Source organism: Kogia breviceps, chromosome 13 (genome assembly GCF_026419965.1).
Source record: "Kogia breviceps isolate mKogBre1 chromosome 13, mKogBre1 haplotype 1, whole genome shotgun sequence".
In the NCBI taxonomy this organism is placed as follows: domain Eukaryota; kingdom Metazoa; phylum Chordata; class Mammalia; order Artiodactyla; family Physeteridae; genus Kogia; species Kogia breviceps.
In genome coordinates this window covers 69,574,389-69,635,336 of record NC_081322.1, presented here as the reverse complement: position 1 = coordinate 69,635,336, position 60,948 = coordinate 69,574,389, and the positions used below count along the sequence as shown (strand labels likewise).

General features: G+C 36.1%; 1 non-coding gene and 1 pseudogene across 1 annotated transcript; both read right to left on the bottom strand.

Annotated features, from left to right (window-relative positions):
- Positions 1 to 15,878: 15,878 nt before the first annotated feature.
- TRNAG-CCC (transfer RNA glycine (anticodon CCC)) lies at positions 15,879 to 15,951 on the bottom strand. The gene has a single exon. It is a non-coding gene; the product is annotated as a tRNA-Gly (tRNA).
- A 999-nt stretch (positions 15,952 to 16,950) lies between these two features.
- Positions 16,951 to 19,470, bottom strand: LOC131767656 (regulation of nuclear pre-mRNA domain-containing protein 1B pseudogene; annotated as a pseudogene).
- Between the last annotated feature and the right edge of the window lie 41,478 nt (positions 19,471 to 60,948).

Sequence of the window (60,948 nt, the reverse complement as noted above, 5' to 3'; positions counted from 1 at the left end):
TAAGAAAATCATCATTTTAAAAATAATTAAAATTGCATTAGTTTAAAAGTAGTTTTAAAATTGCATAGCCTAGCCTTCCTCTGCCCTCCACACACTCTAGGAATCTTTATTATCCATTTCACAGAAAAGCTATAGAATGAATGTGCAACAATCTTGTAGAAGCTTTTTGTATGTCCCTAAAAACTTAGAGGTGCACTTTCCTTATTTGGTAGTTTAATAACCCGATAGGTAAGACTGTCTGTCTTAATATTAGGGAAATGTTTGATTTTGATTTTTTTTTTCAAATGGGAGAAACATTATTTACATTTACTAACTAAATTCTGCTATTTATTTGAAGCAAAAACAACTAGACTAGTACATGTTCTTCAGACATGACTTTATACATTCTTCTTGTTTTAATACCTCAAGTCAAGTGATGTATTTTCTTTCCCCACAAACAGGTAGGTACTAAACTATAGAATTAAACAGTGCTGTAAAAATACATCTTTGATATCATGTCTGCTTTCCACATATTATAAGGGTGGGATATATCTATTATTCTACCTTGTAGATCAACTAGTTCAACTGTGTTATTTTTCAGGTGAGGATATTGAAGCCCAGGGAATGTAAGTTCCCCTGGCAAAGCTGAGAGGAGAATCCAGTCCTGCTGACTCTTGGTCCAGTGCCACTATCCCAGGCTGTCTATAATCATGATTTTGGGCATTTCAGCAGGAGGGATGTCTGGATGGGGGTGGGGGGAAATGTATAATTAGGCATCATTGCATGGAGTCCTGGTCTAATTTGTTTAGGGGTGGGATGTTGGCTTAAGCGATTTAGATAAACAATTTAACTTGGATGATTAAGATGGTGTTCATGGTCCTCCTCTTTAAATTGCATATTAAATTATTAATGAAAAATGAGTCCATCTAAATTTCCTGGTATTTGCAATAATACCCTTATATCACTTTGGCATTGAGGAGTTAATCTTCACTGAAGGAAAGACAATGGAATGGAGTAGAGAGCAATTGTCTTTTTAAACTGAACACTATTGACTTTTTAGTTCCTGTAATACTCTTTCTAAAACGACAGTCCTACAAAAATGGGTGACTTTGGGTAAGTTATGCACCTCATTTTGTTTCTGTGACACCATTTCTATTATCTTTTAAAAAGTTTTTTTGTATTCCATAATTAAAATGTGACTTTTTAGTTTAGTTGCCCTTCTTTATGGGGCCCATTTTAATTAGAAAGTTTAAAAAATTCTATTTAATGATTAGAATAAAACTTAATGAAGAGCTATTATTCTCATTCTGCGCTTTTTTTTTTTTTGCTGTATGCGGACCTCCCACTATTGTGGCCTCCCCCATTGCGGAGCACAGACTCCGCGGCCATGGCTCACGGGCCCAGGCACTCCGCGGCATGTGGGATCTTCCCGGACCGGGGCACGAACCCGTGTCCCCTGCATCGGCAGGTGGACTCTCAACCACTGCGCCACCAGGGAAGTCCTGTGCGTTCATTTTTTTTTTTTTTTTTTTTTTTTGTGATATGCGGGCCTCTCACTGTTGCGGCCTCTCCCGTTGCGGAGCACAGGCTCCGGGCGCGCAGGCCCAGCGGCCACGGCTCATGGGCCCAGCCGCTCCGCAGCACATGGGATCTTCCCGGACCGGGGCACGAACCCGCGCTCCCCGCATCGGCAGGCAGACTCCCAACAACTGCGCCACCAGGGAAGCCCTGTGCTTTCATTTTTAAAGGTGATATTCGTAGCAAGACCCAGGGCTTGAGTTTATTTCATACTATTTTTCTCAATCTATTTTCATGGAGATTGGTAAATTGGCTCTTACCCAAGGTCAGATAAAATGCTATTTATATATTTACTGACTTTTTCAGTTTATGTGTATCACGTACTTCGTAAACACAGTATGGATACTTTAATAACAATGATAAAGAAAGGTGGGTTGTGTCTTCTACTTGGTCCAGAGCCTACTCTTGCCTCTCAGTGTGTATTTTGGAAATTTAAATCAAGGAACTGGAATTACTAGTGATAAAATTGCACATCACATTCCAATATTCACTTAAAATTGTTTGGAAATGTTTTGTTATACGTTGTCTACACTTCTGTTTTTCTTCTAGAACATAGTAATCAAGTGTTGATTAGTGCTTAATCACACTTCATCTCACTAAACGTTTTGATTACTCGTGGATTTGGAAACAAGTATAAGACTAATTGCACTTAGTACTGTGCTAAGTTCTTTTGTGTGAGATTTTTTATCCTCACAACACTATGAAACAAGCACTATAATTATTACCATTTTAAAGTGAAGAAAACTAAGGCTTGAAATTAAGCAACATTTTCATAATCTCACAGTGATGGAGACATCATCTGAACCCAATTCAAAACCTGGACTCTGTACCATTAAGCCGCATTATTACTTTCCCAGGTATAAGAAATTCCTGATGGCTTTTCTTATTTAATGGCAGACTGAAAAGTTAAGTTTAAAACAAAGCACCCAAGAGTAAAAACAGAAAAATGGTTGCAAAAGCTGATTCATTAGATTCAATAGGATGAATGAATCTTGTAAAATGTAGCTGCAAATAAAAGAAACACCTTGAATTTAAAATAAAGTAGTTGTAGCAAAAGTAAAAGTAAAACAAAGACCCACAAAAACTTCCTATTAGAGATTTTAAACAGCAGATTCTGACTTTTGTGTGTGTGTTTGTGTATGTGAATTTCCCTTTTGGGACTTATAAACTCTGGCTGGGTAACTGGGCTTGACATCTGCCAAGAAGTAATCTAAATGCTAACAGCCCACCTATACATTTGAATCTCCAAGTATAGACTGCTGTGAAATTCTTGCACCTATGCTCCACCTGCTAGGGAGGACTGTGCTTAGTAATGTAAATTTCATTTATAAGGCCAAGTTACCTAACTTATGCCACTCGGATACATCTGGAGTACCACATTCTGCTTCTTGAACTAGATTCCTTTTCACCTGCACCTTTGTTTACTGTCACCATTCACTTCTACTTACTCACCAGTGTCAGATCTGTTTCAATCCTAAACCTTTCCAGACTTCTCTGGTATATTCTAGTTAACTACCAATAGTTTTAGCTCAGAAAATATGTTGTCTACTATAAATATCTTATTTATTGCCTTATTTAAATATTCAAACAAATTAGACAAACGTGAGCTAAACTTTGGACTCTAGATGTTAGAAAATGATTTTTAGATGTAAAAAGATTAATGTCCCATATTTGAATTTTGTCTATTTTTCACATTCCTGAAGACCTTCTTATAAAACAGTAAACATAGGAGGTGAATTTTATGAAAAGATAGAAAATATTTTTATTTCTTTTTAAGGTTAGGCAGCCTAACATAGTAATGTTTATAGCAATGACAATTATGTCAGATTCTTTTGATTTATGAGAGTCAGGAGTTTAAATTAAATCTCAAGGTTTTGGGTTTTTTTTTTGTGGATAAGCATTTTTTAAAAGTCATGCCCTTTTTCAATAGATCAGTATTTCTTATTTAAAATAGTCTGATTTAAAATTTTTCTAAGCTTGAATATATTCTGTGGTTTATTAATTCAATGGATTTAATACAAACAAATGATTTATATTTATAGTGATCACAATAAGACTTTAAGCAAAAGAAAAAGAGTTAAAAATAAGAAATTTTTCAAGATCACAGTTTTAACATGAAGACATACCCATTTATAAACTGTCAAATAGTTTAAAGTGAAATTAGTATACTGACCAAAATAGGCTTCATCAAATTGTTAAAATCATTACTTTGACTAGGAAAATCCTTTTTGTGCTTTTGGATGCATTTGCATGCTAAGTTTTACATCTTTTGTACCATGATGTGTTTTAGAATGTGGCTGCCTCCATTTTCATTTTAATCAGTGGGACTATTTCCTTATATTTGCAGATGGAAACACAGAAATGCTTGGCCAAAATTGTGGTGGTCTTTGTGTGTTGCTTTGTCTTCTTCTGGTTTCCAAATCACATCCTTTACATGTATAGGTCTTTCAATTATAATGAGATTGACCCATCTCTAGGCCACATGATTGTCACCTTAGTGGCCTGCGTTCTGAGCTTTTGCAGTTCTTGTGTCAATCCATTTGCTCAGTGAAAGCTTCAGGAGGCACTTCAATAGGCAGCTCTGTTGTGGAAGGAAGTCTTATCAAGAGAGATCAAGTACCTACCTACTCAGCTCCTCCGCAGTGCGTGTGACATCCCTGAAAAAAAATGCTAAGAATATGGTGACCAAATCTGTATTACTTAGTGGGCACAATGTGAAGTAGGAAATGGCACTGTGATTTTGGCCATTCAACTCACTACCTGAAAAGAACTTACTCTCGTATCTCTATTGAGTAAAGCAAAACTAAACAATTCTTTCTTTTTTACTATATCTCAGCTCATTCATTGAACAGTTTCATGATTGACTCAGAAAAAGCAAGTCAAACAGAGTTACCATTTTTCACTGAACAAGACTTTAAATGACATTAAAAATATATGTATTACATTAAAAGTGATTCAAAAAGCAATATATGTGTATTGCTATATGTGTATAAGTCAATATTGCTTCAATATTGAAGTTGTTCCTAGAGCCAACCTAACACATTTATCTTAAATTTGTTTTATTCGGGAGCATGAAATAAATATCTTTATTGACTCAGTGATTCAATGAATATAATATTCAAACTCCAAATATCTGAAATACAAGTCATATTTTCCTGGTGAATTTTATTCATAACTGGTGCCTGTATATATCTCCTTTGTTTGAATAAACTAATAGAAAATTCAAAAGGTGGAGCAAATCTTTTTATGTTTAATCATAATTTATAGAAATAGTTTATATCTGTAACTTCTCAGTATGTGATTAAAATGTATGATGACATTTGTATTATGCATAGTGAAATAGATATCATCTGAATATGATCTGAATGTAAAATAGGTATCATACGTCCTAAACTGTAAAACTATGACTCAGAATTTGGCATGGCCATCTTTGTATACATTGCTAAATCCCTGGATAGTTGAGTCATTCTGTGTAGCTGTGATGAGATATACGTAATTCTGCTCAGTTCAACCATTTAATGAGTTCAACCATCCTTTTTTGCAATAGCACCTGACAAGAGTATATAAAATCTACTTGGGAAGTTTACTCTGCATAGTATCACAGTCATCTCTGAATAATTTTGAGTTAAAATTTTTTAAAAAGGAACATTTAAAATATTTACGATGGTCTTTCAAAAAATACACAAGGTAATATGTCGCACTTATACAGTGTAACATTAGTAGCATTTGTCAAACATTAGTAGTAGTCCTAGTTCATCCACTATTACTCACCTAACAGTTACATGGAAGGAAAGACTTAAACAAAACATGAATCCCTAATGTTTTCATGTCATCTGTAATTTGATGGATGTTATAATTTATTAATATATTGTCAATATTTAATATTACATTGAGTCCTTATTTGCAATATTGCAAGATTTGGAATCCAAATAATTAACAAAACATTTTCCATTTTAATAAACATCAATTGTTATTAAAATTAAACAAAAAATAAAGAAACCTAAAGAGGATTCCGCAGCCATGTGGGAGAGGTAAGATTTAAAAAGCAGACACCATACCATGGTGCATGCACCCACTATTCCATCATCTCTCAATTTCTTTCTTTCTCTATTGACTTTCTTCTATCTCTAATAGTTGTTCTTAACCTTTAGGAAAGTTGGAGCGCCACTCATCAGAGAGGTGTAAAATATCAAACACAAATTTTATATTGACTCTGGGTATTTTATAAATCTTTCAAGTCTCATCCATTAAAATCTAAAGAACCATGGGTTTCTGGGTGAGAATCCTTGGTCAATGCAGAACCATTCTCCTTGTTAATAATGTGATGGTAGAAATAAATATATATGAAAAACTACAAGATACATGCATATCAGATTACATAACAATATTATTCTTTCAAGATTTAAATTACCAGGACCTTATAGTTAAGATGTGCCTATGTCCCTTTAGTTTCAGATATATGGAATACATATTATACAGTATATATTCACTATATATATAAATATATACTATATTAGACTGTATATATGAATACATATACAATACATTGCATATGTATTTAGTTTCACATATGCTATATATATGAGAAACTAAAAGGACATACATACATCTTAACTAAAAGGATACAATAATTTAAAGTTTAAGAGAATAATATTGACATATACTCTGATATCTGATTTGTTTTTTAAGAATGAAAAAATATTTATTTATATATTTATTTATATTTATATAAAATATTTATATAAGTTTTATATTTATATAAAAACATTAAAATTTTTTGTTAAAAATGTTTTTCTATAATGATACTAATGGAGAAATAATGGCACCACAAATTTCAATTTTCCTTTTTTTAAAAAAAAGAATTTTAACAATAGTCACATATCTGATTATATAATGTTATCAATATTATCAAACTTTTGACTGCATTTTAGAATTTTCTTTCTGGTTACTATTTATATTAATACTGAAAATCAGATTGTCTCTTAATGTTGTGCCCTGCTCTTTGGAGGCATGCTCAATACTTAGAGCTCTCTCCATGAATTAAGCAGTTTGAGGATTATCCGTAAAGACATTTTTGTGAATCTGACTGTTGCATTCTACAACTGGGTTATAATTTTAATTCACTCAATAAACTTTTATGACTTCTCATTTTCAAGAAGTTCTGTGAATCGCAAAATTTTTTCAAATATTTCCTTTCTTTGGAATAGAAATCAGAGTTACTATATTAGTATATATTCTATGATGTATGATCATACTATATGTAACATGATGAAGTAAATATTTAATGTTTACTTTTATCATATATTTTCCAAGTCAAGCAAAACTTCATGTCTTATACACACATACATATACTCACACATGTGAGATTTGGTTCATATTAAAATTAAGGTTTCAACTTTGGCCTTGATCAGATCTTATGTATACTTAGCTTATTTATAGTTATTGTACATATATTGTGAAATATTTCTGTTTATTTCTGGACATTTAAAATTTTTATTGTTATTATTATTAAGGAATGAAGTTAGAGGACATAAGCTTCAAATTTATCATCTATGAAATCATACAACAGAAACAAATCAAACTGATTATTAGCCAAAAACAGAACAAAAATGCCAGATTCCAAATCTGTTAAAAAATGTAGGGTGAAATAGATCTTTAAAAACACAATCAATGAATTGATTTATATAATTTCATCTAGTAGTATTGTAATTCATGTAAGTATTAGGAAAAAAGCTATGTCTAATGTGGTAATATCTGCCATAATGGAGGGAAATTTCTCACCAAATTATTATTTTTAATGTAGATATAGGCTATGTCTTTTTCTCTGAATCTCCTCTTTAAGCCTAGAGTAGTTCAAAAGAGATTTAAAAAATATAGTATCTTTGAAATGCTTGGGACTAGAGAATGTTCCCCCTTAATTGTTTTGTCTGTAAAATGGGGTAACAACGTTGTAAGGGTCAAGTTAGATAATGCATGTAAAGTACTCACATGGTGCCTGGCATAACAGTACATGTTAGGGAAATATAGTTTCTATTATCATGTTTTAAAGTCATCTTTCCGCATATAGTAAAATAATAATAAAATTTATTAAACATTTACTATGTGGCAGATCTTGTAGTATATCCTTTGCAGGAATGCCTCATGTCAGCTCATAAGGAAGGCATTATTCTGGTTCCTATTCTATGGGTGAAGGAACTGAGGATTAGTAAGCAGATAAGTAAAGGATGGAAGAGCTTGGTGTTGAACTCTCATCTATCTAACTTGAAATTTGTATAATTTATCTATAGTCAGTACTGTCAGGAAACTGGAAATCAGATAATTCACTGGAAGAAGAAATAAGCATGCATATTTTTCTCCCTGGAATGTAGAGCTTCCCTGACAATAAAGGACAAAAAAAATAGTTCTCTCAGTTTACCTTTCTCATTGTGGGGTAAGGACAATAGCTTACATTCTGGTCAACCATGTGAATACTTTTACAGAAATAAATTTCATATATAACAACGTGAGAACATAGTTTCTGCCCCTGAATTTCTTTCTCAGCTTTGTGCCTGTTATACTAAAAATGGAGAAGAGAAATAATAAAAATTAATGGAACATCTTTTGATACCAAAACATATATTTTATTGGACTATTTGCTTGTTAGAACATATCTTAAATGTTTATAATTCTATAGAGGTGTAAAATAGTGTATTTTGAACAAGTACAATTTTCCACTTACTAATATTTTATTACTGTCTTCATTGCACACTGAGGAACTATTTCCATTAAGTTTCTGAGAAATGAAATGCATGTGCATTTCAACTTCAAATAAATTAGCATGTGTGCATGTTTTCCTTAGACTTTTTTGAACAAGGAGCAAGGTGTGAGTAAATGGGTGTGAGCAAGGTGTGCCCAGTTTTAGTGCAGAAAGCCATTTTTGTAATGTTATAACAGAATAAAATAAGAGTGCTAAAGAAAGTCTGATTATAACTGCATCTTTAATGGTTATTGGAGGAAACATTACTTATATACTGTGGTTACAGCATTTTACACCATTTCATTTTCTAAATTATTTTACCAAGTTACTTTAAGAGCTCTATTTTTTTCCATATGTTGTGTCTTCCCAAAATTTCAAGCAGGAAATTTTCTTATACACAAAGACAAGTCTTAATCTAACCAAGATTTTATTTCTGGGAACTAATTCTCCTCTTGGGCAATAAACAGATAATAATTATCCATTATTACTCATTGTAGAAGAATAATATAAATGTAACCCACTTAGGGACCTAAAAAGTATTTTACAAAATATTTAGTGGTACTTAACAGAATTAGTTGAAATGGGAAACCTGTAATCATTTGAGGTATTTTGGCATTGTAGATAATCAAATCTGAAAATCAAGCACTTAAATGTTCAAATTGTTGTTTGCATATGTTGCAAAAATTTAATGGTAAACATGAGTCTAGGCTTAAAATTTCTAATTTTCTTATGAATTTTAGAAATTGTCTATTTGCTTTGAGTGTGTGGTATTCTGCTGCATTCTTCAAACCAAGAAGTGTAAGCCCTCATCAGTATGATCCATTTTTTTCCCCATTTTGCATGTTTCTTTACGTGCATGTGTGAAAGAAAGGAGAGTATAAAAAAGCATGGTGTTATGAGAGTGCAGAAGTAGGAGGAAAAAACCCACAAATTATTTTAATATGACTGCTTTCTCCATTAGACTTACTCATCCACATAAGTTCATGGTTTTCAATGGCTAAAACTTCTCCACCTCAAAGCAGGAAGAATTTGGTCAAACAAATATGTGGTATCTTGCAGATACTTAATAAAATTCAATAGGAAATTGAATTTAGTGTAGACTTCTAACTTATTTTAAAAACATAAATTTACCCAAATAGCCAGTTACCAAGAGCAGTGTTATTTCTGCTTATGTGTTTAATCAAATAAATCTCTTGGAATCAATAAGGACCATGTAAAAGTGCATGCTGAATTTCAGGAGTACTTGATCTGCCTGCATTTGTTTTGTATTTCAGCCTAGGCTATAATAAGCTGTCTAGAGTATTTAAAAATTAGAACTTGTTTCTCCTCTCCAGGCAGTTTGCCAAGAAGCATATTAATGAAATGTATCATGTTTTAAATAGAATGATTTGGCATACCTCACTGCACAGGACAGGAGAATACATTTTCTTTAGGAGAATTTATTATTAGTGAATGAAATCAAGACATAGAAAATAAAGATAAATGTTTGAACACTTTTAATGCTTTTTAGTTCATTTTATATTGACCTCAGATTTAGAATACCATATTGACTTCTCTTTAATTAATAAAATATTACTTAATAAACTCAGGGTGCAAAGTTACACATATGAAGACAAAAATCACAAATTTCTGGAGTCACATTCTACAGTCTTCTTAGACCACTGTTTTGGTGTCAAGTAGGGAAATTTCTATTTAAATTATCTAATAACTATATTCTTTCCTTTATTAATATTTCCTTAAATCATTCAAAATCTAAATATCACTATATATACAATTTTCTGTTAGGGTAATTGTATAATTTTTCAGTTAAAACTAAAATCCTGCTAAATATTTTTGAGGAATATTTTATTTCCTCTCTGAAATAATTCAAAATATCAAACTAGCAATAAAGTCACAGATAAACCAATTTCACTACCCTCAAGTCCACCAGCCTCTCAGCTTCAAATATAAAGAACATTTTTCTTTTGTTAGAAAAGAATGAAGTTTTTGAAGTTTACAAAGTGGTATTTATTCCGTTTTAATGACATACCATCCTATCCCAGAATTATTTAGGGCATTAATGTGATTGTTTCAATCAGAATCTGCTGTTTAGATTTCTAAGGTGCATATTAGGACAATTTGCCTATGATTTTGAGTCTTTGGCTCAAAGTAGGAAGCTATTCTTTTCTTCTGTGTTATGTTTTTCATATTGATGGGGGTAGATGAATGCCAACTTGAAGTATTCGCTCGGAAAAATAATACTATAAGTAAAAAACCCATATTGTGATTGTTAGAATTTTAAACACCTGATTTTAAGATGTTTGCTGTTACTATTAGTTGATATTCATTCTATTATTTGAAACTTTAAAGAATTAGATGTCATGATAAAGGATATTATGGTAATTTTCTTTAAATTTTGAGTTATGATTTGGCAACATACAGATTGTGGGAATGTGCAGAATTGGGGAATTAATAATTCCATTTGATATATTAGTATGACTGTTCACTGTTATTTTAAAGGGGTGATAAATTTAATGCAAGTTAAATTAGAATCAGTTTTAATGCGAGTGTTTTTTTTCCTTTCTATCTCAGAATCAGTGACATAATTGAATAAATAATCTTGGATTTATTTTGAACCTTGTGCTTTTAGTGAGTGAATTTTCACTGAGGGACTTGCCAGAGATTATTGATTGCAATTATTGTACCTCTTTAAGTATGTGTGATTACTTTTTATATTCTTTTATTTAATAAACAAAAGAACTCAGTGAATCATGAATAAATTTATTTTTTCTTATAATAGCATTTGTTCATAAAACTCAATTGTGAACAGTATTATCCAAGAGAAAACACACACAAAAAGTATAAAATATATAGCTGCTTACAAAGAGGAGGATGTCGTATGTCAGAAACTTGAAATCTATAAGGGTTACAGAGAAATGAAATAAAGTTGAAGTTTGTTATTTCAGACACAAATACTTTGACTGAAAAAAACTTGGGTTTAATTTCAACTGTGTATTCTAGGAAAAGAGAAAATCTTGCCCTCTCAGTATACTTGTTGAGAGTTTTTGCTTCAAAGTTCAAGATGTGAGAAGTCTCTTTGGCTTTAACAGCTTAATTGGTTGGTGCATCATGATGTCTGGTATTTAAATTACTTGCATGGTTTTCTGTTGCAGTAACTGTGTTGTGTACCAATTGAAACCACCATTAGAGGAAGTGTTTCTGGGCACATATTCTTCAGAACTGTATTATAAGATTTAATGCATATTATTATCTCAACCCCTCCTAATAGAAAGACTATAAGAGTGGTGACAAATGAGAGGGTCTTAACTCAAATTTTCATAAAGTAATGCATTGCAAAGTGAGAGATGGGTCTGGAATCTTGAAGCAAAAATTGCTGCACTTGATTAATCTTTAAAGGGTATTTTTCATTCCTTTTTGCACATGTATTTTACGGTTGGATAGCATTCTTGTCCACTAGAAACATACAAACCAATGGTATTTCAACAGAGTGCCAAACATCTGGATGGAAAATGAAACTTCCACACAATCACCTTACTGTTTCTTATTATTTGGTGTTTAGATGAAATATCTATATGATTTTGTCAATCTTTCATCTTGTTGCAATATTTTAGTGTTGTTACAGCTTAAACTCTCATAGTAGATCTTAGTGGCTAGGTTAACTATAAATAAATTATTTCATTAGTATAAGTTTCTTATGTTTTTCTTAAATTGAGTCAGTTACCTCCAAGTATATGAAATCAATATTTTTCTTAATGTTTCCACTTACTTTTTAGTCATGATGAAAGAAAAATTATGCTTTCATAATTTCTTTATCTAAACAAATGAGAATTTTGTCCTGAGCTCTTAGCAACAATAATAACCACTGCAAATATTCAGTGAAAGCCTCTGTGGATTTGCTTATTAGATATAGAAGGTAGGAGACAATAACTAAGTCAGGTGTAGCAGAAGATTTGCCTTCTTACATATAATTTCTTATGAAAAGGCAGATATTGGCTTTTTTTAGCTAAAAATATTCTAGAGTAAGACAAAAATCAGAAATATAATTAATGGGAGCTTATTTTACTGGGTATTCATCAGAGAAACAGAGTCAAAATGTTTTATGATAGCTTTTATGTATTTCAGAGAGCATTCTCTGTGTCGATATGGACTATTTAGACATCTTTAACACATTCTTTTATGAAGGTTCCAGAAAACTTTAAAAACTGCTCTTTAATGTTGCAGTCAATAAATTATTTCATAGGATGCCCCAGAACTTGTGAAACAAATCAAGGGGACACTGTTTATTACTTTGTAGTGAAGACTTTGAAGAGGAACCTAGACTTCAGTTGAATCGGCCCACTAAACTAGAGATGCAGTGGGTAAGGGTTTGATTTGGAAGTGGCTGTCAACAGTTGGTGCATTAAGGGGATTCTGATTAATGAGGACTCACCATCAGTCATTAGTAAGAGAGCAGAGATAGGAATAAATTCTTTTGGTAGAGTGGGTATGTTTAAGATCAAATACAGAATCATTTAAAGTCCCAAAGCTATGCTGAAGTGTGTTACCGTGTCCTGGGATAAACAGTTTAACTCTTGGGAGTAAGAAAAGGAAGAGTTCCACAAAGGATGAGAAAATAAAAGAGAAGAAAAGGGGAGGGATTTTTGAATCACTGTAAGCCTCATTTTCAAGTTTTAGCTTGGAGACTGATTTGCCCAAGAGCAAGGGACATAGGTTCTGGATGGGCCTTAAAGAGGGCAGCAGCTATGGTCCAGACCTGCAAATCACACTGTCTGTATGAATATTTCAAAGTCATCTCAAAATTAATATGTCTGCAGCGAATTCATCATTCCTAAACTTGATCCCTCCTTCTGCATTTCGGCAAATATCGTGACTTCCACACTTTACTGAAGGGAGATAAACCCAGGATTGTCTTAATTCTTTCTTTGCCCCTCCACATCCACTCCATCAGCAAAACCTGTTGATTCTACTTCCAAAATATATCTTGAGTCTTTCACTATCTCTCCATTTCAATTGTTACCACATGCTCTAAACTACCCTCCTCTTTTGCCTAGATTAATGCAGTAAATGCTTAACTAATCTCCGTGTTTCACTCTAGTTCACATTAAAGGCATTCTCCACACTGCAAACAGAAATCATGGTAAACTTAAATTAGGCCATGTCACACCTTTGTTTCCCAACAGACTTAGAATAAAATAAAAACTACTTGCTTAGATCCCATAATCTGGTCTCTGACTACTGTTTCAAATTCACTTCCCACTTAGCTCACTGAACTTCAGCCTCACTGGCCCTCTTTTTTGTTCCTCTAGCACACAGACAGCTTCCCACTTTAATGTCTTTGCACTTGTGCCTTTTGACTAGAAGTCTCTTTTCTCAGATATTCGCATGGCTGATCCTTGCCAGAGAGGTTGTCTGTCACCAAACAATTCATAGAGGCCACTATCAGATCACTTCATTCCATTACCTTGTCCTGATTTATTTTCCTACAGCATTTATCTTGTTTCTTTTTTTACTCACTTGTATGGTCCTTTTCCTTCATCTTAAATAAAAGTCCTATAAGAGCAGGCACTTGTCTGTGTTAATGTGTACCATATCCTCAGGGCTTAAAACAGTTCCTGGAATATAGTTTAATGTAGTTGGTGCTCACCAAGTAACTACAAACTGAATAAATGAAGAGTTGAATGGTGCTGGGCTGGGAGATAAAGAGGGTCCCTGGAAATAAAGAATGGAAGCATTTTGTACAATGCCTCAAGGGATCATCCTGTAGTTCTCTTTCTTACTCAACTAAATGGAAATCTTCTTTCAAACAGGAATTGGAAGACAATTGATTCAGCTCTATGAAGTATTGGGTTCATCATAATGTTATACTCTGACTATATCCTCTGCACTACTATGCAGCCATAAACATGGCTTTCCTCACATCAGGCAAAGCTTGGAGTGTCTGACAAAGTATCATTTGGATGATACCTTTCAGGAGAAATGTCAAGGGCATAAAGCATAATTGAATTCTTTTTTCTGAAAGCGTCATGAGATACTCATGCCTTTAGATTTGCCTTATTTTTAAATGTCCAGTAGTTTGAAATGAGAAGAAAGCTCACAGTTGGTCATCAGGAAACAACTTTTAGGGTACCCTGAGAACACTTGCAGGTTAAAGCAGCCACTTATGGCTGTGGGACCATGATTCTACTATAGCTGGGAGGTAATCCAGTTTCCTTCCCTTATTATCTGCATGAAAATTTACTTCCATTTTTAGGGATTTATAACTAAAACCTCACTGCATTCTGTTCTTTTTGAAGGTTCCACTAAGTGAAAAAAATGAAAGAAAGAGTCATTGTATAATATCATCTTAGATAGAATTCTTAATACTATAAATAGTACAGATAAATGGTTTTCTACTACAACGTGTAAAATTCATGAAATATCTGTCAAATATTTTCCAATTTAAATGATTATGGTTGGATATAATTGACTAGTTAGGATGAAAAAGCCAGAGACTTTGGGTGAGCTGTGAGCATTTGCTGTCGTGAGTGTCTGCTTTTCTGATCTAGTTCTTGTATTGAAAATTCTGAACTCCTGAATGCTATAAATTCCATACTTTGTATGATTTACCACCCTCTCGCCCCTTCAAATTTGGTTCTCTTATCCATTGGGATGCAAATTGCTTAAAAAGGCTGAGGTGTAATGTAGTAAAAGCACTGAGAAAGGCTAGACTTATAATTCTTGTTTTTTTTCTCCAGCTGGGTGCCAGATGTTTTCTTGATTGAGAAAGACTGTTTCATTGACTTATATTTTCATTGAAAATATAGGTGTGGATAAACATGGTTGGTCTTTTTTTTTTCTGTCTATGGTTAGTAACAAAAATGAAAATAAAGTTGCCCAGGATGTATTTTACATTAGTGAAACACTAGTAAGTGGGAAAATAATCAACCTTGGGACAAATGTGAAGTCTAACACATCAGGATGACTAGGTACTATACTTTGCTTGTCCAATATAGGTTCTGATCCTATTCTTATCTCTAATTTTTGCATGGTAAAATGGCATTTAAACTGTAACTTTGATGAGCAGTTTCAAGTATGGTGGTTTCTTACAGGTTTATTGCATTAACTTCTGAACAACCGTAGATCACTAGAATCATAATCTGTGCCAAAGCTTTATCTGCTGTAAGATGACATCAAAACCGCTAGTAAGAGAGCTGTGATATCTCATCTTTAAAGTCTCCATGAGAAACAACTGCACAGCTTTCTTGGTAATGTATAGAAGTGTACAACTTCAGTGTCAGAACATTTTTCTCAGTAGTTTACTCGTCCTTTTCTTTTGTTATGGTTCAGTTAGAGATGAAATAACTTTTTTGGCATCCTCAAGTTTAAGTTTCCCAACACAGCATTTTTTCACTTTATTGTGATAACTACTTAGCAGACCCAAATAGTAAAGAAGACGTGTATAAACCACATATATATATATATATATATATATATATTTTTTTTTTTTAAATATTTATTTATTTGGCTGTGCCGGGCCTTAATTGTGGCATGTGGGATCTTTTTAGTTGCAGCATGTGGGATCTTAGTTACAGCATGCAGGATTTAGTTCCCTGACCAGGGATCGAACCTGGACCCCCTGCATTGGGAGCACAGAGTCTTAACCACTGGACTACCAGGGAAGTCCCACCTTCAACTATATTGATTTTTTTTTTTTTTGTCGTTCAACAACACCATCTTTATTCAAAAATATATATCTATGAGACATTTCAGAATATACTGCTACCGCCAATGGCAGCCTATACTTCTAAATAAAGTCCTAAATTAACATACAAATTTAAGCTTTAAAAACACTCTTTAAGAAAAAAAACAGAACAAAAAACAAGGGAAGGTTGAAGACTTTCTGAGGAAGAAGACCTAAAGGAAGTGTCCTGGAGGCCAATGGATGCTCTAAGTATAGGAGAACACAGAACAAAATCCACCCACCCTGCCCTGCCAGATCACCTCACACATACAAGGAGAAAGGTTCATTTAAATTAAACAAATGAAGCAAAAAGCAATCCTGGGGAGGATGTGGGAGAATTAAGAGTTAAAAAACAAAAGCATTTAGTTGAAAAACAAAAAACAGAACTAACTTCCTTACAGGAAGTCCACTAGTAACAGGTGTTAAGAGGCCAACACATTCATTTACATAATTGCTACAGTTTCATTTCTTGCTCTTGCTGTAATAATTATGCACCAATTTCTAGTCAAAGACTCAATCAGATAAAACAGAGCAGTGGGCAAAATTCATTATGTTATAACATTTTTATCTAGCTGATGAGAGCAGATATCTACTACATCTTTTTGGCTGGTTTGTGGCTGGTAAGATTTGCTTCCTTGGTGAAAGGAAGCACAGAGTTTGTGCAAGACGGGTCTGTTCAGAAGCAAGCTCATCTGCGGGACTAGAGCAGCACACCACGTGGAGAGGGGGCTTATATGCAGAAACAGCAAAGACTGGAATTTATTTTGCAATTTTAGTAAACGTCATTTACTGCCCTATGGCCTCTGGGAGAAAAACTTTATTTATAGACTCATTAATTTAATAATGACAGGACAACAGGCAGTGTCAATATGCAAACAACACACAGACGGTATTCAATCTGAAAAATAGCTTAAATGCTACTAGGTTCTACACAGAGTTAAACTGCATACCTGCTATGACTTTTTATCATTTTCACTTCATGGCAGGCAGGAAAGCTTCTTGAAGGGAAGCCTGTTACACTTTTAAAAACAGACGTTATGTTCTAACACGCTGAACATGTAAAATTACATGTAATTGGCTTTTTGGTAATCCTGAAAAGAGCAACTCAAAATAATGGAGATTCTGAAGCCCCCTCCACTGAATTTCCTTTTTATAGCTTTTGGGTTTCAGCCTCTGGGCTATAATTCCTATTACACTATTGGGGCAAATTGTTTTCTGCCCTTTCCAATGTCAAAAATTAGCCTGCCAAATTAGCATGACTTACAGTCAGCAGGCCTAACCTTTACTAAAAGCAAGGTAATAATCCTCTCTAACTACATTATATAGTCATAATGTCAGCTGGCATGAAAATGGAATTAAGACCCCCCAATTAATATCCCTCACTTTCCCCCTTCCCGAGATGAGCTATTCAGTAACATCTGACACAAAGTACTCCTCCTCCTAGGGGCACAAGGACATGTGCAGTGGTGTGAACTGAAGGACAGACAAGCATGCACAGAGTGTCATATTTGCAGGGGAGATTTTCAAGTTTAGTCACCATGCTGTGGGCATGTGCCCACGCAGTGAATTAAATGTCAGTGTGTGCCTGACTCACCAAAAGAAAGGGTCAAAGCAACACCCACGCAGAGCCCGGACTCCCAGAATGCCTTTAGTTTTGAGGGCCCACAGTGCCATTTCTAACAACCGCCTTCACAACCAACTTGGGCAAAGATCATGTTTCTAGGAATGTGCTTTCTGACAGTGGGTGGCACCCTTGATAAGTGCAGCCTGGGAAGGTTGTTGGATAGGAAACTAAAGCAAATAACTTATTTTTAATTCATGCTTGTGATCCCTGTTAGTCGTTCTCTGAACTATGACTTGATGTCCCAGATCAGGTTTGAATCTTATTGCTAGATCCTCTAGTCTGCTCACAAATGCACCTAACCTTTGACTACGCAGTGCTAGAAGTCACAGTAAGGGAGGATCCGAGATTTGGCAAACCCTCTATGGCAAAGCTGCTCAACAGTTGTGCCTCCAATCTCTGGGGTGGATGGCAGCCAGGAAAGCCAACGACTCCAGAATTGAGTCCCTCAGTGGAAGTTCAAGTGAACTTGAACAAACCCAACTCAGAAAGGAGAAGCTGCTTTCATGACACAATGCTGTCGTGAGAGACAAGATTCTTCTACACATGATTTTCATAACTTCTTGGGTGTAAAGAGAGAGCTAAGAATGGAAAAGCAACAGGGGTGTGGAAACATGAAGTGAGTTTGTATGCTTTCCAAATATAAATCTAAACTGGATTCCATTTGCCACTGTTCTCAATTGTGCTCAACAGGAGAGGCTGGAGAGGAGAATCAGACCCTGCGGTTCTTTCTTGAGGCTTGGGGGGCCGAGCAGAAAGAGGGATAGAACCAGGGGCTACTAGGTTATTTCCAACCATGACTTGCCCTCTTCTTTCTGCTGGTACAGATGGGAGTCTGGGGCATGACACCTGCCTTAGTCAGTTGAAAACAGGTCACCAGCAGAGGGCAGGGGGGCCAAGCCCCCCGTGACGTTGGGCAGCAACGAGAGGTCTGGCAAGCTCTGAATATGGGACTTGAGTTCCTTGCGGACCTGGGTTACCCGAGCAAGCTTCTGTTTATATTCTTCTAGTTTTTTCTCCTTTTCTGACAAAATGTCTTTCTGGTTCTGGGTGTACTCCATCAACATCCGAGCCAGCTGGCGTCGGTCTTCCAGTTCTAACGCCAGGCGCCCGTTATATTCGGCTAGTAACAGGCATGCTTCATCTACTGTTTTTGAAAGACGTTCAGCTGCCTCTTTGTCTGTTATTTTTTCCAAAAGAGAAACGTCTTGCACTTCCTGGGGTAAAGAAGCAATTTTCTGTCGGACAGTAGCATCCCCTGATGCAGCATTTTCCAGGTCCTGCAAAGCTTTGATTAGTTCCTCAGTCAAGAGGGGTCCTGCAGAAAGATCTTGGGGAGAGTAGCTTCCAGGGTAATCGTCATCCTCCGCCTCTTGTATTTGCTGAAATGTTCGCTTTAGAGATTTCTTCTCCTCTGTTGCTTTGGCGGGAGAGCTCTTGGAGTCCTCCATAGACAGCGTCAGCTGCTGTATGAACTCGCCACCATACACACTTCTTTCTGGCCAGATGTTCAGCAATCTTTCTAAAGGTTTTTTACAGCCTTCATCTGCCTCTCTGGCAACGTGAGAAAAAGCATCCACAAGGACAGATTCAAATTCTCTAGTGAATTCAGGTCCTTTCCTTTTACTGTTTTGGATGACATCATTGGCTAAGTACAGAAAAGTAAGCTTTCTATTTGATTTGGCTTTGCGGAGCTCGCGGTGCCACACCGAGACGATGGGTCCCGCGTGCTTGCGGTGGTGGATGAGCCACAGGGAGAGGGTCCGCACGCCTCTGCTGAGAGTTGCTCAGCTCTGAGAGCTTCTTCTCCAGCGCCAACTCGGAGAAGGAGGACATGGTGGGGGCGGTGAGGCCCGGCAGGGATCGGCCTAGGCCGCCCAGTGCGGCGGGGAGAGCGACTGCACGAGGCCGGGACCTCACCTGGCGGCCTGCGGGACTCTTTATGACTGACAGACGGCCCGGGGGGAGGGGGCCAGGAGGGGGAGGGGATGGGCTTCCGCAGTAACAGCCGCCCGCGCCGCCTCCGCAAGATGGCCAGCGACCTCTCACCCCGCCGCGAGGGCACGGTCAAAGGGCAAGGGCCGGAGTGGCGGGGCACCAGGGGGAGTCAGAGTGTAGAAGAACACCCCTCTGCTGGCGAAGGCCTCTTTGAATCTCGCTCAGAGCACTCTGGAAGCGACACACAGGGAAAAGGGCGCACTTCGGCGGCCTCCGGAAGGCGCTTTGACCGCTCGCACCCGCACACCGGCGCAGTGAGTATCACCGGAGCCTATATTGATTTGATTACAGTTCTTAGACCTGTTTTTTCTTCATAAAACAGCATAATATTTTATTTGAACAAATGTTTACGTAGCATCACTATGTAATGGGTGCCCTATTAGGTCCTGGTTATACAGTGTAAATAAAGCAGACATGGTCAGAGAAATCTTTTTTTTTTTTTTTTGGTGGTACACGGGCCTCTCACTGTTGTGGCTTCTCCCGTTGCGGAGCACAGGCTCCGGACGCGCAGGCTCAGCGGCCATGGCTCACGGGCCCAGCCGCTCCACGGCATGTGGGATCCTCCCGGACCGGGGCACGAACCCGTGTCCCCTGCATCGGCAGGCAGACTCGCAACCACTGCGCCACCAGGGAAGCCCCCAGAGAAATCTTAATTGTCAGGAACGGACACTAGCTAACTCGAAGAGAAGGAAAATCATGGGGAAGAATATTAAGAATTCCCCCAATTCATGGAAACTGGAAAGTTAGGCACGAAACATTGGCAAAAACAAATATTTATGCGGGATGGTCAGGTAGCTAAAGTGGGCCTTATGGGTATTGTTGAGTCTTATAGAAGGGAAGGATACAAGAACCAAGAAAACAACAACAAAAAATCAATATATGATTATAATATGATGCTGGTGCTGTTAGAGAAATAGAGGGCTGAGACAGAACAACAATGTGTGGGTGGGTATGAGAAACGACCTCTGATGTTTAAGCTGAGAGGAAGGATGGAAAGACACCTCATAGTAGGCTTGTTTTCAAAATTATTTTACTATTAATATTGTTTTATTTCATGTACCTGAAAGAGATCTGACTAATACCTAAGAGGTTAAGGGTGGGTTTTGGGGGCAGTGGTGATTAGAGGAGTGTTCCAGGCAAAGGCAATAGATGTAAAGTCTTGATGGCAGAAAGAAACCAGGATATTTTTGATGGGCTTAAAGGAGGCCAGTGTGACTGAAGCAGAGTGGGTGAGGGGGAGGGCAAAATGAGATGAGGTTTGGGAATTCGGCAGTGGTCCTAACTCCAGACTTTGGAATCTGTTTGAGGGGAAATTGGAAGTTTTAAAGAGTTTTAACCAAGCCGATGTATACTTATTTCTACTTACGGAAGATTATTTTGGCTGCTTTGTGGAGAATAGAGAGAAGTTGGGAGATGAGTAAGGAGTGTACTGCAGTAATACACAGGACAAAGACGTGTAATCACTGATGTCTTGTATCAGCATGGTGGCAATGTATATTGGGGATAAGTAGGTCAAAGATAAGATATAAACGGGAGTATACATGCAAAGAGTTGTTGCTGGATTATGTACGAATTTTAATAGAAGGATTTTCAGTTCTTGAATGGAAAAGTTTACTTATGTGTATGATATTTATATATTATTCTAGATGCTTTTGACTGCAAATGACAGAAATTGAATTAAAATTAGATTAAGGAAAAAAAGAATGTATTGGCTCATATGATTGAGGAATCTAGTGGTGGATTGGGATGTTAGGCAAAACTGTGTCCGAGCCCATGGATATTCCTGAACTTTGTATGGACCTCTTATCTCTGTTTCTGTGCACAAAAAAAGTGTTTCTCTGTTTTTTTTTTTTTTTTCAAGGCTCAGGGCACATTATCTCAGGCAGCTCTAAATTAAAAACATCAGAGGAATCAGAGAAATTTCTTCTTCCACCAGCCACATATTACTGAGTCTCTGAGAAGGATTCTGATGAGCTCTCCTTAGGTGTCTCATGCAGCAGTGACTAAGCATTTGTCTAAGGCCTGGTGCACATGCCTATTTCCAAGGGGGCTATTACGCTATGGAAGTGTTGGGGAAAGTTTACTATGCCTACACAAACAAACAAATAAATGAAGCCATGACAATCTACTACAACTATATAGAATAACCTGTGAGAAAGACAAAAACAGTCCCTGACATCCAGAAGCTGGCCCTGGCTCAAGCAAGACCTTAGTGTTCTCCTGTTGAACATAAGCAATTTTGCAGAACATGAAAATCAGATAAGGCCGTGCTGTAACTATGATGGACCAAGAAAAATATGTGCCTTGTCGAAGCCACAGAAATTACCTGACAGCCCCTTATCCTGGCTAAATATGAGTAACTACTGCTTCTTTACCAGTTATGGTGTTAGACTGGGTTTAGCTTATTACAATGCCCAATCATAGAATTATCCTCAATCCCTGAGGTGTCCAATCCACAGCCAGGTCCTGCTTCCTTAAATCCTCCCCACAATCATCTAACACAAGCTCACATCCTATCATAAGTCTTCTCTAGCACCCTGTCACTGAGCTAGCCCGTGGGTCCCATGATGTGTCTTCATCCTCACAGCACAAGCAAAAAATCAACTTGTTCAACTATAGGGTCATTCCTGGTGGTCTTTGGCTGGAGGGCATTGACATCGGTGTTTTTATCATTAATAAAAACAAAATGAACAACAGTAACAACAACAAAAAATTCATTCAAGTTTAAGTTGCAACCTGTAAACTTCATTCAACCTTGCCTGGCAGTCTCTCTTTCTCCCTCATATTTTCATTTTGGGGATTAATAAAAAGACTGCAATACTGAGGCGTTTAGAGACAAGTAATGACGACGACATTGTTATCACAGTGATGCACTTGAACTTTTATGAGATATCATGTCACTCCTCATGTTCTACATGCACTAACTGACTCCACTGTAACACAGAGCCTGTCCTGGTTCTTTGATGAATGAGGAAGCCGTGGTGCTTCACTTTAGCCATCAAGCTAACACAATACCATCAAGCTTCCTTTGGCTTCCTCTGATTTTAATCATTCATGGTTTTCTCCAGATTTTTCTCTAGGACTGTACCAGCCCCAAATTGGCCAAAGTACAGAAAAAAAAATCATCTTTGCTTGTGACTATTTCCTGGCCATTAAAGCAGGTTGAAGATATAGTGTAAATAAAGAAAAACATTTTTTTTTTGCTGCTTGGAAATGGGATGAACAACTTCGGTATGGTCTCTGTTGAAATTATTGCTTCTTCTGTATTCTTTTAGCAGCCAGCTATGCCTAAACTCTACAAAGATTGAATGATTTTTATGAAAGTCTGTATCTTTCTTGAGGGAGGGAATTTATTATTCAGCTGTAAGTTCTCAATAACTATCATTAGTTGTGACATAAAGTGGGTACTCAATAAATGTTTGTTGAAAGAATGAAAGGGTAGAATTATAAATAAACTTCAGTCTCTTCACATTGCTCCTAAAACAAAATCCAAACTCTATCCATGACCTTCATAGTTGGCATGATCTAACAAACTCTCCAAGTTGATCTCACACCCTGCTATACTCTCCACCTGGACTTTAAAAAAATGTACCAAACCACTAATATCCAGGACTTTGCTCTTGTAGTTTCTTCAGCTGGAATGACCATCCGAAATGCTTCATAAGTCCGTTTCTTCTCATTCTTCAAGTCTCAGCCTAATTGTCTTTTCAGTGTAGCCTTCTCTGCTACGCTGGGTAAAATTATCTCTCACATTCATATCACCATATTTATTTACCTTATAGAATTTGTCCCAATATCTAGGCTACTTATTTATTTACTTATTAGCTTGTGTACAGTCTGTTTTCCCATTGGAACGTGAGTTCCTTGTGGCAGAAATCTTTTCAGCATGTGCATAACTCTATCCCCAGTGCTTGTCATGAAGACTGGGATTTAGTAGGTCCTCAACAAATGTTTATGGATGTTACGAATAAAAGAGTGAATGCAAATTAATTTTATATCTGACTTAAAGAATTCATCTTTAGTGTGGACCTAAAAATAAGAACAGATAATTACAATATCTTGAGAAATGTATCAGATATTGTAGGAAATGTACAAATGATGAGAGTTCAGGGATTGAGAGTTTCTAGATGCTGGTTATCAGAAAAGCCTTGAAGAGCTGGTAGTACTTAAGCAAGGCCGTGAAAGATAGTTAGGATTTAATAAGTGGAGATCTGGGATGAGGTAGTATCAGGAGGAAGGAATAGTGTATAATAGGCAAGTCTTAAAAATGGTGGTTGGTCTATTTTGGCTGGAGCATAAACTTGCCAGATGAAATTGTTGAAGCAAGAGTTAGGAAGGTAAATTGATGTCAGACCGTGCATGGTTTGAAAGACATGCCAAAACTGGATTCTGTGTTGCAAGCTAAGGACAATCACTGACTTTGAGCAAAGAGACGTTTTAACAGAGTTGCTTCTTCAGGTAACTTATATGAAAGTAGCATGGAGGATGGTTTGTGGAGGGGAGAAATTGTTAGAAACAAGTTGGAGATTATTGCCTGGAATAGTGCAGATGAAAAATTGTGAAGACCTGAACTAGAGTTTTGGAAATGGGAATAGAAAGAAGATGGTGGGTATAAAAGGCAATCTAAAGGTAAATCGCGTTCGCAGAGTATTCAACAGGGTACATGGAGTTTTACTAGGTATTTATTTTGCACTTTAATAATTGTCCGTACATGAGAATTTTACTGGTACTAGTAGCTCTTTTATTGAGGGAACCTGTGAAGTGGAAAATTACTTGATCTGGAAACAGAACAAGGCACTCTGACCAAGACTCAAATTTCAGAGAGAAACTTAAAGTCTACCCATCACAGAGAAATTCACTAGCATTAGCAATTCCAGAGAAATGTCTGTAGTTGTGTAGGGTGAACTGACCAGTTACAGTTAGAAATGGATCAAAGTTGGGACTTACTACTGGGACAGAATGTCACACTGATTATAGAGCCCAAAATCAATAACTAATTATAGTATTGCAACTGTTTTCACAGCGGTATGATCCAGTGGTAAGTGCTTTAAACTCCCATTTTGGTCTTTCTGAGTCAGTTTTACTTGAGGCAAGTGGTAGTAATATTGTTCAAATGGAATAAAAATATTTTACTACTATCATTGCATATTATAATGTTACATAGCTATCTGAATTAATCTATTGATGAGCAGACTCTAGCTTACATTTGGGACAGTCTCCAGATAATCTTTCAATTTATAAATGAAACTCTTCATGGAGCCATTTCTACTTTGTGACTCGAACTCCACAACTGCACAGGACTTAATCATGGAGAAATATATTCTTTTAAGAGTGGTAGTGTCTATCAATATTAGGATAAGTAAATCATTTATTCAAGAATTATTTATTGTGCCTAATATTATAAAAAACTGATATTGCAACAATAAACTATTCTTATAGAATAAATATCTGGCTTTGCATTTAAAGCTTAATTTACTATTACATCAGTAATAATAAAAGGCGTTGTTGAAATATACACAAATCCTAAATAGATTACTATTTACTCTCTTTAATCTTTGATTTGGCTTGCACTTAACATTTTGGACTGATTATTATTTCTTACTCACAAACTGTATTTAGTTTAAATGACTTTATCAACTATGCATACATTTTAATCAGCTCTTGTTCCATGTTTGAGTATAGTTCAATTCTATTAAATAATTCACTTTGCCATTAAATTCACCTCTCAGTGGTGTTGCCTGTTAAATATGGTGTTTTGGAAAAAATCCATATTACTGAACATTCACTGGTGACATGAATTATCTCCTGAAGATGGTGTTGTGATTCAATGTCATAAGTTATTTGGACAGCTCTTACGGTAACTCTGTTTTACTCTGTAACACCTCATAACTCACTGCTGTCAGCTGAAAAGGGTGGGAGGAAGTCCGCACATCCTGTATGCCCTCTTCCATTCGTCCTCCTTCCTTTCTCTCCTAGAAGAGAAAAGCTCTGTCATAGTAATCACTGGTAGAATTTCCTTTTGAACCGCATGGTTTATTCTTTGAATTGTTCTGAATCTGAAACAATTAAATAACTTCTTGAAAGAAGGGAGAAGATTCTGATCCTTTCAGTAACAGTGCATTTATTGTCCAACTTTCTGAAACAAATATTTGCATTAAGACATCCTCTCTTCTTCATGTTCCCTGTGGGACAGAAGGCTTGTTTGCAACTTGATGAGGTCACCCAAGAACCATCTGAATGTGCCACGTCATTGTGCTGGGTTGGCAACAGCAGGAGGAAATATGAGGGGGAAAATCTGACGGTTAAGATGCAGAATTGGTACAACATCTGTCATTTCCGACAAATGCCAGAAGATGGCAGTCCTATTTGTTCAGGACTTTATGAATTTTGCAAGACCCGTGAGTCCTCTTTGGTTTCAACATGATCATAGCTCATGAAGAAAACCCAGAAATTAGTTTTGTTACTGTAGAAACCCGATGGAATGACTGAAATTTTTTTAAAGAAACAGTCTCAAAAATCAGAGTACTAGGAAAGAAAATCTGCTAGAGAAAACAAAACACTTATTTTTCCCCCTTATAGCAGCATTGAGAAACTCTTGAGCCTTTAAAATTCTTTTGCTCCCTTTCTTTCTTTTTAAACAGAAATATAGTGAAGTTGGCTTTTGAAATCTATTGCTTTAAAACAAATTAACATAATTTGTATTGTTGTAAGTACAATAAGCACACAAGGAGGAAACTGAAAGGATTTATTTCAGTACAAGAAATAGATCAGGATACTTTTCATGCTTTTTCGTAGACTATAGAGGATTTAAAAGCAGAAATGCTCTAAAACAGTGCTAGATTTAGAAAACAAAATGGTCTTGCTTTCTCCTCCTCTTCAAGGTGTTACTAATGCAGACACTTTGCAGCTGCTTTTGCCTTGAACTGATTTACTATATGAGCTACCAGATACAATGATCATTTTTGACTACTCCAATTAGCACATTTTACAGTAGGGCACTCAACCTCTCTCCTCATATTTAGGATTTGATGGGACCTGTTTGACTGCATTTTAATTTTGCATGGAGTCTAACTAGTGAGCATAAACAGTACATAAAAAACCTGCATTTTAAGAAAGCTCCTTTGTTCTCTATCCTGGGAGTAAATAATTATATACCCATGGGCAGTGACCATTCATGAGGAAGAGATGATTTGCAGGATAATGGAGAGGGGCTAGTGCAAATAAGTTGAATACTATTATACCCTGTGTGATTCCCATACTCTAAAACCCTCCTTTTGCTTCACCTGGGATGTATAATCCTTTCTTAAATGTCATAGACCCTATGGGCTAGCATGACCCAAGGCCCTGAACCACAGCTGGATTTCTGTTAAGAGCCTGTTAACTGATTGTTGACCCCTGCTATACCCATTGTGACTCTGCCTGTCTTTCCACACCTCTCCTCCACATCTCTTGAGACCCATGCCACTGTGCCATGGTCACCCATGGGCTCATCTAGACTGTGGTCTGGTGTCATAAATAGATCCTTGCCTCTATTTTGCTTGTCTGATGGAAACCTACAGCTGTTCTTGCAATTTAATATACTGCTAAATTGTGCACACAACTTAGTTCTAGAATTTGGCTTTGTATCTCTATGTTGGAAATACTACAAAATAAATGTTACTACATATCTCTTCCCTATTCTGTGACATTACCTTGGTAGCTAGAAATGAGCTACAGTGGGAGTATTTACCCCATGTAAATTGGTAAGCAACATAAACTAGGGCTTCCCTGCAACACATCCCCAGGAGAACAGGTGTCAAGCAATTATCAGAACATCACTACCCCTCAACGTAGAGATGCAAGAACACAATTTTCCTTTTAAAAAATAATTGTATAATGATTGAGAATCCTATTTATGTGGAAATGCTAGGCATTGGCAACATAGTAACATAGTTTTGGGTATTGTATTAAGGTATGACAAGAAAAGGAAAACATTAGCTGAGATTCATACGTTTAAAAATAGAAAAATCACATACTGAAGAATTTGGAGCGGGGGTGGAGGAAATGGCTGAAGGTGGTCTAAAGGTAAAACTTCAAGTTATAAATAAGTTCTGGGGATATAACTTACAGAATGATTACTATAGTTAGCAATAGTGTACTGTAAAAAATAGAATTTGATATGAAGAAACAAGAAGTATTATAACAGAGAAGGAAGCACTGTCTCCTTATCATATTGGAAAATTTAATCTGTACAAGCCTTTCAAAATTTGATTTTTAAAATCATTGTACATTCTGGTGAATGCTTTTGAATGTCTTATGTCTGTTTTGAAGTACTTGTTTCATTGCCTCAAAATGTACAAATGTAATAAATGCTGCTTATTGCTGGAAGATGATTCAGTAATTTAAAAAATTCAAACTTTAAAGCAAAAAGTGTTGAATCCCAGCAAACACTTATATAACTGACAGTTTGGTAGGAAAGAAAAAGAACAATAAGAAGCACTACTATTTGAAAGGTGAAAATGTCACCAAATGCCCTTGAAAGCTCTCAGCAGGAGCCTGTCTTTATTCTGTCTTTTTCTCTGACATCTTAAAATGAGATCTTTTCAATACTTCCAACCATCTGATAGAATCCAAGAGAAGACTATACCAGCCATCAATGTAAAAACAAAAGTTCTTGATTTGGAGCACACAAAAAAGTTAAGAGAAAGTAAAAAGTGAAAGGAAGAAACTTGCTCTTTATACATTATAATCCTCAGTGATTTACAGAAAAGTTGTTCTGATTAATGGTATTGTGATTGAATTAGGCTGACCTTTCCTCTTCTTTAGCTGCAAAAGCTTATAGTTCTAGCTGTTGTGCACCTCTCTTAAACAGCCAGCCACCTGGACAATTTCTATGGAATCCTACCTCCTGGATTTGGAGTGATTCCCTGTATTATTGAAACAAAGTGGACCTTAGGGGATGCAAAGAACAGCTGCACAAAATCAGGCTTCTCTTATTTAGAAATATTTCTAAGACACAAGGGATTCTGGTCTCTTTGTTGCCTATGCTTTTCAGGCACACAAAAATAAATGAACATTTTTTTTACCTTATTGTTGGGGTTAAATAAATTAACACTGGTAATTCCCTTAGAATAGTGCCTGGCACATCGCATTTGTTATTATTTTTATACAAGTCAGGAATATTTATTAAATTGCTTCTCCTGCCACTAAGTGGACTGCACATGAAATAGGTACAGGGCGATGCAGACCCCTGATGTGTAATAGACAGGACAATTACTGACACTGTGTACGCACTCCCTGTATATACTCCACGTGTGCACTGGAGAGGACACGCCCTCCATTTTGGTGTGGACAGGAACCGTTAAGTTTGAGAGTAGAAGTTAAATAAGGGGCTGTGGAATCATCTCAACACTCAGAAGCAGGTTCAGCTACAATTCCAAGTGCTTTCTACATGTAAAGCTGAACAAGACCATTTCACGTGCAGGGCCACACTTAATCCGATGAGTTAGGTGTAACTATCACTGCTCCACAGTGAGAAAACTGAGGCTTAGAGGGTGGTGTGATTTGCTCAGGATTGCATACCTAGAGAACAAAGAGCTTGAAACTGGGCCTTCTGACCCCACATCTGGGGTTATCCTTACTCAGCTGGAAGTTGACCTCGTCACGAAGTGGTGCTCCTGGGCTAACTGTTTTCTCTTTCAGCTCCAAAGTGGCCCTGAAGTTCTAGGATGGTGGTCTTCTAGTCTCACGGTATGTGTTGGCATTAAACCAGCCTGTGAGATGCGGATGGGGGTGAGGAAAGCCACAGTTACTGAGAGTAAAAGATGATTGTATATATGAATGACTAGACTAGTTTCAGAGGGAAGGTTCCTCCTTATCAGAACAGTTTTCAGGATATTAAAATGTTAAATTAAGCTCCCTAAATGGTGCTCCAGTCATCTTAAATGTTGCCAGTTGTTGCTAATTGTTTACTTGACATGGTGGAAATTATTCTCAGATATAGTTAATATCACAAAAATGTCTTTAAAATGGCTTAAGAAAAAGAGTCTGTTTCTATTTCATTCTTATTAGGAGCCAATTATTTTCATACCTCAGATTTTCAATGTTCACTGAATCCCACTTTTTCATTCTTATACATCAGTTCACTGTCTTTCATGTGATTCTTTTTGCCTGTTCTGTATTTCTTTGAAATTTTGCTCCATAGACTTTATGTCACTACCAGGACTGTTTCCTAAGTGAAGCAAATTGGTCAGTGAAATGTACAACTCATTCACTAAAACCACCTGCCTTCGGTGAGTTGAGGATGATGGATGTTATTACCTGACTATTTTATTGCTGCCCAGATAACCGACTGTATTAAAAACTGCCATTCTTAAGCATCATTTAAAGTTGACTATTTCTAACAGAACCCAATGAAAGGTCTGTAAAATTCTAAGCAAATATTACACCAGTAAGAGAAGCTCAATAAATGATCATCAATTTTTGGACAAAAAAAACCTCAGCATAATTTTCTGTCTAGAAAAGTTTATTGTACACTTGAAGCACATTAGACCGTGAGGATATTAATTTGTTGCAAGTTAAACATGATGAATACTTCTCTGGGAACCCATTTCTCTTCTAGTTCTTACTCAAATTTTGCACTGTTTCTGAACTTTCTGAAACATAAATCTCTAGCATGGTTCTCAAAATACCGTGGATCTCACTGTACATGTGGTATTCATTACAATAAAGTGCTGATGGTAAGAGAAGTGATTGGAGAGAGGGAGGTACTAGATGCAAGAGAAGACATCTCTGCTGGCCAGCTGGAAAAGCGGGCAGTTTAATTCATGCTACATAACATAGTGATGACACTTATAGAGTTAAAATCTCAATTAGTGTAGAGTCATTGAATGTATGATCCTAGACAGGTATTCGAGGCACTTTGAAAGACATTCTTATGTTACATATTTATGTTTAAGTATGGAAAATTTAATGATTTCTCCTCCTACTTCCTCTTAAACTGACCATACTTAAATGAGGATTCAGCCATGAAATGTGGACACACAGAAACTACATCCCGGATTTTGAAGTCATTAAAGAAAGACAATTATGGAAAGACATGATTCAAACAGGGAATGTTCTGAGACTCTGTATGAACTTTTCCTACTAGGCAACTGTCTCAGATTTTTTTTCTTTTTGTAAGGAAGTGAAAACCAGAGAAGTGACATTGAGGAAAGAGACATAGTCCCTGCAGCAGGGATTCTGCATCTCAGGGAAAGAAAAGTGACCTCTAGACCCTAGAGGGGTCACTGCTGGATGATGCAGCTGTTGATTTGAAGCAGCCGTTGTTACAACACCAGCATATCTAAGTGTGTCTATATCTTCTTTCCATTCTTCACTCATTATATTCCACACTGCAATCGGAAAATGCCTCTCTTTTTTTTTTTTTTTTTTTTTTTTTTTTTGTGGTACGCGGGCCTCTCACTGTTGTGTCCTCTCCCGTTGCGGAGCACAGGCTCCGGACGCGCAGGCTCAGCGGCCATGGCTCACGGGCTCAGCCGCTCCACGGCATGTGGGATCTTCCCGGACCGGGGCACGAACCCGCGTCCCCTGCATCGGCAGGCGGATTCTCAACCACTGCGCCACCAGGGAAGCCCCAGCTGCTTTCTTAAACCAGCTTCCTCTTGTTCTGTTTGCCAGGATAAGGCATTCTTAAACACCTCTCTTGTTGGTGGGTCTCTTCCAGGTTGGGTCCAAACTAAGCAATAAATCCTTCTGGAGACAGAGATCTGAACACGGTGGCTCTCCCTGAATAAAGCTATTTGTCAAACAGATTCTCTAAAGGCACTCATCCAAGTGGTGCAGCAGATAGATATTTCTGTCATGGCAATGTTTATGGACATCTGCATGTCCATAAATAATCCACTGACTAATAGAAATAGGTTTTCATATAGGAAAAAATGAAAGAAAACCTAATTCCAGAATGAAACCAAAGTCAGTGAGTAAAATAAGTCAGAAAATTTTGGAAGAAAATGGCCAAATGTATTCTCATGCAATGCAAACAAAAATAATGTAGGGATTTTGACTTTTAAGAAATTAAACAGGGCTTCCCTGGTGGCGCAGTGGTTGGAAGTCCGCCTGCTGATGCAGGGGATACGGGTTCGTGCCCCGGTCCGGGAGGATCCCACATGCCGTGGAGCGGCTGGGCCTGTGAGCCATGGCTGCTGAGCCTGCGCGTCCGGAGCCTGTGCTCTGCAGCGGGAGGGGCCACAGCAGTGAGAGGCCCGCGTACAGAAAAAAAAAAAAAAAAAAAAGAAAGAAATTAACCAAAATGCAATTTAGGTCAACAATTATTCAAGGAAAAAGAGAAGGCCCCTTTGTAATGCCAATATGAAGAGATTATAATGGAGATAAACATGTATAGCTAGGCCTCAAATAAGAGTAACTATAAAAAGTACAGGGGATAAAAGGAGAAAAATATCCACTTACAAGAAGTAGATGAATTTAATTTAATAGTAATTTAGTACCTCTCTCAGTCTATGATAGTTCAAATTGGACAAAATTAAGATTATAGATGACCTAAATAACATAATTTTAAAAGTGCATCTGATTGGTATATATCAAACTTTGAACCCTGAAAATAGAGAATACCTACTCTTTTTAGGTGTCCTTGCTGCATTCATGATACTGACCATATAAGAGGTCACAAAGCAACCTCAATACATTCCAAAAAACGTAAGTAGTAAAGAATATTTTTCTGATTGAAATGTGATAAAAATAGAAAATAATAACAAAACCAGAAAACTAAAGATACTTCCACTTGGAAATTAAAACAAACATACAAACCAACAAAGCAATGACTTCAAACATCTCTGAAATCAATGTAGAGTGCAAACTGGAATTGCAGAATTTCTAGAAAATAATAATAATGAGAATATTACATATAATAATTTATGAGATTCACTATAGGAAAGCACAGAAGAAAATTCACAGGTGTAAATATTTGCATAACCAAAAGAAAAAATTGAAAACAAATAATCAAGCGTCTGAATCTAAAGTTTATGAAAAGAACAACAAAGTGTGTTAGAAATCAGAAAAAATATAGAATTAATAAATACCAAAGCTGGTTTTTTGGAAAAAAAAATTGATAAATCGCTCTCTTACCCATTGAAAGAGAAACAGAAAATCCACCATAATGAAATCACAAAAGGTTAAAAACTCAGAGGACAAAAGTAAGTTAAAAAAAAAACATTAAATACCAGTTTACTCAGATCACACCATAGAAATGGTCCTTAATCATTTTTACAGCTGCACGTTACTTCATAGTATGGGTATACATATTTTATTCAACTAGCTTCCTATTGACAATAATTTAGGGTTTCCCAATTTTTAAAAATTTTGTTGTTATTGTTGGCTTTTTTTGTTTTTTGTTTTGCTATTACAAATAGTGCTTCCATGAATTCTCTTGTGCATTTCTAAAGAATCTCTGGGACAGACACCTAGAATTAGGATTGCTTGTTCAAAGGGCAAATTTTACTAGATACTATCAACTTCACTTCCATATTTTTTGTTCCCACCAGTAGTGTATGAGAGTGGCATCAACATCTTTTTTGAAGGAAAGAGGAATTATACAAACCAACTCTAAATCTAATGTGGGGAAATAAGAATAAACAGGAAAATTTTGAAAAAGAAGAGCAATGAGGGTAGAGAAGATGTAAAAGTTTTAAAGTGGATTACAAGGATTTACTAATCAAACCAGTGTGGTACTAGTAGTAAACATTTATACAGATTAATGAAATTAATTAGAAAGTATAGAAATAAGTCTAAATTCATATGGGAATTTAGAATATGGGAAATGTTGCTTTCAAGTCAATGGAAAAAAAATGAGCTAATCAATAGAGTTAGACAATTAAGATCTGGAAAAAATAAGGATAGATTTATATTTATATCTCATAATGAATACTAGGATAACATCCAACTCTTTCAAAAGTTTAAGTGTGAAAATTTGAAATCATATGTACTCAAAAAATGAAAGAATTTGCTCAAACTCTTGGAGTGGAAAACTCTTTCTAATTGAAAATGTGGATGGCATAATGGTCTAAGATGAAAAACATTTGGACTCCCCTCCAAAAAATAGCATAAGCAAATGCAGAAGATAAATGACAAGTTTGGAGAAAGTTAGTTTCACATCTTGTATACTGAAAGCGCCTAGAAATACACCATCAATCAGAGTTAATCTTCCACTGGAACATGATGCCACAGGCATTCCAGGTGTTTACAACTGGCACCCATTCTAATTGGTCTGGCATCCTTTACTATTGGTGGGTGATTGTGCCAAATTGTTAACATTTTTGAACATCAAACTTCCCAGTAACTTGACAGAGAAAAGAACAAATCGTATAAACAGTTCACAAAAATAAGGTCAAATAGCTCTTTACCATATGACAGGAGTCTCAGTCTCATTCATCATAAAAGCTTGTGGAATGTCTATTTTCCATTAATCCAAAGAACAAAAATTGAAAAATTTGATATACTCCAGGGTCAGGCTCTGGGGCACAGGCTCTCTCAGATATTTCTGGTAGGAGTATAAATTGGTACAATGTTTATGGATGGCAATTTGCTAATACCTACCAAAATAACAAAGCCAAATAGAAATTGACTCATCTATTTGTTTTCTGGGGTTTTATTGCTCTGATATACTTGCATACCTAAAATATGATTCATAAATAAGGCCATTAATTGGAGAATTACCTGTATTTGGAAAAGATTAGAAACAATCTAAATGTCTACTAGTCGGATCCTAGTTATAAATTATAGTCTTCCAATACAATGCAGTGATGTGCAACTGTAAAATAGATGATAGATGATAGATAGATAGATGGTAGATAGATGATAGATAGATAGATACACAATATACTTATGTACACATGAGGATTACCAAGTTTTAGGGCATTCTGATACTGAATATTTATATTTAATATTAAAACTTCACAGGATTTCATTTTTATTTGGTTGAATCCCTCAAGGTTGTCCTTAGGCTGTTCAGTTCACTTTTAGTTGCTAGCATGCCTAATAAGCCAGCTTTTACTATATCAAAATGTACACGTAGCATGGACTGTCTGGTACTTGGGGCTAGATGTTAGCTCTGCATCTGCTTTTAGGGGAGATGGTTACACAGGAGCACTGGCTCATAGAAACAGTTCTTTTTCCATCTCCTCCTAACAGCCCCAGGGAGGAAGTGATGGCAGCAGGGTTTCCTCTCCCAGCCATATGGACCCCACGCTGCACAAGTTAGGACATTCCCCCCCCCTGCTTTCTTGCTTGTCCTGAAGGAATCCATGGAGAGAGAAGTTTGAGGATCTGGGAGGCAAGAGGAAGAAGGAGGGTGGGGAATAAAGAGCGAGCATTAAGCTATTTAATAGAGTGCCTCATACACGCTAAGTGCTCCATGCCTTGTGTGGTTGTAGGGAATCTTCACAGCAGCCCAGTGAAGAGTTCATTCTCATCCCCATTTTACAGATAAAGAAACTGGGGCTCTGAGAGGTTAAGTAACTTGCCTAAGGCCACCAAGATAAAGTGGTTGAGCGGGGTTCAGACGTAGACCCTTCTCTTTCTGATCCTCCTGTACTCTTTTTATTAAGGTAACATTTGTATACGGTGACACACACAGGTCTGAAATATGCATTTTAAGTGTGAGCTTTGAAAAAATGGATACAACTGTGTCACCACCATTTTCATGTGCTTTTTGGTCCTTGTATAACTTCTTATTTGAAATGTCTGTTCAAGTCATTTGCTTACTTTTCACTGGACTGCTGGTCTTGAGATTTGGAAGAGTTCTTTATATATTCTGGATACAAGTTTTTGTGGGACACACATACTGCAAATGTTTCCTCTCATTCTCTGACTTTTTCATTTTCTAATTTTTTTCTTGTTAACTTGTCCTATCAATTACTAAGAGGGGTATTAAAACCTCCAACTATTATTGTGGAATTTTTATTTCTCCTTATTTATTTAATTTTTAAACATTTTTATTGGAGTATAATTGCTTTACATTGTTGTGTTAGTTTCTGCTGTATAACAATGTGAATCAGCTATATATATACATATATACCCGTCCACTCCCTCGTGCGTCTCCCTCCTACCGTCCTTATCCCACCCCTCTAGGTGGTCACACAGCACTGAGCTGGTCTCCCTGTGCTATGCAGCTGCTTCCCACTAGCTATCTATTTTACATTTGATAGTGTATATATGTCAATGCTACTCTCTCACGTCGTCCCAGCTTACCCTTCCCCCTCCCCATGTCCTCAAGTCTATTCTCTACATCTGTGTCTTTATTCCTGTCCTGCCCCTAGGTTCATCAGAACAATGTTTTTTTAAGATTCCGTATATATGTGTTAGCATACGGTATTTGTTTTTATCTTTCTGACTTACTCCACTCTGTATGACAGTCTCTAGGTCCATCCACCTCACAGCAAATAACTCAGTTTCGTTTCTTTTTATGGCTGATAATATTCCATTGTATATATGTGCCACATCTTGTTTATCCATTCATCTGTTGATGGACAATTAGGTTGCTTCCATGTCCTGGCTATTGTAAAAAGAGCTGCAGTGAATATCGTGGTACATGACTTTTTAAATTATGGTTTTCTCAGGGTATATGCCCCTTAGTGCTTCTAAGCAGGAGTGTAAGTATTTCTATTTTATAAGGTAATTTTAGAGTACTCCCACTCCAAGAAGCTTTAAATTAACTGTTACATAGTGATGGTGAACATGAAAGAGTTGCTTACCAGGAGAGATGAGACAAATTGGAACAACCTGGGAATAATATGTTATTTATTTCTTTATGCAGGTGGGACATGGTTCTCAATACTAATAATCCTTAAACTTGAGTGTAGGGCTTCCCTGGTGGTGCAGTGGTTGAGAGTCTGCCTGCCAATGCAGGAGACATGGGTTCGAGCCCTGGTCTGGGAAGATCCCACATGCCGCAGAGCAAGTAGGCCCGCGAGCCACAACTACTGAGCCTGTGCTCTGGAGCCTGTGAGCCACAACTACTGAGCCTGCATGTCTGGAGCTTGTGCTCCACAACAAGAGAGGCTGCAACAGTGAGAGGCCCACGCACCGTGATGAAGAGTGGCCCCTGCTCGCCGCAACTAGAGAAAGCCCACGCACAGAAACGAAGACCCAACATAGCAAAAAAAAAAAAAAAACAAAAAAACTTGAGTGTACTTCAGAGTCATCAGGAGGGTGTGTTGAACACAGATTTCAGGCCCACTCCAGAACTTTTGATTTAGTAGCTCCGAGGTAGGGCCAGAGTATTTGCATTCCTAACAAGTTCTCAGGGAATACGACTGCTCCTGTTGGTCCAGGCACCCATATTTTGAGAACCTTTGCTTTGCCATGCCTCTTCTGTGAATTTTTATTGGGAAATGGACTAACTGCTTCCTCTGCCCTTTTCTGCCTGGCCTCCCTCCTACCGTTTCCTTTAGAATCTTGATTCCTGGCATATATATATATATAGCAGTCCAGGATTTTAAAACACTCAGCTCTTAAAGATGTTAAAAAAAAAAAAAAATTCAGTAATTAGCATATCAATAAGCCAAGTGAATCATCTATCCAGATAGAATTATAGACATTTCTCATTGTTCTCTGAAGTCTCCCAGAATGAGGATTGTTGAAAAGTGTTCCTTAAGAGGGCTGAGTGATCCATTCTTGGGGCTTGGCAAAACTATGAGTGTCTACTGAAGGGAAAGGTTGGGGCAAGACAGTTTCCAAATTTCTCTTTTCCTGGTGTAGATTTTCTCTCCACTACTACCTTCTATGAGTTATGGTTTTTACTTTGTATTATAAAACCCATTTTTAAAGGAAAATATAAGTTAGGAATAAGAAGATAAAGGAGAGTGAGGAGGTGGGGAGGTTGGAAGCAAAGTAATACCTACTTATTTGAGATATTATCAAAGGGTGTGACTAGGTCTCAGTATCACAATCTCTAGGTCCAACCATGTTGCTGCAAATAGCATTATTTCATTCTTTTTTATGCCTGAGTAATATTCCATTGTACATATGCAACACATCTTTATCCACTCCTCTGTCAATGGACATTTAGGTTGTTTCCATGTCTTAGCTATTATAAATAGTGCTGCAATGAATATTGGGGTGCATGTATCTTTTTACATTATGGTTTTCTCAGGGTATATGCCCAATAGTGGGATTGCTGGGTCATATGGTAGTTCTATATTTAGTTTTTTAAGGAACCTCCATACTATTCTCCACAATGGTTGTACCAATTTACATTCCCACCAACAGTGTAGGAGGGCTCCCTTTTCTCCACACTCTCTCTAGCATTTATTGTTTGTAGATTTTTGTTGTGTTTTTTTTTTTTTTTTTTTTTTGTGGTACGTGGGCCTCTCACTGTTGCGGCCTCTCCCGTTGCGGAGCACAGGCTCCGGACGCGCAGGCTCAGCGGCCATGGCTCACGGGCCCAGCCACTCCGCGGCATGTGGGATTCTCCCGGATGGGGGCATGAACCCGTGTCCCTTGCATCAGCAGGCGGACTCTCAACCACTGTGCCACCAGTGGTTTGTAGATTTTTTGATGACAGACATTCTGACTGGTGTGAGGTGATACCTCGTTGTAATTTTGATTTGCATTTCTCTAATAATTAGTGATGCTTAGAATCTTTAATGTGATCTTTGGCATTCACTTTGCTGTACACCTGAAACTAACACAACATTGTAAATCAACTATAATCCAATAAAAAATCTTTAAAAAATTGTCATATCCACCCCAGCCTTCAGAAACCACCACCCTGCTCTGTCAGCAGCCATTAAAATTGAGGCAAGTCCCTCCATCAGCAATAAGATTTCAAGTCATTAAAGGTTCAAGTGATGGTTAGCATTTTTAGCAATAAATTATTTTTTTAATGTAAAAAAAGGGTGTGACTAGGAAATTGACCAGAAAAATTCAAATAAACATGAAAATATATTCAACCTCACTGATAATAAAATAAGTGCAAATTAAAGAAATAATATAGTACCAGACTTTACTTAAGGAACTGGCAATACTTTTTTTTTTTTTTTTTTGGTTTTTGTGGTATGCGGACCTCTCACTGTTGTGGCCTCTCCCGTTGCGGAGCACAGGCTCCGGACGCACAGGCTCAGCGGCCATGGCTCACGGGCCCAGCTGCTCCGCGGCATGTGGGATCTTCCCGGACCGGGGCACGAACCCGCGTCCCCTGCATCGGCAGGCGGATTCTCAACCACTGCGCCACCAGGGAAGCCCCTGGCAATACTTTTAACAATGATGATTTGTGGTGTAGTAGAAGGTGAAGCAAAATAGGAGTTTTCAGACATTGCTGATGGAGTGTATGCTATAAGAAGGTATGAATGATTTAAAACAATAAAACTCAGTCTTTATATTATAAAGTGTCATGTTCAAAGTTCATGTATTCAAAAAATCTCCCTTCCATATTTACTTTCCTCTGTATCTAGATTTTACTGTCCATAATTTGACCAGAATACTTTCCTTTTTAATAGGTTAGATGAAAGAATATGGTCACAGAAATGTGAACTCAAATCATGGGTTTGATGTTGGGAGGCAAGCATTAGAGTATTTAGTCTAAGAAATGCACAGGGCTACGACACAAATAAGGAGACAGACTTAGATCTTTGCATATATATAGAGAGATAGGTTATCATAAGTATGAAATATGTACATGACTACCTATCAGTGGAGAATTATTGATTGGCAAATATCAGAAACATTTCACTAATGTAACACCAGATGAGAGGAAAATCCACTTGAATCAACCAAATAAGAAAAATAGAATATTCTTTTCAAATGCAATTCTACTGCTTTATTGTACAAATTATAACATTCTAAGCTAATGAACTGGCATGAAGTTAAAAATGATTTGACTTGGTCCGTTAGTTTTTCTGTTATTTTATGTTAATAAAAGTTCTAAGTACTTGAAAACAATTTATTTTAGTAAGTAGGATAAATTCTCCCTCTCAAGTCCTATTTATATTATTCATTGGGTGTAGTAAACCTTTTTCTTAGACCAAATAAAAAGAGCCCCAGTCCTTGTTTGAATGATATCATTTCGTATGACTGGAATCTAACTTAATGACTTTTATTACATTGTGTATATGAATAGCTAACTGAACATGAATGATCAACTACCAAGTGGTGTGGTCCAACTTTGTTATAGAAAGACCAATAAATGAAGAAGTTCTTTATGAAAGCGTTACATTTGCTGACTGTGTCTCAGTTTTCTTTGTTGTGTGACAAATTAAGATTTAGTGGCTTAAAGTAACATCCTTTATTTTGTCAGTGATTCTATGCATCAGCAATTTGGGCTAGGTGTAGCTGGGTAGTCTGGTCTTGGCTGAACTCCTTCATGTGACTATGGTCAGTGGCTAGGTCAACTGGAGGCTAATTGTCTAAGGTGGCTTCCGCTCATGTCTGCTCCACATGTCTCCCCCTCCAGCAGGCCAGCCTGGACTTGCTCACATGGTGGTAGCAAACTTCCTAGAGACTGTGGAAGTATGCAAAAGGGACGGGTTTGGCATTCACGTGAAACTGTTTCATCCACATTCTAATGGCCAATGTAAAAGTAACAAGGGCATTCCAGATTCCAGGGGTGGAGGACAGGCTTCACTTTCTGACGTTGGGAGTCACTGAGATGCCATTTTTGCAACCTGCCACAGACTCATAGGGTTTTTTTCTTTGACACAAAATATTCCATTAGTTGTCAAAATCATTTCAGCTAATCTTTTTCATGACATGGATTATTTGCTGCCATGGTGAATTCTGGTGAAGTTAATTGTTTGGTTAAAAATGTAGAATTTAATTTATCTGCATCCACCTTTCTCTAATGGCTTCTCATCAGGTACAGAAAAAAAGCAACCAAATTCTTTGAGAATCTGCCATTCATGATCTTCGCTTTCCCTGCCTCTAGTTTCCTCCCTCACCAGCCCTGGACTCCAGCCATGTTGCATGGTTTGTTGTTTCATGGACACCTCATGGGCTTTTATGTCCCTATGTGGGTATGTGAGTGTGTGTGTGTGTGTGTGTGTGTGTGTGTGTGCGTGTGCACGCAGGAATTAATCCACCTTCTGTGAATGCCTTTTACCTCTTTATCTGCCTAATTATTCCTCAATTCCCCAAGCATCAGCTTAACTCTATGAACCTTTCTTGATGAGCTCCCTTGCCCTAAGAAATCTTCAGGAGCAGAGCCTCAATGCCTTATTATCTGTTATGGAATAAAAATTATTTGTGGTCTAGTGTGATTCTACCTTTAAAAGATGAACTTCTTGGATAAACTACAAGGTCCTACTGCATAGCACAGAGAACCATATTCAGTATCCTATGATAAACCATAATGGAAAAGAATATTTTAAAAAAAGAATGTATACATATGTATAACTCAATCACTTTGCTGTACAGCAGAAATTAACACATCATTATTAATCAACTGTACTTCAATTAAAAAAAAAATCTGCGGTAAGGATTGGTACATTTTTACACACTTATATTTTCTTGTGTGCAATAAACTTTAATAAACATTATTTTCCTTTTTTTTAAAAAAAAGATAAGCTTCTTGAGAATGAAGAATGTGTCTCAATCATGTTTGTGAAGGCAGGGCTTAAATCTCTATTTAGCAAATAGTAGGTGTTCAATAGTTTTTTTAAATTGATGAATGAATGAAAAAGTGTATGAGTGAAGAAATAGTCTGCATTATTCTCCTTTTTATTTTTATTTTTTATTTTTTTACATATTCTGTCTACACCTATGCATTCTCCTTTTTAAATGAGACAAATCCTTTAAACTTTTTGACCTTCTCATATACTCTTATAGTTTCAATTGTCAATGGTACATAGATGATGTAAAACATCATTTGTTTGTAAAACAAACATCATTTTGTTTGCTTGTTTTTGTATTTTTGTTTCTGTGTTTAACCATGACTGTTTTCCTGAGTCCCAAGGCTATCTGCAAATGGCCTTTTAGATATTTACACCTGTATATCCTGCTGCTTTCTTAAATATAACATGTTATGATCTGAAATCCCCACCTTCCTCAAAGTTTGCCAGGAATCTGCTTTTCTACCTCTGAATAACTACAGTGGTCATTGACATTACCATCTTCCTATAAAACCCAAGGGGTCTTTTTGCATATTTTCATTTGAGCTTCAAATGAATTGAGTAACAGAGATAACCAAATACAGTTATCATCACTATTTCACCATCAACAAATCAAATGTCAAGGAAAGTAACAAGTTTTCCCACAGTCATGTTGATCACAAATGGTAGAACTGAGACTCAAACTCAGGTTTGTCTAACTTAAAAGGATTACATTCTTATTTTATCTCAAATTTCAGAGTTGTGGGGATAGACTTGACAAGGTTTGCTAACTCAGTGGTTTTGGATTAGAAAAGATGGAAAACATTTTCATTCCTCATTCTTCCTCATTCTCCACACCCAGTTGATTTGCAAATGCTCTTGACTTATCTAAGCAACATTTTCTCATCAGTATCTCTCTTTTCCCTTCAGCTCACCTTTCCTTAGTTCATCCCTATTCTTTTAGTAATTATTGCAAAAGCTTTCTAATTAGTCTCCTTTGCCCCAATATCTCCTGAGTTTTAGGGCAGGGTAATGACTTCTTATCTTAATATTGTCACACAGACTAACTAACCACACATCTTGCTTGATAGAATTTTTGAGTTAAATTTCACTACTGAACTTAAAATGAAAATATTTTGCAGAAAAATGAAATAACTGTAGAATATGTAATGGGTAGTGACATGGCAATATTTATCCAGCTAACCTAATTAAAGTATAAAACAAAATTTTCTTTTCAGAAATTAGTAGCAGGTGTTGCAATTAAAATATATACAGCATATTATAAAATGTATTGGTAAAATGGACACAATCCCAGTCATTTAGCTGTGTTCTGCTTACCTAAATCCACCTGCTGTTGAAGCCAGATAAGTGTTTATTTGCATTTATGTGCTAACATTTACAGACAGACATTGTTTACAAAATTTTGTATATTATATCCTGAATACATGGTTATTTATTCTTGGCCATTATACACATATTTATGTATGAAAATATTATAGAAGGAAAGAAATTTGTCTGAGATGGTGAATTAATATTAACTAATGCTTATGGGTATATATTATATTCTAGGAGATGCATTAAAACCTTAAAGGCATTGTCTCATTTAATCCTCATAATAACCTCATGAAATAGTTATTCCAAGCCCCATTTTATAGATGGGGAAGTAGAGGCTTAGTTATATGAAATACCTTGTCCAAGATCATTCAGCAACTAAAAGGTAGAATAGGATTCTCTCTTCTCAGTAGAAGATCGGTTATACCCACAGGAGGTAGCAGACATGTCCTTCTACAGTAGAAGTTTGGATTTCAATTATGTGGACTGAGTCTCAGTGGCAGGGCTCAGTCTCTAGAAGTCTTGCTAAAGACAGTCTTGCTTTCCTAAACCTTGTCCAGAGGTAAATGTTAAAGATCTGCAAGCTAGAGGCTAAGTCCCATCCATGGAGCAGTAAATTAAGCCTTTGGAGGATGTAAAGAATGACTGTCATAAGTCTGTAAAGACAGAACATATTGTATTAAAGGTAGTCAGTTTTCTGTGAATGGAGTTATTGAAATATAGGGTAAAGAACTTGCTGGGATCCACGTAGAATGGATTTAAACATGGTAGTTATTAAAAATTAGATTACTTCTAAGGTCCCAACTCAGTACTTTAATCCTATTATTTCATGATTTCTTTCTTTTTTTTTTTGCAAAGCAATTAGTTACATGATTTTTAGATTCCTAAATGGGTAACTTAAAACACTCTGATAAGATCTATTCTCTCTTTAGTAATTTTCAGCAGAAAAACAGAAAAAAATATACATCTCTTTTCTGTAAACTGCTTAATAATAAAAAAATAAAATTATCAGTGAAAAGGAGAGGAACAGGTAGATTCTTTTAATTTTAAAAGCTACTTTGAGATTTAAAATGATGTGTAAATACCGTGCAGATGGCAATTATATGTGTATATGTGTATATATATTATATATTATATCCCATATCATTTCATGAACATTTTGACCAGCTTTCTTCTTGAAATTTTAATTGGTAAAATTAATTTATTGTACAACAGCAATCTTCCATAAATACATTTGAAGAGGCTTTCTTGGAGAGTTTAAGGATACCAACTAAACAAAAGGAAACAGTGAAATATTCAGCACTCTAATCTCAGAGGAAAGGAAATGGAGCAGGACATACTTGTGTTCAAGCAATTCTAGGGACTTGAGAATATTCTATGAACATTATTCTGTACTTCAGAATAACGAGTTGCTGGAACAGCAACATCACCATCAAGAATTTGCACCTTTGGTGGATAATCATAAGGCTTCATTTTTCTGAAAGTCATAATTCACATCAGCCTGCTGCACTGAGTGAGATAACATTATTTTCTTGTTCATGGAAATAAAATTCTACAGGTAATTTACTGATGTGCTAATTACCATTTCCAGTGATGAGCTAAGGAACACTGTGGTTTCTCAAATTGTTCCTACCCTGAAAAATGTTTTATATTAGCAAACACCCTGAGGCATAAAATGGTATTAGTCTTGTGGAATGTTGCCAAACACGGTAGGCAATATGCTCATAATTTTTTTTTGGAAATGATCAACTGTGTTTGAGAAATAAATGCCATAATAGCTGATTTGTGTGTGTGTGTGTGTGTGTGTGTGTGTGACCATTTCTTCGTAATATCAGTGATGAAAACATTTCATCAACCGTGGAGGCTTAGCAGATGGGAAGATCTATATATTTCTTTTTACACAACAGAAACATTGAACTGCTGAAGACCTGCGAAAGAAATAGTGTTTCTATTGATTCAAAATTTCAAAAAGTCTATTTTAATTGTCTGCTATTTTAGTCACCTCAACTGCATTGCTTGCCGCCATTTGGGCATGGTCCAGCTTTTCAGTAATTTCTAAGATTTTTCTGTTTACTTTCCTGTCTCCTACACATATGAGAGTCCAATTTATTCTTCAAAGTCTGTTTCACCCCTACATTTAGAATTTATTTATTGAGAAAATAGTTATCTGATTATGGATTTACAGATTCCTAGCAGTAATTCTTTTCCTAAAATACAGTACATACATTCTCACCTTTGTGTATTAAAAGTTTATTTTTCTTTCACTAGCAATTTTCTGCCTGATCTTTTCAGTCAAATTCTACCAATTCTTCAAGACCCAGTTTAAGTTCTACGTGGCGCATGAAGCTTGTTCCAAAACATTAGTGCCTCATCATGTCTGCCTCCTTGGAACTTCTTTAGAATTTTAAAGCTGGAAGGAAACTTAGAAACCACCATCACCTCTCGTATGCCACACAGGACAACTATTTGCCTATATTAAACCTTTGTGAAAACAGTGCTCCTTTTGGCAGATGCAACTAGAACATATGGTTTGGCAGGTACATGAGCCGAATTTCAGCTTCTAGTAGCCTTTTGGCCAACTGTCATTGTACAGGATGCAACCGGTGACATGTATTTTATTCTGATTATATCCAGTCTCTAAACTTTATTTGACTTTTCCTTGCCCAATGATATGATTCTAAGACAGAAGTATAAGATTATATGTATATGCATAATCTTATATGAAGCATAAGATTAATGTTATTTCTGAGGAGTATAACAAATAAAAAATTTTTTAAATTAGGGGTATTATTATGCACTTCTTTGTATACTTATAGAATCCGTAGTGGGTCATCAATGAATAAGTAATATTTATATTCAAACTCCTACAGGAAATGAAATCATATTATTATTTTTTAGGGGGGTACATATATCTTTAATCATATCTTGACAAATGTTTGTTGCCTGTGACAAGGACCAATACAGTTTATAGAATCTACTGCTTTTTTTTTCCTCTCTCTTCTTTTTTTTTTAACTTTTATTGGGGTAGAGTTGATTTACAACGTTGTGTTAGTTTCAAGTGTACAGCAGAGTGAATCTGCTATATGTATACATATATCCACTCTTTTTTATATTCTTTTCCCATATAAGCCTTTACAGAGTACTGAGTAGAGTTCCCTGTGCTATGCAGTAGGGCCTTACTAGTTATCTATTTTATATACAGTAGTGTGTATGTGTCAATCCCAGTCTTTCAATTTTTCCCTCCCCGTTCCAATGAGATCATAATAGAAGAGTCAAATAAATGTTTGAACACTAATATTCAATTAATTTACTTAATTTGAATTAAGTGGAAATGAAAGAGGCTTAAACTCAGGAAGCAAGTGAAATAGGTCATTTATCGACAAAGTGTTTATAGAAAGAAAAGAAGACTTTGAAAATGTCACCAGAAAAATTAGGAATAATCAGGCTTAGAGCATATAGTGTAGTTCAAAAATAAAGATAATTCAAATATTTCTTGCTGCTCACTGAAATGAAAGGAAGTAAACATCAGTGGAAGAAACTAGAGAGTCTGAAATGTCAAATTCATGTGCTGATGAGACTTGACTTAAAATGGGAAGCAAAAAGTAGTGTTCATAAAATTAGTACAAAAACTGAGCATGTGTATAGTAATATATGCCTTTTAGAGGGGCTTAGCTGACATTGGTAGTATGCAGAAGCAATCTGCAAATGATACCATTCTCCATTAAGTTATTGATTAAATAAATAAATATCAGATCTATAAGAAATGACTCTTGTGTTTATACTCTATGAGTTATGATTTTTATAAATTTATGACATCTTGTTAAAGCCATAGTATGTCATTTGGCTAATTCTTTAAACACTCAATGCTAGACAATCATGCTTGGCGACCTCATCTGTTTAAGATGACTCAGGTTATCAAAAGATGAATTTAGAAAACATCCCTTACAGTTGAACCTAGCATATGTAAAGCTTTTGAGAACAATATACCATACAGAGTGAATTTGTCAGTACAAAAAAGAGAGAGTATCACAGAAACAAATAGAGTTTTAGATTTCCAAATAGATTATAAAGTGGTGTTAATCTAAAAAAATGCAAACAAGCAAAATGAAAACACACTCATAGATACAGAGAACAAATGGGTGGTTGCCAGAGGGGAGAGCGTGGGGGGTTGGGGAAAGTAGGTGAAGGAGATTAAGAGGTACAAACCTCCAGTTATATAATAAATGTCACAGGGATGAAATATACAGCATAAGGAATCTGGTCAATAATACTGTAATAACTTTGGGGACAGATGATGACTAGACTTATTATGGTGATCATTTTGTAATGTATGCAAATGTCAAATCATTATGTAGTATACCTGAAATGAACATAATATTGTCATCAACTATATTTCAATTAAAAAAAGAGATACACAAGTGCAAATGTAAGAACGATCTATATGATTGAGGTAATTATAGAATTAGTCCCTATTAGCTGGTAACTTGGATTGAGACATATGTTTTATAAACATTATACAGGGTCTGTAAGACGAAAATTACCAGGTTGTTGAAAGAAACTGAAGACCTAAATGAATGGAGTGACACACTGTGTTCATGAATTAGAACATTCAATGTAGTAAAGATGTCAATTCTCTCAAATTTTTTATAGGTTTAATGCAATTCCTATCAAAATTCCCACAAAATCTTTTTGTTCATGTAGACAAACTTATTCTGAAATTTATTGGTATAAGTTTATTGGTATAAATGCTCAGGTCATGGAATAGCTGAAACAGTCCTGACAAAGAAGAAAGCTCAGCAAATAATTCTACCCTCTATTAAGTCTCACCACGTATCTACAGTAATCAAGACATTGTGATATTGGTGAAGAGATAAACACATAGATAAATGGTACAAAATGGAGAACACATAAAAAGGGCCCACATTGATTCAAATGATTTTTACAAAGGTGCAAAAGCAATTCAGTGGAGGAGAGACAGCAAGTTGAAGAAATAGCACTGGAACAATTATAGGAAAACCACAAGCAAAAGACAAACCTAGTCTAAAATCTCACAGCTTATTAAAAAAAAAACCTCAAAATGGATCCTAGACTTAAATGTAAAATGTAAAACTATAAAATTTTTAGGAAAACACATTGACCAAAATATCCAGAATCTAGGACTAGGCAGTGTTCTTAGACTTGACAAGAAAAGCAAAACTTACAAAAAAAAAATTTGTAACTAAAACCTCATTAAAGTGAAATAAAACAGTAAAAAAGTCTCTTGAAATGCTGATCATTTCTATTTTTTTGTAAGCAGTATCAACATCTACCTATGTGTGACATTATTAAAACTGTTATTTTTCTCAATTAAAACCTCATCTTAATTTTTTAAAATTTCAAAATAGTGCAACATGTGAAAGATAAAATAATTTGCAACAGCTGTTAATTGGAGGAAGTTTTCACAAACTTTATTATCTGTAGACAGATAAGACTGCTGATTTTCATCATTAACAGATGTTTTGGCTAATGTTTTCTACAGTGGTGTGCATAGTCCTTGTATCAAATGTGCTCAAATGTGTATTTAATTATTGTAGTTGATCTTAAAAATCTGAAAGAATCTGTGTAACTCATTTACTGGAAAGTCTGCAACCAACTGTATGAAACACTATTTCAAATAAGGTTATATTTTTAGGAGATGGCATACAATATATATCTCTAATTAATATCACTCAGGCTTTGAAATCATTTAACATTTGATTGAAAGGATGACAAAACCCATGAGGAACATTCTAATGAATTTGTAACCCCATGTCTTGTTAGGGAGATCTGGTTTTACCTAAACAACCACAAAGTGTAATACGCTGGCACTCCATGATGATGCTCTTGCTTAGTCCTGAAATGGTGCTGGTATTCTGGTTTAATTTTATAGTCCTATGAGACGATTGATTAATCTAGAACAGTGTGCAAAACATGGCAGCACAATAGTCTTAAAACAATAGAAAAATTAGAGTCTAAAATTTACTCTTATATTGCATTCTTTTAAAAAGAGAATGTCCTTAAAAGCTTCCACACTGATAATAAAAGTCTTTATAAAACTGATGCTGTTTCTCACACTCCATTAAACTACCCCTTTTATCTTTGAAATTGATGTGAAAGCAAAATATTTATACTACGTTGACTCCACTTTTTAAATTGCTTTTTGACAAGCAAAGCAAAAACTAAAACAAATATGTTTGAGACTCAAGAAGTGCCCAAATACATCTAATTTATTTTGCAAGGGTCATTAAAGCCTTGCATCTCTGTTGTATTATAACTGGCTAGCATTAGGGTGACAATCTAGAACATTGTAGAACATTTTTAATATTAAAAAAATACCATTTTCCCAGATTAAGAAAGAAAAATCTATTTTTCATCAAGAGTGAAATCCATAGAAAATTGACAACAAAATTTCCTTTCCCTTACTCATACAATTTAAGGGCTGATTCTAAGCATGGAAATCATGAATATCCACTCAATAATAATTAATCCCTCCAAACATCTTAGCATGCACACCTAATGGTAGCTTCTAGGAACTGTGGAACACCTCTAATTTTCAATTCTTCTCTATATGACTATTGATGAAATAATAAATTATAAAAGGCCCATAGAAAGCAACTTGCTAGACTTTAAAGTGTCAAATGTCATCTTCAATCAAAGGAAAACTAAAGGTGTATATTTTTTTTTCCCAAGACCATAGTATGCAATGCTTACCTATGTTTGGCCAACTATAATACAATATATAATTCAGTCAAGAAAATGTGTCATTTAAAATTTCTCCTTGGGCCTTAATTTTGCTTTCTAGTGTTGATACTGCATCTAGCTTGCAGACCTCCATCAGAAGGTGAAGAGGGACAATGTAAGGAGTTCTCTAAATTCCTGGTCAGAGATGAGGATGAGATGGCTTGCTCCAGAATGAAAAATCAATGCACCGGTCCCTCATTGAGAAAGTGTTGCCCCTTCCCAACACTCACAATGCAGCTGAACTAAATAGTGTGTTTGACGACATAGTTGATTTATATCAGGGCTCCAGTTCCTTATCTAATATCAATCTTTTAATAGACAGTGTGCAGTCACAGCCAGTTTGGAGTCCATACTTTGATAGCATTGCTACAATGTCTTGTTGCCCACAGATCAACTGGTGGTGAAACATCAAGAAGCAACCAGCTTACAAAAGCCGTCGATGAGCATTCGCCCTCTGCTGGAAGGGTGAAGAAATTTTATTATTACTTGTTTGGTAAGGGCACTCCGTGAAATCTGATAAGAAGTCCACTGTTTGATAGACTTACCTTCTGGGTCCTGGTGTGAAAACCTATTGGTAGTTTCCAGTGTGGCCCAATGGGGCCAGAAGGTACCTACGTGTATGATAATTAACGCAAACACAGGCCACAGAATCATATATCAGAAAGTTATTTTACTTTTCCATTTTCACTTGTGTGTGAATTTTAATATAAATATGTGGACATAAAGAACCAAGGCTAGTCAAACTGTTCCAGTAAATAAATTTCAGAAATTCCACGTTATAACAAGTATAAATAAATTTGTTAAATTTTTCTGCAAATGCCAGCTTTTGGGTATTTTAAAACCAAGAAATTTCTTATTGGTGGCAACTAAATGTTTTTTTGTAGACTTTATTTCATAGCACATTCCATCTGTTGACTACACTTTTCTAGTTGACTTGTTATACGTGCAAATACATATTTGTAATGTCGGTTCTGTGCTATTCCTGTAAGGATTCTATTAAAATAAATTCATTCTTTATAAAAATTATTCTAGGACTTCCCTGGTGGCGCAGTGGTTGAGAGTCCGCCTGCCGATGCAGGGGACACGGGTTCATGCCCCGGTCCGGGAAGATCCCACATGCTGCGGAGCTGCTGGGCCCGTGAGCCATGGCCACTGAGCCTGTGCGTCCGGAGCCTGTGCTCCGCAACAGGAGAGGCCACAACAGTGAGAGGCCCGCGTACCGCAAAAAAAAAAAAAAAAAAAAAAAAAAATTATCCTGGCCTCATTGAAGTCAGAAGATGTGAGTTTTGTGCCCTGCCTTGTCAAGTCATAGGATTAAGTGGGTCTCAGGTTTCTCATTTGCAAAACAAGATTAGTCTAGTTGACATCCAAGCCTCTCTATTGAACAAATTATTGTGAGTCTCCCTGCCCCACCATTCTAGGTACTGAAGATGAAAAGATAAAATTAGGAAAAAAACCATTATACTCTAGGAATCTTTCTCAGCCTCTAAAATAGTATCAATACAATATCATAATATTTGTTAATGAATTTCCATTAAGCTGCACCACAATTTCTTTACTAGCCTGTGAAATTAATTAGAACCGTTGCAAAGGACTCATTACTTTTTCTACCTTAATGAAAGTATTTAATGAAAGGGCTACTGTTTGTGGAAAGCAGAGATGGAGAGAAATGATTTGCTGCAAAAAAAAAAAAACCCTATTAACTCATTATCTTCTCTGTCTCAATAGATGTGCCTTTGGAATCAGACAGATTTGATTGAAAATCTCTTGATCAATTGTGTAACCATGGGAAGTTCTTTAATTTTCCAGTGCCTCAGTTTCCTCATCTACCAGTAGGGGATTATAATAGTGCCTGAGGAGAGTCTAGGGCAGATGAAATGACACTATGTTTTGAAAAGCAGTTGGCTTGAAAATGTGTGGTAAGTCCTTGGAAAACATTAGTGTTTGTTGATTCTGTAATAGTCAAGGTTCCTTCTTTCCATCTCTATTTGGTTCTGTCCTATTCACTTTCTTCAGCTTGGTTTCCCCAGCTCTGGTCTTCTCTGAATCAATCCATTTCCACACTGATCCAAGACTTAGAGATATGATTATATCACACCCTTTCTTGAAACATTCAATGCTTTTTACAACATAACTCAAGCCTATCTCCCTAAACTTGTTTTCTGAAAGTTCCCTTCCAGGTCTTATCCTTCAGCTGCCTTTAACCTTTTTTTTAAAAAAAATTGAAGTATAGTTGATTTACAATGTTTCAGGTGTACAGCAAAGTTATTCAGTTTATATATATATATATTCTTTTTCAGATTCTTTTTATTATAGGTTATTACAAGATATTGAATATAGTTCCCTGTGCTATGTAGTAGGTCCTTGTTGTTTATTTTGTATATAGTAGTGTGTATCTGTTAATCTCAAATTCCTAATTTTACTTTTTACCAGGCTTTTTTGTGAACCTTACGCTTCTGGCACTGCGTCAGTTTTTGTCTGTATGTTCCCATTTCCCTCTTTGCCTGCATCTTGCCTCTTCCCTTCTCCAAAAAAATGATCAACTCTAATAAAGTAAAATACTTATAGTTTAGTATAGTACCTTGTACACTATGAAAGTTGTTAGAATTAATGTGTCTGACTATCCTGTTCGAGTTTATGTTTTTTGAGGACAGATCAAGAAGTACCAAGCTCACTGTTAGTACTCAAGGCTTGGTGACTTGGAGAGATTTTGAAAAACAGCTTAATGAGAAAGTACAACATTCATCTATATTTCCCCATCCCCCAGAAAAGAGAAAAAAACTGGAAAACAAGCAAGCTGTTTTTCAATTAGAGTAACCCTTGGAATTGCTTCCTATGTTCCTAATACATTCCAGATGTCACTATGTTTGTGGTTAACACTGTTACAGATATTTTTTCAAATTGCTTTTTTTTTTCAAATTTTAAGTCAGAAACCCATCTTGATGTTGACTGGGTAATATTCAATACATATTTTTCAAATACTCAAAGTGACACTGATGCAGGGAGTGAAGCAAACCTCAGTTGGTTAAAAGGAGCAGAGTTTCTCTGAAAACCATATGCCGGGAGAACCAAGGGTATAGCAAAGAACTGACTGCACTTGGTTGCAATAATCTGACCAAGTGATAAGTTAGGCCTGCCAGCAGAAACCATTACTCATGCGTTCCTGAGATTCACAGGAACACGTCTGCTTTTTTGAGCAGTTTGCCAAATTTCAGTGTTGCCATGACAGCCTCTATATTTATCCTCAGGTGTTCAGTGGCGTCACATCTTGCCAGTTGACGGGACAATGTGATCCTTCTGGGTAACTACTTAAATTATCACCTTTTAAAAATAGTGACAATTACAAAATTTTCACTTCACAGTGTATTAAGGTATCAGGAAGCTCTGGACAGAAGCAAAGTGATAATTTTTGTAATTATCCATCTACAAAGTAACACACGATGCCTTCCAACTAGAAGCTATTAAATTCTTAGTGGTGGGTAATAAAAAATAAACACTGTTTTTTTTTAAATTTCCAGAATTTTACTTGAAATTAAGTGTGGCTCATAATTCAGGTGAATAAAGATGTGAGAGGTGGTGTGGGATAGCTTCTGTGACTGACCCTTAGGAGACAATAATAAAAAGTTTCCCCAAACTGGAGCCAAGAAATTCAGCTTAAGAGATTAGCTGGAAAGGAAGGGAAAACACTATAGGACATTTTCTTTTTCCTTTTTTTTTTTTTTTTTTTTTTCCCGTACGCGGGCCTCTCACTGTTGTGGCCTCTCCCATTGCAGAGCACAGGCTCAGCGGCCATGGCTCACGGGCCCAGCCGCTCCGCGGCATGTGGGATCTTCCCGGACCGGGGCACGAACCCGTGTCCCCTACATCGGCAGGTGGACTCTCAACCACTGCGCCACCAGGGAAGCCCCCTTTTTCACTTTTAAATGGTGATCACTCTCATGCTTTAATTATCTTCCCCTCATCTCTGCACAGAAAAATAAGGGATACTAATTTGCAGAGATAAGATGATGTTTTGTTACTTTTTATGATACCAAAAATTCCAAAGACCAGAGAGCAAATATCTAATTTGTTATTTTGAAAAGAAAAATACCCCTAGATATTGGAGATGATAATAAAATTATATTAAAGTAATCCTTGTGAGTATATTGTAAAATATATAGATTAGCTTATCCTAGAATTCCTATGTACTTCCTTGTAAAATATAGATACTTCATTAAATTAACTGATAAAGTCTTCTATTTTCCCAGAAAAAAATCAGCTTCAAATTATACATGAATATGCACAATAAATACATTAATTATTGACTAAATTATCTCAAACCAGACAGTAATGTATGACTGTCCCAAGCAACTGATATGCCTGCACATTTTAACCTATTTTAACAAACCTATATTAAATATAGGTAACAACACATAGTTAAATCTCTGTCATCCTACAATATTGACGTGAAAGGTACATACTTTTTGCATAATTAAAGACAAAGGTATTTTCAACATTTAGTGCTTCTTATTGGCACAGTGTCTAAAACACAGTGAGGGTTCAGTACATATTTTTTGTAACAGTGAATGAATTGGCTTCTCATTTTAACATACTAGACGGTCATTAATACAGTTACCACAGACGATTACTGTCTTAAAGTAAAGAATGGGGATGGTGTAGATTTAAACTTTCAAACTGTAAGAAAGAAGATGGTGAACAGACACATCAGTAGTCCTTCCTTTTTTCAACATGAGGGAGAAATTAGAAAGGATGAATCTCTAACCATTGAGCTGGAGACCCACTGACTCTTTTAAGTATATGTTTTGCTTTGGCTAACTAATGGTTAGGGGAAAAAACTGATATATTTTAAAACAAAGAGTTTTTGGTTTATTGAGTTGAAATGAACTAAAGATTCCACTCAAGTGGCTTAAAACAATTAAATACATTGCTTTACACTGGAAGTCTAATAAAAATTACAGCAGGAATTGGTAAAGTGATTTTAAAATCATAAACAAGAAGCAGGTTACTGGTACACTCTCAGACCTGAAAGAGTAATTCTATTTTGCCACCATCACCTCCTGAAACCATTAGGGAAGGTGTATGAATGGCATCTATACAACTTCATACTCTTTTTTTCTTCTTTTAGTTCTCCAATTTTCTTTCTTTACCCAGATGGTTCACATCTATATCCTTTTTTTTTCTTTTTAACCTTTCCTCTGGTTCAAGATACTTTTTAAATTTAATAGCTGAGTTTTCATAATCTTCATCCTGGGAGAACTATTTAAGGCTTAAATATAGAAAGATGGAAGAGAGACAGACAGAATAAACTTATTTGTACCAGAGGAGCAAAAGGTCAGCAACAGGAGGGCTCCTATAGTCCGCTGATGTTCAGGGAGCTTAGAATATTGCTGGGGGATAGAAATGGGTGCCCCAGATAGCAGTGAAATCGAGGTAGTTCCCCAGTAAAACATGCCCAGGGTTGGCTATCCCTACATGTGTGTCAATCCTTGCTGTGGCTTTAGGAAATTTTCTTTGGCACACAGATTTACTTTCCTTTCTTACTTGATATTATTAAAACACTTAGCTTCATTCATAGTTTTGTTTCTAGTAGTGGTGCTATATCAGGAGCCTAACCTTCTTCCCCCCTCACCTCCCCACCAAGCTACTGCACCAGGACTGTCCCTGACCATATTCACTCATTTCTCACCCCAGTTCATCCTGTTACCCTCTGCGGGAAAATCCACCAGAGAGACCTTGATTCACCTCTTCCTCTTCTCCAGCCTGCCTCAAAGTTTGGTCCAGGAAATGTTTCTCTCACACTAACAAGGGAAACTACAGTGCTGTGCTCAAAACCACTGAAAACGCAGCCACTGGACAATATATTTCCTTAAAAATAAGTATAAACTCTAGTGCTACAGTTCTGCCAGTTAGAAATTTAACCTTAAGGGGAAAGGTGTCCTGAATTCCCATTTCTTATTTTGCAAATCAACATTTAGAATACAAATCTTTGTTTGAGGTGGAGGTTTCTGTACTAGTGGAACAATTATATCCAAAGGTAGCAAAAGAAAGTGTAAAATCTTAATATCAAGGAACCAGGTGTTCCCGAGCCAGAGAAATGGCTTAATGCAGCGATAATTTTGAGGAATGTTGGTTGGGCAGTGGTTTTCAAATCCAAAGGGAGAGGCCTGAGACAATTCCATCAGGGAATCCAGTTAGGGATGTCTTTTGTACTGAGAAATGAATAAATAAGATGCTAAAATATGGTCACATCAGTGAGCATAAAGGCTGAACTGCTAAGAGTAAAGTGTAAAGAAGTTAAACTGAAGAATTGGCTATAAGGCATTCCTGGCTAATGAGATTTTTCTAACTTTTCTTTCTCTTCATCTGCCTCTTCTTCCTTCAAGCCTGCAACCGTGTCTGAGCAAACACAGTTGTGTTTACAATAAAAGATACATTTATAATGCATATACCATCATATGTATGGGTCAAAGATATAATCATTTGTCATTAATGAAAAAAGAAAAAGAAAAGTAAAGAAAATCCAGTATCATGAAAGCTAAACTGGAAATAATTTCAGATTTCATAGAGAGCTTGGGTAGGATCCAAACTGGAAAAGGATCAATGAATAGCCATTTGCTATTGATGTTCTAGCACAGAGACATAATTTATTTGAATGATTCACAGACTCACTAAGCAGTGAGTTTGTCCAAGTCGAGACATTTTTGTTTACTAGAAAAAAATTCTGTGTGACAATTGTTTTCTAAATTACAAGAGAATAAAAAGTATTTATTCTGTCTCTAGAAAATTGTGCTAATTGGTTCCTCCTCCAATATCATTTTCATTGGTAATAATAGGCAATAACCTTTTTAACCCAACAGTAAGCTTTTGTTTTACTAAAAATAATTAAGAACAGGGTTTTATAATAAGAAGTACAGAAGCCTCAGGTGAGAGATGAAAATTTATTAATTAATAATACAACTTGATTTGGGGTTTTTGAGCACATAAGGGAACTAGAGCAAAAAAAAAAAAAAAAAAAAAAATCCAGACAAAGAGTACTTTCATCTTGCCTTTGAAGTATGGCTTCTGTACTTGCCTGAGAGCTAATCACTTTTCCTGGTGAAAAATATGGTAAAAGATAGAGAAGAAAGAAAAAGTATGACTCTCTTTGTGCAATCAAACCAGTGATTAGAAATTAGCACAATCAAATGCAGTGCATGCAGTTCAAGATAGGATAGTTAGGGAGGGGGGAAAATGACCCAACAAAGTAAGATGAGAATAATTTGCTTTGCCAAGTAATAGTAAAACATCAGCCTATCTATTTACCACCATATCACAATTTAAGCACATTTATAACTATTTATTTTCCTAAGCTTCTTTTTCAATGACATATTACTTCATTTTCTTACTGCTTCTTGTGATTTCCCCCAAGCTCTGTCTTTGAAATTTGAGGCCTTCCAATGTTTGCACTTCTAGTAGTGATTCACGTTTTGGATTTTTTTCATTTTATTTCTCTATCAAAATTTACCCATCCAACGTTTCACTCTGCCTCCTAAACATTCCCTATGTCCATGATGGCAATACTCTTTTGTGTCTACCTGAAATCATCCCTTAGGATGAGTCTCTAAGACTATACACAACAAGGCATGATGCACATTCAGTACCTTCCCATGAAGTCATTTCAGGCTTGACAGTTGACTTCCCTGTAAGGCTGGAAGTTCAGGATGGCCTGAACAAGTAAATTTCAGTTGTATTAGAAAAGAGAGTTGAAAGTTGCCAGGAAAATTTATGACAGTTGTGTAAGATGAAGGAACTTGGTAACATAAAACAAACTGCACAAGTTTACTTAAGGTTGGCCTTCCATATGATTATAATATTGTTGAGATCACCTTGGCATTGACCAGGTATTTTGCATTGATATTGGCATAAAAGGAAATTTACAAATATAATTTACTTACATAATAAAAATAGGGCTTTCTGTTGAACAGGAAAAGATTCAGTATCTATATTTGAATCTTTAAAAAAAATAAAACAAATTCTTATATTTTAGGATGTAATTATAAACAGTATCACTTGAAATCTCTCTCAGTCTTAGTATTCTATGTGGAGATTTTTAAGATGGTAGTAGAAAAGGGGGAAATATCAAAAAAGCTTTTATCACACTTTTCCTTAAGATCAGGAAAGCATAAGTAGGACAAAAGGTAAAATTATTATATCTCTAGAAATGTTTAAAATAAACAAATATATTAAAATTAATTCTAATTCCAAGTCCTATGGTAGGGAAGATAATTGAAGTTGTAATTGAAGATTTGAGCTTTTAAGTCAGAGTTGGTATGCCATTTCTGCCACTTACAAACTTTGTGACTTGAATAAGTTATCCAATTCTGGTACAGAGTAATGCTGGTTAAGGAAAACAGTGATATCCAGAGACCCAGAAGTCATCTTTCATTGAGTATGCGTTTATTTGGAATATGCTTTAAAGAACTACCTTCCACCGACCAATCAGAGAATCATAATAAAATAAGGCAAGAAAATTGGTGAGTGAACTGCCTTAATCAAACTCTAAAAATGTCCTTCTTTTGCTTAGAGGTGAAAATGGGATTCCCTCAAATTTGAGGATTGAAAAAGACTAAAATTGCTGTCAGGAATTTTCATGCCCTGAGTCCAGCTGGCACATCTAAGAATCCATACTTTTAGGAGGGGATAGTGTAGTAAGATGGATAGTGGTAGAGGGCCTCCTGGGTTAGTAGTTTTCATAGAAATAAAGTCTCTAAGGCAATGGGTAGGGAAATATTGGGAAGTGTACAGCCTTGAAGGTATAGTCTTCAACTCAACGTGCCAATTCATTTCAGACAACTGGCCACGTGCAGTATCTTTTCAATTGGTGCATCAGAGGTCTTAGACTCTTAGCTCAGCTAAAATAAAACTCTCAAGGGAATTGACTTTGCTACTGTGCTAGGGTTTTCTGATTTCCTTTAGGAATAAGCAATACTATTTGCCTGGGCTCGTGGCTACTGGTTGAGGAGAATTTGGCATAAAGCCCCTCCCTGGTTTTCATTGTTTCTGTGTTGGAGAATTATCTACATCGACCCTCTTGACTTCTCTCTACATAATATGCCAACCTCAAAGCTCATTTCATATTCCTACTAAATACTTAATCTCCCATTAAAATCTACTGAGTTTTGTTTCGTTTTTAATTTCATCTTTCTTTGATTCACACCTGAGTGATTTTCTTTGTAAAAGATCAAGGTGAGCCTTGATTTATTTCCATGAAAGCACAAAGTAACTCCTAGGTGCATGCATAGATCTCTCACTATAAACACAAAAAATAAAGAAACTCTTTGGGAAAGTGTGTGAAGTGGACGAAGGTTCCCTACAGGGCTTACTGACCTGTGCATGTTCCCTTTTGCTGTGGTAGGAATATATGTGGGGCTTTGCTAGTTTATTTTCAAGAACTAAATTATTTGATTAGTAGAAATTCTTTGAGATTTGACAAAGCATTGATTAATATTGCTGATTTTTAAGGAAGTCAGAACTCTTGCTCTCCTGAAGTACTTTTTCTCCACCTCCTCCATCTTCTTTTTCCAGTTCCTCTCTCTCATCTTTTTCCATTACCTCTTCTCCCTCCTCTGCTCCTCCTCCTCCTTCTTTGTCTTTTTCCTCTTCTTTCTCTTCTGCCTCTTATCCTTCTGTTCCTTCTGATCCTTCTCCTCTGTGAATCTCTCAAAGGGAAGTTGGATGAGAAACTTGTGATCATCTAACCTCTAAATCTCCTTCATAATTTTATTATAATGGGTAGTGAAAAAGAAAATAATCCCTGTTGGCTAAATTTACTTTACTGAAATTATTTTGAATGTATAAACAAGTACAGTATCACTACTGAACTTAATTTAACATTCTAATTAGATGTCACTACTTCCAAACCTAGAATAATTGCCTTGTGATTTCAAGGACTTAAAGCATGTGTGCCTAAGGAGGCTATGACTAATGCTTCTTATTTTCCCAGAAAAATTATTCATAGCCATGATTCAATAAAGAGATAAAGCTTCTGTAACCTGTGTATAAAAGACCTGAAGAGATGTGTCTGTGGCCTTTTTGCTTTACTGATCATCATGTTGATTGACAGATCTAGATGGCTAAGTTGACATCCTCTTTCTAACTGAGTCCCATACTCTCTTCTTCTGTAAAGAAAGACCCTCCTCAATAGAAAAGCCCAGGTTTTTGGTATCCCTAGGAAGGAAAGCTTTGGAACTATGGTACTCTGGCTAACATATTTGCCGTCTTTTTCTTTCATTTTGCTATGAAAATGCCATTACATTTTCTTACATGAAATAATTTAAAAATATTGTGTGACTGTTGTAACTGACTAGTAACTTTTCTCATTAGAAGATAGGAAATTACAAATTCTAATTGATGTAATGACAAAATTTTACAAAAGATATTTAATTATATGTGTGTGTTTTAAAAATCAGATATTGTCCCAATAGTGAATTTATTAGCGCATCAATTATTTTCCCTAAGTTGTTTGCTACTAAATACCAATACTAACAAAGATCAGAAAAATGGATAGAATGGCTCACTATCATACATGTATAAGAGTATTTAAATAATGATTTATTAAAGTAAAAATTCAAAATTTGAGCCAGCAAACATAACTTTGTCCTTTGCTTTATTTTTTCTGTTTTTTTTTTCCCAACATACATATGTTGTCATCTGGATTGCGTTACTTTTCATATTTCTGTCCTAAACCTCTCACCTGAGTAACATATCTGCATAGCAAACTGTCACTAGATATCTGCATTTGGGTTTCTCACTGGTTAAAATTCAGCATGTCAAGGCAAATAACAGCCATAAAAAGGAAAATCGACAGTAACACGATCATAGTAGGGGACTTTAAAACCCCACTTCCACCAATGGACAGATCATCCAAAGTGAAAATAAATAAGGAAACATAAGATTTAAATGATACATTAAGCAAGACGGACTTGTTGATATTTATAGGACATTCCATCCAAAAACAACAGAATACACTGTCTTCTCAAGTGCTCATGTAACATTCTCCACAATAGATCATATCTTGGGTCACAAATAAATCCTTGGTAAATTTAAGAAAATTGAAATCGTATCAAGTATCTTTTCTGACCACAACGCTATGAGACTAGATATCAATTACAGGAAAAAATCTGTAAAAAATACAAACATATGGAGACTAAACAACACTACTTGATAACCATAAGATCACTGAAGAAATCAAAGAGGAAGCCAAAAAAATACCTAGAAACAAATGACAATGAAGACACTAGAACACAAAACCTATGGGATGCAGCAAAAGCAGTCCTAAGAGGGAAGTTTATAGCAATACAATCCTTAAGAAACAAAAAGCATCTCAAATAAACAATCTAACTGTACACCTAAAACAGTTAGAGAAAGAAGAACAAAAAACCCCTAAAGTTAGCAGAAGGAAAGAAATCATAAAGATCACATCAGAAATAAATGAAAAAGAAATGAAGGAAATGATAGCAAAGATCAATAAAACTAAAAGCTGGTTCTTTGAGAAGATAAACAAAATTGATAAAACATTAGCCAGACTCATCAAGAAAAAAAAGTGAGAAGACTCAAATCAATAGAAATAGAAATGAAAAAGGAGAAGTAACAACTGACACTGCAGAAATAC